General features: G+C 41.0%; 1 protein-coding gene across 1 annotated transcript; it reads right to left on the reverse strand.

Annotated features, from left to right (window-relative positions):
- Positions 1 to 21,473: 21,473 nt before the first annotated feature.
- On the reverse strand, positions 21,474 to 31,795 carry LOC133962081 (uncharacterized). Its single transcript, XM_062397521.1, has 8 exons — positions 31,752 to 31,795; positions 25,165 to 25,305; positions 24,677 to 24,832; positions 24,332 to 24,424; positions 24,023 to 24,124; positions 23,193 to 23,242; positions 22,665 to 22,773; positions 21,474 to 22,183 (listed from the first exon to the last, which is right to left on the reverse strand). Exons 1-8 carry the CDS (start codon positions 31,752 to 31,754, stop codon positions 21,857 to 21,859), a joined length of 981 nt encoding a protein of 326 aa, XP_062253505.1. The 5' UTR covers positions 31,755 to 31,795; the 3' UTR covers positions 21,474 to 21,856.
- Positions 31,796 to 72,089: the final 40,294 nt, after the last annotated feature.

Here is a 72,089-nt window from a genome sequence, read left to right on the forward strand (position 1 = left end):
CATTAGCATACTCGGATACAATGTTTATCGTAGTGATAGGCCCAAGAAAGGCGGTGGTGTAGCCATTTTCGTTAAATCAAGATTTGATGCTTCAATTGTTCTGTCTGAGTCTATCTCTAAGCAATTTTAATTTTTGGCATTGAAGGTGGAAATAGCAAATTCCCTCTCTATGACTGTTGTCGGGTGCTATAGGCCTCCATCTGCCACAAAGGAGGCATTATCGTCATTGCAGCATCTTTTGTCGAAATTAAATTATAATGAGCTTTTAATGGCTGGAGATCTGAATTGGGACTGGCTAAATGCAGTTTCGGATGAATTTAAATCTTTCTGTGACTCTATTAATCTTATCAAGCTGGTCAACCTACCTACAAGGCCAAATCTTAAAAGATCTGAAAAGTCCACTTTGATTGATCTAATTCTCACAAATGTTCCTCATAAATTCTCATCCTTGGGAGTTTTCTGCAATGATTTAAGTGATCATTGTGTTGTTGCTATTTGCAGAGACACAAAGATCCCCAAACGTAAGCCACGCATTATTTTCAAGAGGAATTTAAAAATGTTTAATGAACAGGCTTTTCATCATGATTTGTCTTTGGTAAATTGGGGACACATAGGTCTTTTGCCGGACGTGGAGTTAGCTTGGACATTCTTTAAGGAACACTTTTGAAAATTGTAAATAAACATGCCCCCATCGGGAAATTCAGGGTTAAGGGACGAGATAATCCGTGGTTTTCCCCAGAGTTGTCAGATACCATCCATCGACGTAATGTGGCATGGGCCAAAGCCAAACAAATGCACTACTCTTATTAAAAAGGCTAAATCTGAATATTATTTATCTGTCACAACTGAGAACCTTAATAATCCACAGAAATTTTGGAAAGTAATTAAATCTATATCTGTAAGTAAAAGTCCCCCGGCTCTTCCGATATTTGTTCTAAAAGACTCGGTCCCAGTCTATGATAGAACTGAGGTTTTAAATTGTTTTAACAATCATTTTGTATTATCTGGTTCTTTGTTTGATTCTACGAGAGCTGCCCCTGTGTTTCCCTGCAAAGAAGCTCCAATGTTTTCAGGAGAAACCTTTAATTTCTTACCTTTTACTGTGCAGCAAGTGCATCAAGCCCTCAAAACGTTGGCTAGCAGAAAATCCCCTGGACTTGATTTAATAGAGCCCTACTTTTTAAAAATAGCAGCTGATTTTGTAGCACAGCCTCTTACAATCCTTTTTAATCTCTCAATTGAAAACAAAGAAATTCCATCTGTTTGGAAGTCAGCTTTTGTTACCCCCTTATTAAAAGGAGGTGATCCAGCAGCTTTAACCAACTACAGGCCAATATCAAATCTGTGTGCCTTGTCAAAAATTCTTGAATCTCTTGTGTGTGATCAGTTAAAAGAGTTTCTAACTTTTAATGATCTTCTCTCAAAACTGCAATCAGGCTTCAGGAAAAAACACAGTACCATCACTGCAGCTACAAAAGTGATCAATGATATATTAGTTGCTCTTGATAAGAAGCAGCACTGTGCTTCACTTTTTATTGATCTGTCAAAGGCTTTTGACACTGTGGATCATGCTGTTTTAAAGCATAGGCTTTTTTGCTTGGGTTTGTCAAATCATGTAGTTTCCTGGTTCACAGATTATTTGAGTGACAGGACTCAGTGTATTAAATATGATGGTCTGTGTTCTGAATTTGTGAGTGTCCACAAGGGCGTGCCACAGGGTTCAATATTAGGACCCCTGTTGTTCATTATGTACATTAATGATTTGGGAACAAACGTGTCAGATGCTAACATGCATTTTTATGCAGATGACACAATTATTTACTGTTTTGGATCAACTTCTGCTAGAGCTGTTGAATCTCTGCAGAAAGCTTTTGATGCAGTCCAGCACACACTCCTGCAACTAAAATTAGTCCTCAACACTGAAAAAACTAAACAAATGTTGTTTTCAAACTCTAAGAAAGTACCTCAAACTGTCCCCACAGTGTCCAATCTTGAGGGAAATGTCATAGAGGTGGTTCATATCTATAAATATCTTGGTGTCTTGATTGATGATTCCCTTTCCTTCAAACCCCACATTGACAATCTTGTGAAGAAACTGAAACTTAAATTGGGCTTCTTCTTCAGGCACAAATTTTGTTTCTCTTTTGAGGTGAAAAAGCGGCTTGTCACTGCAACGTTTTTATCCAGTTTAGATTATGGAGATTTGATTTATATGAATGCATCAGCTAAATGTCTATGTAAGATTGATGCTGTTTACCATGCTTCTCTGAGGTTTATCACTAACTGTAGAGCCCTGACCCATCACTGTGAATTGTATTCTCGAGTGGGTTGGCCCTCTTTGTCCACCAGGAGGCTGGGACATTGGTGCACTTTTATTTATAAGGCCATGCTTGGGCTACTGCCATCATATATTTGTAATTTAATCACAGAGAAAAGTGTTGCTTCTTACAGTCTGCGCTCAAACAATCAGATGCTTTTGTTAGTTCCATTGGCCCGCACTGAATCAGGAAAAAGGGCATTTGTCCACTCTGCTCCCACCACATGGAACTGGCTGCAAAAAGATTTTAAATTAACCGAAATGATTTCTTTGAACGCTTTTAAATCTACGATGAGAGCATTTCAGACCACTTCTTCTACTTGTAGATGTTTTTTATGAATTTTAATTTACTTGTAATTGTTTTTATATAATTTTAATTTCTGTTTATATGTTGTGAGTGTAATATTGTGAGTGTACATATGTTATTTGTTGCTGCCCCTTGGCCAGGACTCCTTCGAAAAAGAGGTTTTTAATCTCAATGGGACTTTCCTGGTTAAATAAAGGTCAAATAAATAAAAAAAAAACTATTGCTCTTAACTATTTCTCACTTAGGTGTACAGTACACTCTTTGGTCCCTGCCAGGATCCTGTACAAAGATGGCTCTGGCTTTCCAGGGATCTACTTGGTCAGTAGTTGAGCCATTGACAGAGTTTGATCTGTTACTTAACCTGCTGTAGTGCAGGTTAACGATTCAGCATAGGTTGCCATTGGCATGATGAGTTTAAAGGCTCGATCACATTACCTTTGTCAAGGAAAATATGTACAAGAAAAATCTACTTGTATTATATAAAATCATGGTAAACAGTGGATTGCCTCATGGGTGCAAAGAAATGACCGTATAGAATCCAACGCATTATTTAAACTTCCAAGCTGAGAGAAACTGCTCTACAAAGAATCAGCCACCCGCCGCAGGGGAGCTATCTGCAAATTACAATGTGACGTGGCAAATAACAATGTGACGTGGCTGAACATTGGTTACTAAATTTAGCACCAAAAGGACATTAGAAATAATCACTTTATCAATTAGATTTCTAATCGTGTGTTTTTCGAGGGTTGGAGTTAGTTTCTTAGGCTTTCTAGTTGCTTTCTCTCTTTCTTTATAAGAGCTCTGCAATCATCAGGAAACACTTCACATATAAAATAAGTTAAGTAGAGCACTTCAGAGCATTGCTAAGCAACTGAAGGATGTATAGTGTATGAGTAGATTCACCGTGTATATAGAATGTACTGTATATGTATATGAAGGATCTCTGTTTGGTGTCTTGGGATCTTGCAAGCAGCACCTATTCTTTGGTTATTTGATTTATCCTTTTATTGCTTCAACAGTATAACGATTTTAAAGTGTAAATATACGTCACAGAATGTGTCAGTTGAAGCCTGCTACCTTCTCTTTGTCTATTATTGATGAGTAATAATTTTTTTTTGCAAGCCTTTTCTTTCCTCAAGGCTTTGGTTTGCTGACACCAGCGATAGTCTAATAAGAGAAATGCCATTTTACAACTGCTTCAGCTTTTCGTGTGGGTTTATTGCTATTACACAGAGCAATGTAAGCAAAAGGTTGCTGTCCAGCTACCTCTCATGTAAATGTTTTCAACTTTCTCATAAAGTCGAAATGCCAAAAATATAAAAAGAAACCTCGGAAATATTAGGCAAAAAAGAAAATGCAGGTATTGCAATGTTAAGGTCAGGCTTTGAACGCAGAGATAGAGGCTGAGGCCTAAAGCAAGTCAAAATAGGGTTTATTGACATGTCTGTGTGGAGCAGGCAGGCAGGCAGAACTCTGGGGCTGGAGTCGGGGCAATTGTCCAGATGTTGGTCCTGGGCAGGGAGACAGAGAAAGAGACAGAGAAAGTCAGGATACAGGATTAAAAGGACATTCAGAATCTTCAAATCTTGCAACGATTGTGGCTGGCAGAACTAACGTTAACTTAGTCTGTAGTCTGGCAAAGACTAAAAGCAGGGCTGGAGCTTTTAAAGGCAGCTGGTCAATCAAGGCCCAAACTCCAGCACACCAGGTCCTCATCTGCAATTAGTCTCGTCACACACTGAGAGATTTTTTTTTATTTTTCACAAACACTTTTTTTACATATTTTTCATTTTATAAACACTTGCTTACAGTAATAAATAATTAAACAAAAGTGCTATGTAAAATAACTCTCTGTTAAAAAGTGTGGAAAGGACAGCTCATTGTTGGTGACGGTGCAGAGTATGTCGTTAAAACACCAAATTATTTTAAAAGATTCGAGATCAGATACCATTGTGTAAAGCTGAACTCGAGTCGGAGTCTGGACCGGAGGTTTAGCACCTACACCGCCCCAGCTTCCTGCCTGTTCCTGTTCTCGACCCTGCTCTTTCTACTGACGCAAATGGCCATCTTGGCCTCACCTGAGAGGTGGTTCAGGAGCTGCCATTTATCTTTATTGGTTTTGTTGTAGCCAGCTCCCATGATAAAAACCTTCTCAGTTAACAGTACGTTAAAGTCACTAAAAACCGCAGTTAAAAAAGCGAAGAAACTTTTCAGTCTCTTGCACTCAGTAAAAACGTGATAAATAGTCTCACGCCGGTCGCAAAATGTACACTTGTTAAGAACGGTGGGATTAAGAATAGAAATAAAAGCGTTGGAAGTGACGGCGGGATGTAAAATTCTCTACTGGAGGTCGCCTGTTCATTTCTTGAGGGGAGGTTTGTATAAAATCCTCCACTGTGGGCTTGGTCCATGTTCTCCACACCTCTGTGACCACACAGTGGGGGGTCTGTTGCTCAGTCCGGTCTGGTGGATGCTTTTGACACAGTTCCTGTAGATTGTTTCTTTGTCCGCTCTGTGTATCATTAGTTTGTGTTTGTTTATTTCAGTTAGTAGGGGGCCGGCCTTTTCTCCCAGGCCTGGGCTCAGGATAATATCCGGATAGGGGTCTGCAGCATCTGCTTCGGTCTCTCCCTCAGGAGGTCCTTTTCACTTTTCGAGAGCCTTAGGGTCCAGAGCTCCAGGATCCCCTGGGCCACCCGGGTAGACTGCAGCCCCAGCAGGGAGTCCAGGGCCTGGGTGATGTTGAGTGCCGGCTCCACTGCATCCACCAGCTGCTGCAAGGTCACCGTTCCAGACCAGGTCAGCACCGCCATTAGGCCGGGTGTTGTTGTGCCGCTGACGTCCAGTCTGGCTCCATTTACAAGTTGTTCTCTCAACAACCAGTACAGAGAGTCTGCTTTTTAGCACCTTTTTTGGTTAAAAAGGTCCCATGAATTAAATACGCCTCAATAAAAAGGAGGCAACCCACTTAGCTTTGTTAATTTACAATATGTTTAAAAAAGAGCATCATCCAACCCCAGGTTATTGGCACGCCTAAGGATGCTGCTGGCCACATCTCTCCACACCAGATCTGCTGGACCTGTGAGGTATTTAATGAATTGGAGTCTAAAAGTTGCAGTTCGGCTGGTCAGGTGGACGAGGCCCTGTCCCCCCTCCTCCCTGGCTAAAAACAGCAACCCTTGTGTCACCCAGTGTAGAGCTCCCCAGAAAAAAAAAAAAAAAAAAAATTGTAATGTGGCAAACAAACCTGGGGGGGCACACACATTAGACTGTGCCATATTAGGGATGCCACAAGGTTATTTAAAACCAGTACCCTCCCTCTAAAATACATTTTTGGGAGCAGCCATTTCCATTAAAGGCCTGTTGTCTATTTTTTCAGTGAAGTTCTCCTAGTTCGTCTTACATATGTAATGTTTCCTAAAAAGACCCTCCCTCCCTCTTCCATCGTAGGTTTTTGGGGAGAGCTGTCGGGGAGGCCACTCCCCGACCGCGAGGGCTTCGCTTTTTTCCAAGTTGACCCTCGCTGCCGATGCCATGCTAAAATCTTCTAATATTTTGGCTAAAATATCCACATCTGTCTGGTCTTTAATAAAAACAATAAGATTATAGGCGTAAGCAGATAAAATCATGTTGCCACTAAAGCCAGGATAAAACACATCTTGAATGCTAGAATGTATTCTGCGGAGGAGAGGTTCCAGGGAGAGTGCGTAGAGCATCCCCGACAGAGCACAGCCCTGCCTGACACCTCTACACACCCTGAAAGGAGCACTCAGACTGCCGTTGAACTTTAGCACGCTCTCAACGTCAGTGTACAGCACCTTGATCTTAGCTTAACTTCTCCATTACTTTCTACAGGATGCGGCGTTCAACAAAATCTTTTTCTTGGTCTAGGGAAATCAAGCCCAAATCTACGTCGAATGAGATGGACATTGTCCACCAAGGACCTGCCGGGCACGCAGTAGGTCTGGTCCCTGTGCCAGAAGCTAGACATTCGTTAAAAAACCTGTAAAATATCGTTCGATAAAATGCCCCAGTAAGCTTTATAAACTCCGGTGTGAGGCCATCGATGCCAGGAGCCCGCCGTCCCTGAATGCCCTGCAGGGCGGTCAGCAGCTCCTGCATCCGGAGGGGGGTGGCGAGCTGTGAGTTGGACTCTTCCGATATTTTAGTTAGTTCTTTACAGGACTCCTCTGCATCTGTCTGTTCTTTGTTATCCTCAGAAGAGTACAGTGATTGATAAAAACTCACAGGTCGCTCTCTTTTATGGCGTGTCCGTGAGCAGGGTGTGGATTACTTTCCTCTGCCCGTTCTTTCTCATCTCCTCCTCCTCCACCTGTTCACCCAATGCAACCCTGCCCTCACCGGCTTCTCCTCCTCTCCTTCCACTGTCCCTCGTTCCTGCTCAACACTCTTTTCTTCATCTGTCTTCTCCTCCACCTGTTTAAAACCTACACCACCCTCTTCATCCCCTTTGTGTCCCCCCTACCTTTCCTTTACCTCACCCAAAACACCCTCACCCAACACATCCCCCCCAACACCCGTTGTATTAACTGAACTCACTCCTCGTGTTGGGTCCCCGTTGCTCCGGTACCAGTGGAAGAGCAGCGGGGGCCCCTGCCCCAGCGCTCGCCGCATCAGGACCGGGCAGAGCCAGGTCACTCCGCTTTTGACAGGATCTCACCGTGTGTCTCTCCTCTCCGCACCCGAAACACTTCATCAACGATGAAGCGGCTAAAATGACTGACTGACTGGGCATTACAGTTATACACTACTGCAAACTAATAGATCAAATAGCCAGAATTCAGCAATTTAATGAATGTATGGCCCTGCACAACAATATGATTTTAGTTTTCAAGTAACATTTACACCAGGCCTGTTTTGCAGAACAAACAGATAATACTGTTTTATTGTGTTGTGCAATCGTCCTGGTTTTCATGTTATGCTGCAGTGTTTGCTCTCATGAGGAGAAATAGCCCTGCTGCTAGTTTGTTTGATTCTGTCTGAACGCTACTTTCTTTTCCCCCCTCGAGTTGAATTATTTTCATATTGAGTGAACTCCGTAGAAGTCCCTCCATCTCAGACATCGATTCACGAGTCAGGAAACACTTTTCTGTTGCTATTTGCCTCAAATGACCATTTCTCTCATCGCCCATTGACAAGGAAACGGTTGCGGATACATTCTTTGTATTGAAGGCTGGAATCATCAGACCGCGGTAATTTTCATACGCCAGACAAACAGTGAGATAACAGACAAATAATCTCATTCAGAGAGCAGTGAAGAAGCATCTTAGACACACTCTCAGGGCAAAGCATCAATCCTAAGGCAGCTGGGTATTGTGGCAGAAACCACTCTGCTGCAGACACTCGCCGCTTCTTCTGTGGTTTCAAAACAGACTGACCTCAACCCAGAAGACTAATGCAGTGCAGGAACAGACCCTCTGTATTAAAATACTAATTATTGTTGAAAAGTCAATCAAGACACAAAAAAATGTTTAAACATCAGCAAAGAGGCATTGGATGACTGCGATAATACACAAAACAAGTTCAGGGAAATGCAAAACTAATCTGACCAGACACAAATTTACCACATCCACAAAAGCAGTGAATTAGCAGATTAAGAAGATATAGTAAAGTTATTTTCATACAATTAACAGGATGAATGGAGCATAAAGGGAAAACTATATATTGAAATGTGCTTCATTGCCTTTAATTGAATCCTTGTTTTAGCCTCATTCCCCGAGGACAAACACAAAGTGACATGGGGCAGTTAAGCAACAACAACTGTAATAAACAGTGACAGACAATTGCACACGTTTTAGAAATGAGCATAAGCCTTCAGTAATTAGTTGCATGCTATTCCTCTTCAAATATTCCTGTGGAGATTAATGGGCTCAGCATCTTGCCCGAAAACACTTTACAGACTGGAGTAGCTAGGGATCGAACCCATGCAACCTCCAGAGCCAGTGCCCTCCCTGTCTAATATGTCCTGCCACACTTTGGTCACACTGTGTACACCCTCTGCAAGTCCTTGTCCCTCGGTCTGTCTCTGAAATGTTCATCCTTTTGGATTAAATGTAAGGAGAAGGGGGAACTCTGGAAAAGCACAGTCAGATAAACAATAACAGAGCGTTGAGCCGAATCTCTTTGACGTGCCATTCAATCTTCAAAGGTAGAAGTCTAGTTTCCTTTACCTTTATTTTCACACTTTTATGAACACCTCAACATTCTTTTTTGCCTGAAGATCTAAAACAACATATCAGTATTTAACAATAAGGGGTGTCCCAGTCTAACTATTTATGACTCTACTCTTGTTCCAAGTACATAACTGAGGCGCACATAAAAATGCATCTAAAATCTAATCTCCCAATTCCCTTGGGGTTTTCTAAACAACTTGACCTCTCCTAAAGCTTTTATTCTCAGCCCCTGAAGCTAATTAAAACATTAAACAAAACCATTTCAGAGCTGAAACCTTTGGCTTTTACTCTTAATATTGCCTTTGCCTGTGGAACTGGATATGGTTGAATCAACTATGTTTGTCAACATTTCAGTTAAAAAAAAAATATTGATGAACATTGACGCTGCATGAAAGTAAGAATTTGTATCAGGCTGTGCCCATGTAAATGTCTGAGGTTGTTCAGGTTAACGACTGTTCACAGGAATCTGCAGGCAGCACAGAAAACTGCCAGGAACTTCCGGGAATTGACGTGGGGTTCCAGTTTCGGGCAATTTTACTAACCTGATAAGTTTGGCAGTTGACCCCCCTACTGAGGCCCAGGGTGGCCAACATATCTACCAGCCAATCATGTGTGACTTTTTGTTTCAAAGGTCTGTGGTTTCATCCAAAAGTGAAGTGAGAAAGGTTCTCAAAAGCAGTTTCACTATAATTCATATGCTAATTTGATCGCACCTTCGCTCCAAGACTCCCCGGGGGCAGTACCAGGAGTCAGTTTAGATTAATTTGTGTCACAGGCGAACGCGGACTCACATCCTGTCAAAGGGCACTATATTCCAGGAATTAGGGGAGATTGTAGGCATTTGCAGGGGCAAAAATTCGGCTTTTCGTGTAGTGTAAGGCAGTTCTGAGTCTGTGTTTGGATCTTCTAACTCATTGACATTATTACTTAATCCAAGTGTGGAGGGAGCTCAGTGAGCATGGGATTGGTACAGCTCAGACTAGTTGGGCCAATCAACTCTCCCTGGATTGACAAGGCAGCAGCAGAGCTGTCAGAGGGAGAGACACGGACACAGGAGGACTCAGACACTGAAGAGACAAACACGAGCTGAGACTGAGAGAGACATTGAGTTAACCAGCGCTGCAAAGCCCACTTTAAGTTGAGTTGTTGGGATTTAATTGTTTTGCTCAAAGAAATGAATTCCAACTACTCAAAGTTCAATAATATAAAGCAAGCTAGGGACACATTAATGTCTTTTATTGAATTTACCATCATGCATTTTTGCTATTAATGGGTGAAAATAGTCCCAAGCAAAGACAGTACTCTAGTTTGAGCAATATTTCCTAAAAACTTCAGTGCCCAACTGTTTTAGTAGATAACCAAGACTTTTTCCAAAATCAATGTTGAGAGGGCGGAAGGAAGTTAAAGGCCACACACTCATTTATTCTAGTACTTTCATTGGAACCTATAGAATAACACAATCCTTTTGGCTTCCCACAAATCACCTTAACCATGGCGGCCTGTCATTGACTAATTTGTCCCAACAAAGTTTCACAATGAACCAAACATGATACACACATGTGAAGTCTCTTAGTGGTTTGTGGCATTTCTTCATTGTAGAACTTTGTGCGGAGCTCTTTGCACTCCTTCACTTGCTCACTCTGACGGGTTCTCTCCCACCGTGTCTCCATTGGCACCATAGGGAGAAATCGTACATCGTTGTATCTTCATAATGTCCAGAAAGTTTTCATTGTCCTCGCCGGCAGCCTCCCGCCCATCCTAATGTCAGCTGTGTGTGTTGATTCCAACGAGGGTCATGCAGTTCTCAAAAGGCATGGAGACTGGACTCATACCTGCCCCTAGCTGCAATAGCCTGCAAATGACCACACCACAGTACTTATTACTTATCAGAGAACCTAAAAAAGACCAGATTATGGTCCCTGTGAATGTAAGTGAAACTCTCAGCAAACATGGGAGTCCCAACCCCCACAGAGGTCGCAAAATAATGTTTGAGGGACGCCAGAGGCTTGCAGAGAAGAAAATGATATATTATATTTAGAAATTTAAATTACATATTTTATACTTAGAAGTAGTTTTTACGTTAGTTTGTGTACCAGTGATATGATATTTTTTTTCTCTATTAGGTATTTGTAAATCAGTAGTTCCGGAGTTGGGCCAGAGACGGTGTTCTGGACACACACCAGATGCCTGGAAAAATATCACATCATGTTCCTTACCACACATTTTCTCTTAAAGTGAGAAAACACACACAAAACACTCAACACAAGTTGAGCACGTTTTAACCAAAAGAAGGAGAAGAATTTTTGCGTCGCTGACTATGGTGTAGATAAACACATCTCAGATTCCCCATCGATCAGAAAGGAGATGTAGAAGCATCCCAACACGTCCGCCTAGCCAACAACAGTGATTGACAGAGCAAAATAAAACCTGTTATAAGCATTAAGATGTAAATGTATCACTGTAGAACAGGTAAAGCTTGCAGGGACATCTGTTGGCGATTGCAGAAGCCTGATTAAACTGGTGTGTTGCGACTTGAAAAGGTTGAGAACCACTGAACTAGAGGACAATATCTGTCACCCTTTCTCTCTCCTGGATCTTGTTAACGACAATTGAGTCAAGCAACTCGCACTGATCCAGCAGATTGCTGTGATACTGTCATGCGATGTGTGTCTGTGTGCTCATACAGTATGTGTGTGTGTAGTGTACACACGCATGGCTGCATGTGCACAGACTGATAGAATTTGATGCTTCGGTGAGCTTGGAAGAAGAGGGCTGATTAAAGAGAGCAGGTGAGTGTGTGGGAGAATAGGGCTGGGAAGTGAGAAGGCTCCTTCTCATCAGTGATGGGGTACGTCATGGACACCTTACGCTGTAACAGGCAAAGGGCCAGGGCTTATCAATACACACACCTACACACACACACCACAGGCTGTTTTTGCAGACAGCTGTAATCAGTCTGGCCGTAGCAACCAAGCAATGGCAGATTGATTCTCTCTCTTCCTTCTTACTTCTTCTCTGAAACTCCAATCAGGCTTTTTTCCATCTCTAACTGGCTGATTTGCCCTTTTTTTCTGTCAGTCCATTTAAATTTGTTTCTTATTTCAGTGCCCTTTTTAATATGCCCCAACCTCTGCCTGTTACAGCTCATCCTGTCTGATTTCTCTGCTGCTCTTCTTGTCGTACACACGTTGTTTTGTGTTGAGTTCACTGTTCACCACTATAGATTGAATAACAATATCCTGTAGTTTGTGATGCGCCATTGTTTTCTAATCTTTTTGTGTGGGCTTGCTCCTTATGTTCAACCAGATTAGCCAAAGCTCAGAGTTAAGTTAAGGTGTTTTGACACCCTGCTAACTAAAATTCTAATGGTGCACATCGAACAAATGGGCATCATTGACCAGTAAGAGGCATTTGGTTCCCAGTCAAATATAAAACAAGGACTGACTTGCAAAGCAAGTGCAACTAGTTGCCAATGACCTCATAGGTTAGTATGGAAATCTTTTTTTTTATATCGGACCACATTCAGAATAATAAGCTCAATGTCTATTCGGGCATGTGTGTTACTGATGTAATGGCCCACACCGGGCAACACACTTTGATACAACTGCATCAAGGTAAAAAGTTAGACCAACACACAAATACATTGTATTGAGGGTGTAAGGAATTTCATTCATATTTCTCTCTAAAAATTTTCAGTTTTCTTTGCTGTATCTTGTTACTATTTGTGCTTACTGCGACCCACTTTCCACACAAGCATCATTAAAACGTTTTCTTTATCTTTATTCCACTTGTCACCTGAGTTGAATAATTTTTTGCCACAGGAAGCCAGTGATACTGTGGCTGCCTGCTGCATCTGTACCACTGAAACACCAGCCATCCATCACCTACTAGACAGCTGCCATACACATCCATCATCTCGCACAAGTGCCGAGTCACGCAAACTAAACACACCACACATGCATAAATACACAAGTCACTCAGATGGACTTGCATCCTTCGTCTTCTGCCTGCTACGGTGACACAGTCAGAGAAAAAATACACAGTTCATATAAAGTGACGCGTACGCACACGTGGGAGTGATTCAGTCAGACAGCTGGATCCATCATTCAGCCGAGTTCAGTCATGGCAGCAGTCACGTTCTGCTGGCTGAATCTTTCATTCCATCCGGCTGTGAAGTCCTATTGCTTTTCTCTTTGTAAAGCAGGTAGGACAAGTTAATCTGGATAGCTAAGTTAATACTTTATTTGACTTGACTGAGGCAAAAAAAGCTGTCTGGAGTTGTATGTATATAATGTAAACACCGTCTAGCTGCATGGGCTGTGTGGTCATTATGAAAAACAAAGGGTTAAGGAGTGAAGGGTGACTGAGACATTTCAGGGGAGGATCAAAGGATGGGGCCAGTGGGGCCTTGACCCTAGCTGAAATATTGTCGGCCCATGTCCTTTTTGTTTTCTTTCTGACAAATTAGTCACTTGCCTACAACAATAACAATTTAAAGTACACAATGTACATGAACAAGGTTATTATATCTCAACACTGGCCTGGGAACGCCTCGGGATCCCCCCATCAGAGTTGGTCGATGTGGCCCGGGAAAGGGAAGTCTGGGGCCCCCTGCTTGAGCTGCTCCCCCCGCGACCCGACCCCGGATAAGCGGATGAAAATGAGATGAGATGAGACAATGTACATGAACAAGGTTCAACATTGAAGTCATCATAGATATTAGGTATATACATTAATACAATTCTTGAGTTCTAAGTTGCACTGGTCATTGTGACACACAATAAATATGTTTGAGTTTCTAGATTGCATTTAAATGTTATTGTGAAATAAACCATTATTTCCATTAAAATAAATATTCAAAGTATTCAATCCAATTAAGTGTGTTATAACTGTTGACATATGGTTTAATTGCAGGGTTCAGATCTTTTAAGATCAAAGCGTATTATCCATGAGGTATGACCAGAGGTGGAGAGCGAGCCAAATCAAATGTTATAGCTTGGAACATAATGATAAGCACATATCTTACCTGATCACTTTGAAGTGTGGTTGTGTTCCTCAAGCACAAGTTCCCCAGCTGTCTTACACACGCTGCATTGGTTTCCACACACAGAGAAATCAGTCACCCAGTCAGATAGTTAGCCAGGTACTCGTTCAGACAGCTCTATCCATCACAGCTGAGTGAGGTGGTGTCTTCAGTGTGAAGGAGATTTGGTGGAGTTCAGGATAGAGCAGGGGGAGGAAGTGACAAATCGCCGATGCAATGCAGCAAACCAAGACTTTCATCGCTCAGAGCCTGCTTGAGGCTGAGCCACGTTTTTTGAGCATCAGACCTCATTTCTCACCCTTTCTCAGGAAAGCTAAGTCGAAGAAGCAAACTGTCAGCTCTTTGCAATTGCAGTCACGAAGGTGACCTTTAAACACGGTCAATAAGGATCTGGAAAGAATTAAAAATCGTCTCCCAGAATGGTGAAGCAAAAAAGAGGCAGATGTAGAGCTAAATCTGGCAACTGATAAAATGGTAATTCCAACAAGTCATGAAGTATGATATAACATTCTTTTGGATTGTCTGGTTCTTGTGTTTTAGTATAGCTGTTCTGTAAATAGTTGTTTTCCAAAGGTTGTGCAGGAAAGAGCAAGTGTCTGGCCTCCACACTAATCTGATCTCAGATGATTTCGATAGCCTCTAAGGTGATACAATCTGAGCTGTGTTCATTCAATCGATGTTGTCTTTATCTGTGGTTTGTTGCTTGTCGTCTATGCACTTTCCCCCATACTGGTCTGTTGATGGCCTTCAACCTTCCAACAGGGGAAAACAAGTGTGTTACGAACCGTGTCCTGTGTCCTGTGGGTATGCGTGTGTTGTGTTCTGTTTTGTGTTTTTTTTGTCTTCTCCTTTCTGAGTGGTGATGCCTGCAGGAACCTGAGGGGGAGATCTCAGAAGTCTGACAACAACAATACCTGCTAATCAACAAGTCACAGATGTCATTGTGAGCAGATAAACATGCCAACAGTAACCTTTAGCTTCAAGCCCCTCTTTACTGTGAGGCATTATTCAAGAGGTAAACTAAAAAGCAGTTTTAGTGTATTAAGTATGATATTGTAAATGACCTATAATTAATCAGAACTCAGAGTTAAAGCTTAAGAATGAGACTGTGTGAAGAAGATAGATAACATAACTGGAAAATATTTCTGTCTTTCACGGTCAAATTTGTAATCATTGCCGCTTTTGATCATTTATTTATCGTCTGCCGGTGGAATTGACTTTAGCTCAACATTGTTTCCAACCACTGTTCTCCTGTTGAAAACGCTGCGGTTTGTATGCTGCTGTTGTGTCAAAGTATGTGCTGCCAAAGCCCAGGAGTGTGCAGGTTTTCATTCAAACCCAGTGGCATGTGACAGGCGCAAAATGAAAGGGTACAAATCTCTTCCAGGGTGACTTTGTGGCTTAGCTACTGTCGTACTGAGTTTGAATTCAACCTAAAACCTTTGTTGCACAACATCCAGACATCTTTTCCGTCTGTTTTGACTGTGAAAAGCAGAAATATGATTAAAATTATATTTAATAAAGAACATTCCCCTGAAATTGAAAGAGGGAGCTGCAGTGTGGGGTATTTTTTTCAGGCTTGCGTTTGAAAATCATCCTTTAAGAAGTCTTTACACATGACAATTGTACAGCATAACTCATGTGTAAAATTGTTAAATAAAAGTACATTACATTGTATAGATTTAAACCTATTTAACATCAGCAAGGAATATATGATTCAAAAGTGAATCTGTTTTATCAGTAAAAGACAAAAATCGACAAAGCCGAGGGCACATTTTTGGACTATTCAGACCTTGAGGCTTTCTGGCAGAAATGACGTTTTCTCAGAAAGTTAAGAGGTGCTGTATCCCACTCTTTATTAAAATGGCCTGATGTCTGCCTGTATTCACACCAGAACTGCCACAGACTCAACATAGTAAACCAGTCCTCGGTAAGAGAAAATTGGTAGATTTGTAGGGTATAATCTTTGCCTCTCAGTGTCCATCTGTGACCTTTTTTTTTCTGCACACACTGGATTTTATCGAGAAGACACATGGATGCAGTTCTAAATTGCTCACTGGTGACTGCTTAAATCTTTTCAAGAGACACACTGTATTCTCCTCTTCCCGCCGGCAGCTATCTTCACAAACATTGTCCCAAAGGTGCTGTGCAACCCCTTTCAAGCATGGAGGTGTTGCACAAAGCTGCTGGTGCTCGGTCTCGTACAATTTGGCTTTGTTGTGACTTTAATTGTCATTGGTTCATTTGGGAAAAGGACCTTTGCACCACATAATTAAAAAAACCTGTAGTAAATGCTCTCAATTCTCTGAATCACTAGACGAACTACCTTCTGCCATCAGATGAATGCCTCAAGAGAAGTCTCCACCAGTGTCCAGTCAAATCGTGCACATGCAGCCCTTGTGTGTGCTATGCTCTGGAACGACGACAACAACTGGAGGTATCCAGTAGCCAGAGGGATTCAGCACTGCAGCCCCATACTTGGCAAAGAGTCACTCTGGCCTCCAACAGCTGTTGGCTCTCATCTGCGGTCAGACCAGTCTGTGTTTTTGTAGCATTGCTCCTCTTGTTGTACCAGTAGCTTTACTCTGGCCTGCAGCTCTAAGTGACGGAGCAGTATTGCTCACCCTGTGGCAGCACACTGCAGAGTGTAGTTCTTGTAGCACGGTTCTACTTCAGCCAAAGTCCCCCTCTGTCCTGCCATTAGACACAAACACTCTGCCCTCTTTGTTCATCCACACTTTATAAGTGAAGGGGTCGCTTTGTGCTGAGGCATTGTTGTGTCAATGCAGACAATTATGCCAATTCATCATTTACCCCTCTGTTTTAAGCCTTTGAAACATTCCATTGAAAATAGTCCCATTGTCTCACCAGTGTAATGTGTGTATCCTCATGACTTACAAACACACCTTTTTCTTCTCCAGTTATCAGGGCACCGCTACCTTCCATGACTGCCCTCTGCAGTCATATACAATTTGTATCACATGACTATGGGGAGAGCGTGGCCTAGGGGATAGAGCAGGTGCTCTGCAACAAGAAGGTTGCCGGTTCGAATCCCACTCTATCCCATCTGCATGCCTAAGTGTCCTTGGCAAGATACTGAACCCCTAGATGGCCCCTCATAAAATGATGAGTGTTCTAAAAATGTAAGTCGCTTTGGATAAAAGCGTCAGCTAAATGACATGTAATGTAATGTTGACTATCACCATAAGAATGTGTTGGCAGACCTTGTGCATCCCTTTGGGCATAAAGGTAAAACAAATGATGCAACAAAATGCTGGATTAAACCCATCAAAGCGTTAGTCTACAACATCTCTATAGTCCAACAATCCACAGGGTCCATTCATCAAAGCAGCCACTTGTAACTACTTATAACATAGTACTCCGGTTTGACTTTGCGTTCACAATGGACTAAAATTATTGATTCATCGAAAACAGAAATAAAACATGATAATTTCTCACATTCTTCATCCTTTCCTAAATCTGGAAAATTCACTGGGAATATTGACGTTGACGCGACCCCAAGTCAGAACAAATGGGAAAGGTTGGTATATTAGTGGTCATGGTACTGACACCAGTTAATATAATTTTATAGTCGGCTCTAAACAGTTGATTGTCAAATGTATGACTTTTTTATTAGCAAAACTGCAAATCAATATCTCACAAGTGCCTTACAGCATTTTCCAGTCAGTACAGACATTATGTAGGATAAGTGTACAGATATTAACATTTTCCAATCAAACTTTTTATTTTTGTTTGTTTGCATTTTGTTATCATGCAAATATTGAAAAGAGGTTTAAAGGTGTTCAAAGGTTTTAAACACATTTTGTTCACTGGATCACACATGAACACATCTCAGTCGGAGCAATGGTTTAAAAATACTGGAAATGGGCCTGCTGAGGAGCTTCTGAATGGACAGTTTGGGTGAATACTCAGGAGAAAAAACTGAGACCACGCTGACTCGACATTACAGACTCGTGGTTTAATGATGTGATGTGTCTTCTGAGAATAAGCATTCATTCTCTCCACTCTATCTCATGGTCTGGAGGGCTGGGTGTAGCCATTCATTTTTCTCGTGTGATTACTTCGAAAGGTCGTATTACTTGTTTGATTAGTAACATGTGCTTAATGCAGTCTTACTCAATACCAATGATTAGGCAATTACCTGGCCATCAGCTGACATTTAAAGTTTGAAAAGGTTCGGCTGTGATTTGGAAAACAACCTGCCGATCAGTCTGCAGGCGGAGACGTCTCTGTATCAGGGTCGAATGATTTCCTATGATTTTAAGATAAATAGATTTAGAGTGTATCACCTTTTTTGCACAGATTCCACACATGTTTCACCTTCAATTAAATGTTAAACATGAAACTTAAGGTCATTAATCCTGTTTGTCTGATGTGATTTCTTCATATCTTCGAACTGATGTTGTACCAAACCAGAATCCCTCTTGAAATGTATGGTTTAGATATTTTTCCACGACAACTGGACTGTAAGAGGACGTTTTCCAAACGATTGCAAGAAACCACAGGAGCTGAAAAAAAACATTCAGCCACAATACTGAAGAAGCTCCATTTGCATGTCTTTACAGTAGCTGCATATTGATTAGATCATTTAAAGATGGATGGCGCTGCTGTGATTGACGGGGCTACAGCAGTCATGCTGTTTTTGAGATTCAGTGTCACCATACTTCCCATTTCCACACAAAGCAGTTTAGCAACTATCAATTTTGTGTGTCATGTTTTTCTGCAAAGCTCTTGAGTTCTCAGGAAGATGTCAACACACAAATGGCATACAGTCGACATAATCGGGGAAGGGGTCAAGTCAGTAACATGTACTGATGAGATATTACTTACTTCAATGTGATAGGGATGGAGAAGAGGAAGAAGAAGCTGGAAAGAGAAGCTCCGGGTGTCATGTGTCATAAATTCCCTTTGCGTCTTAGCGTCATCAGGGTTTTTTGCCTTGTAATCAATGATACAATGACACAGGCCGAACTTGGGAGTACACTGAGGCTCAAGGTAAATCTGACTGGCTACTGGTTTGTATGATAATACGATGAAAACCATGTGGCCCAATCAGTAGATCAGCCATCAATACCGCTATTCCTTTTTAAACTAAACGCTTCCTATTTTAGAACATAGGAAAAGTTACGTTCTGCCGCACTAATTAGCTCTAACTATAAGCTTTATCAAAAAGGAAGGTTTTGAGTCTACTCTTAAACGAACAGATGGTGTCTGCCTCCTGAACTGAAAGTGGTAGATTATTCCACAGGAGAGGGGCTTGATGGCTAAAAGCTCTGGCTCCTACTCTACTTTTATAGACTTTAGGGATAACAAGTAGGCCTGAATTCTGGGAGCGGAGTGATCTAGTGGGTTGATAGGGTACTAACAGCTCTTTATCGTAAAATGGCGCCATATTATTATTATCGAAACTATTTCCATAGACAATATTAAAGGTCCTAAAAGATGAGGCATTATTCACATTTCCATGACACCCACGTATCACAGAACATGACACAGGGACATCAAAAGTGAGGGACGACGGTGGATTTATCACTCTGCTTATCATGCAGGACTGTGTGTGTCCACACATGAGGAGTTATGGCTTCTCCCAGGACTCTCTGTGCTGCTGGTGAGCTGCAAACTTTTTGATCATGCACCTTTTTTTTTTACGAGACCTCAGGTTTGCTGTGTTCTGATAAAAATGAGAATCTGATTTATGGTCCTATGTGCCAACGACAGATGGACACTGTTTATTGGAATGTTATCTGTTTCATGTTTTTTGTCTAACTGTGCAGTGACGCTAAGACACCTTGAAGTTCTGTGAATTCTCATTGGCATAAGCTTAGAAGATTATAGTGGAACAAAGGTGTAATGACTCATTTTATCACAAGTCGTATCACACCAATTTTTAGCAATTTTAGCAGTGTGTGTTTGTCTTCTCGACAAACACATGAACACTTCACATTGCCTCCTGCACTGCCTCCTTTGGGTGGAAAACCAGAGCCTGCAGATTTGTTTTCCTTGGAGAGAAAGGCAGTGGCAGGGAGCAAAGTCAACAAACAGCCTTACCTTTGTTTGGTACTTTGTCATCTACGGCAGTGGTTTCCAAATGGTGTGCCGGGGGGGGGGGGGCAGGACCAGGCGTGCCTTGGGAATTTGAGAGAAATGTACAATATTCTTATTGCAGTGCTACTATACTACTACAGGGCTCCAGAGTGTGACCATTTAAATCTGTGGACTTTCCTTGCTTGCACCGGTGAGCCACACATTTAGCTGGACTGTCTCTGTATTTGGTCGACTTGTCTTGCTTCCTCATCTCATCTCCTCTGCAGAGTATAAACTCACACACACACATGTCTGCCTCTGCTCAAGTTGTTGAAGCGGCTCCCCCTAACTCTGTTATTTTTATGCATTAATTTCTCAATACAGAGGTAAATTTTTTACCTAAAAATAACCAACCTTCACTGTTGGTGCGACGGATTAAAGACCTTGATGGATGGACAGTATGAAGAGGATAAGCTTGAAATAGAGAGAAATTATAGTATATTAAAGTATAATATAAGAATACAGTCTTGCCTTGTGATTTTTGCCTGCCCTTCGGTGCCTTGGGCAGGAAAAAGTTATACTCAACACTTCCCCACACCACATCTCAGTCTCTTTGGTGTTGTAATTGTCCACTAGGGATGGTTTTGCTTGGTTGTGTCCTCCTAATTCATAGTTATACACTGATTTGTCAAGAGGGCAAGCAATAGATGATAGCAAGCCCCCTTTGCTCGATCACAACATCAATTATGTCTGACTGACCGTCTTATCTCATATGACCTTCGCATAGCTTGAACTCCTAGGGCAGGGGTCTTCTTTGCTGTACCAGAGACATGATTGACATCTAAAGGGGACACAGTGTTTGCAGTCAGGACCCCAGAGATCTGGAATGACCTGGGTGAGGAAACTAGGCTTTCAGAGTCAGGGCCAAGTCCCTTCTTAAAATGGACCTCTACCGGAAAGCCCTCCCTCTCCTACACTCACAGAAATATTTAACCCTAACTTTTAAGATTTATGTAATTTAATTAATAACAAAGTTCCATTTGATTATTTTTTATATTTTGAACATAAACCTACCACATAAACTTTACATGATCCATATGCATCAGTGTAATAAAGCCTATTCATTTGAAATGCATATTCCTCAGGTTTATGTATTCAGTATTAATATAATTTATTGAATTTAAATGCATATTATTCAGGTTATACATTTAGAATACATTAAGTATATTTGTTTGAATTACATAGTAATTAGGTTACCTATTCAAGATGAATAAAGTGTATGTGTTTAAGATACATAACAATTAAGCTTAAATTCAATCAAAATGCATTAGATTTATGTATTTTTATGATTAATATCCATTAATATTTTTCTATTAGGTTACCTATTCAAGATGATTAATGTGTATGTTTTTGAAATACATAACAATTAAGCTTAAATTTAATCATAATGCATTATTTTTATGATTCATATTCAATGGATTTTTTCTATTAGGTTACCTATTCAAGATGATTGTGTATTTGTTTGAAATTCAACAATATCTCAATGATGCATACAATCAGACCACCTTGTTGATTCAACTAATTTATTAACGCTTCTCTTCACACAGACACTGTACTCAGCAGGTAGTGTAGCTCTTCAACCAAGTAATCTACTGCTATAGATGGAACATGAAACATGTTTTGTAATTGCAATAGAACAGAGGCAAGTTAGTATCTGCTCCAACAATGGCAGTAAAGGACCTGCTCTTTTTTCTAGATCTAGAACAAACAAACAAACTACAGGCTCAACAACATTCCTTACATCTGTATCTGCTGGAACGATCGCTGTAATGGGATATGAAAGGACAGAACAAACTCTTCAGGCTCAACAACATTAAACATATAGTAGTAGAACATAGGTCTCTTCCTGTACTTCCTCCTCCCATCACCACCCCACCCCAAAAAAAGAGTCACCTGAACAATTTGAGTTTCAGTGCTCGTACTTTGGCTGAAGGCTTGGACGATTCCAGGTCCATCAGGATCTTCTGGTAAGCTTCGAATGTATACTTCAAGTTTTTTGGATAGCTCAAATTAAGAGCATAGACCAACCCATAAAGCATTATGCATGCATGGTTGATACTTTGGAGGTTGTTGAGAACTTGGACCCCTTCCAGGACCATACCGACATCTGCAAAGAGTCCACCAGGACCATCATGATCATCACCCTCAGCTTGAACGGTGTAGATTGCCATGGTTGTCCCTGCGACATCTGCCTCGGCCTCACTGCATTCGATGTCCTGAAAGATGGAGAGAACAGAGAACAATGAGCTGTGTCACCCTCACCTTTGACCACCAAATTCTAAGCAGCTCATCATTGAGGCCAAGTGCGTGTTAATTTGAAAAAATTCTCTGAAGGCACTGTAGATATAGCGTTCATGAGAATGCGATGGAGTTCAAGGTTACAATGACCTCAAGATCTTTGACTCCCTAAAAGCCTGGAAAACAAAACAAAAAGTCAAGTTATGTATAAATGGAGTTGTACATTCAATGATCATCAACTATTTAAATATGATTAAAAAAAAAGTGGTGTTTGAGCATTGTTGATCACAATGAGGGTTGTGTCAAAGAATCTAGATGCCATTCCTTACCGTGTTTGTGGTAACTGTGCCGTAAAGAATGGCATGTCGTGTCTCATTGCTTAAAATTAATACTCTTACGGTAATCCTTTAATTTAGTGAATATTTAATGGTGCACATGAAACATAAGAGACCAACTTACATGTTCATAGGTTCGTCCTACTCTGAGGCTAAGGTTTTGTGCTTCCTTAAGACGCAAGGATTTCCGGGAAGACAGAAGAGACTGCACTTTATCCAACGAAGCATTTGACCTGCCACAATAAAAATGGAGTCAACAAAACATCCCTTAAAAATATAAAAAATCTGTGAGGTTTATGAAAATATTCAAAGTAACAATACCCAAAAGAGCCAAAGTAGGGTGAAAGGACAGTAGGAAAGAGGCAAACCTACTGCTCCCTCACTCCTACCCTCCACCATCTCTCCTAATCTCCTCTCATAGGGTAAGGTTTACTCCTCCCTCCTATCCAACCCTCTCTCATGCCGTCCTCCCTCTCTCCTAACCTCTTTCTGTTTCCTGTTAGCAAATAGAAGGAACTAATCTCTTCCTATCCTGACCTTCTCTTCCCTAACCCATCAACCCTTGCAAATGCCCCATTCTACTAAATAGAATCAGCCCCAACAGCCAAAACAAAACAAAGTATCCTTACTACTACACTGTTTTATGACTTACCTCTTCACATCCGGCTTTGGCTTTATAGTCTGCCTCAGATCCTCAGCTGCCTTTTGACAGAAAAAACAATAATTATCCCATTATTTCTCTCCACAGATATCAGCCCTAAATACAATACAAGGTATGGTAAAGGATGAAGACAGGAATTGCATTATCTTTGTAAACCTCATTGTTGAAAAAATTGAGAAGTAACAATTTCGCCCTACTTTTACACCTTTTTAAAATCCCATGCTTTATGTATGTGTGAAGTTACACTGTGATAGGAGGTAACACACAATAAAGCTATATGTGTGAAGTGTGTGGGAGACAGAGAGAGAGAGAGAGACAGACCGAGAGGGAGAAGACCTAGGGGAAGAGAGAAAAGGAAGGACGGAGAGACAGAGAGAAGAAGGAGACATAGGGAGATAGTCAGACACAGAAAGGGGGAGGGAGACAGAAAAGAGAGAGTAGGGGGAGACAGACAAAGTGTGGTAGGATAAAGAGAGGGGGGGGGGGGGGGGAGAGAGACAAGTCGATCAATCTTGTGTTGGTTAGAGTTCCAGTCAACATGTCCACTTACTTGCAATAACATCAAGGACGAAAAGAAGGCTTCCCTCTCCCCGATGTTCTTCAGGCGTTGGAGCTCATAAGCTGAGAGTCCACAACATGCATCCTGTTGACCCCACACACACACACACACACACACACACGAGAGTTAAGATGATCAGAATCAAGAATTAAAACCGAACTAACATAATCTGAAAGGCATTTCTTACTAAATAACATTTCCAAAACGGGTGTCAACTATTAACTGCTGCTTTATGAGAACTATCAAGTTTCTGTGTACTCACCTTCGTGTTTGGGGCAGAATTGTTGCTGGCAGATGGGAGACGCTTAGGTGCCAGGACCCGTCTCTTCACCTCAGGCCCCTCCGGACCATTTGGATTTACTTCCTACAAGTGACAGCACTACCACCATTGCCTTGAGGGAATTTCTTACTCAAAACAAACAACCCATTGGACCCAATGACGAACTACTGGTGGTCAAGGTCAATGTGACCTAATGCCCATCCCATTCTCATGAACACCACATGTTATCAGGCGCACCTAGAGGGAAATTAATTACATCTGGCACAAAGGACAGAAAGATGACATACTTACCACGTATTCTTTGACCAATGTGTCCAGGTCTTCACAGAGGTAGATGCTGAGACATCTCAAAACGCAATCACGCCTCACGTTGATGTCTTGATTCTGAAACAAACATTGCATGATTCCATGCTGGTCAGTGTCAGATACACACTAACACGCATGTCAAGCCACTAACATTTCCCTCCTTGACCATCCTGAACTCAACTGGTTTCACTACACTCCATTAAAGCAAAATGTAATTTCAATAAGTTCTCAATAAACAACCAGTCCGGCCCTTGACTTGTACACATTTTTTAATTTTGGCCCATGGCGTATGAGGTTGACACCCCTGGGTTAGACCAAAAAAATACTTACATTCTCCATCTTTGCCATCATGGCTCCGATTTTTTCCCCTGCAGCTCCCCCTTTAGTGTTGAAAACCCTGATCAGGTCGCCGGTCAGGCGGTCCAGTTCCCTCAAAAATGTTAAGGTCAGTGGTACAGTTGTCAGCCGCATAAACTCCAAGTTGATCTGTAAAAGACAACAGAGACAGGACACAGACTTAAACAGGGGCAGCTGTTGCTCAGTTGGTAAAGGGGTCAATCATAGACCGAAGGTCAGAGGTTCAAATCCCGGCTCTGACTGTCCACATGTCAAAGGGTCCTGGAGCAAAGCTAGAGCACTGCACAGCAGCCTGCTACCGCCATTGAATTGTTAACTGGGTGAATGAGAGAAAGCCATTGTAAAGCACTTAGGTTTGGGTTGGGCTCGACGCTAAGCTTTTTTCCAATTACCAATTACCACATGTGTGACAATGTGTGACATTGAATACACAAGTTACTAAACTTCAGATTCACACTTGCCTCAATGACGTCAAAGAGTGCTGGCCATTTATTGAAAAACTCTGGAATCTTTGGCTCCTGGAGAACCTCCTGTCTCCTGAGGGAGAATGTACGCTGCATCTTTTCCTTGATGAGGGCCTCATCCCTTTTCTTCTTTTTTACCTGAAATGGAATGAAACGTCATTGTCATTATACAGTAAAGATACTTGTATAACGAGATATGATGAGAAACTCTCAGCAATGGTACACAATACAATTGGAAACAGAAGTATTAACAATATGAATAGGGAGTAAGAATATTTTCCAAACTGAGCGTAATAGATAAAGAAAAATGAACTGTGCAAAGTAACCACAAAACAGCTTAAGTGTCCAGTGCTGTGCAAAATGAACTGTTGGGCTGCTTGAGCTGAGCTGGACAGGAAGTATAGTGCAAAAAACATGACGGGTTAAAAGCTCTTATACTGGCCATGCCGTGAACATGGTGTAATCATGGATAGGTAAGATATGTATTGCACATTATACCTCCATCAGTAGAGCCACCCTTTCCATCTCCAAACTGTGTATTGTTTCACCACTAGGGATGTTCGGACAGAAATTTACATCTCCCTTCCTGGGCTTCTTGATGTTGGCTGCTGGAGACTGCTGGCCACTTCGCTTGTTTTTCAGAAAGTTGATGGCAACCTCGGGGTGTCCAGCTCGGCTGAGGAGAAGAACAATGATATTTTTTCAGCACCTTTCACTGACGATCAAAAATTGCTTCACAATTTAAACACAATGGGCTCTATTTTAGTTTTGTCCTTAGCGCCATGTCTTTCATACATTTATGCTGGTGCAAAGTGGCACAAGACCTTAAATGCAAGACTTCTAATCTGTCGGACTGGCATTTACTATCTTGCTCCACCCTCTGCTGGCACAAATATAAAGCATAAGCCTTGGTACTTAGGACAGCAACAAAAAAAGAACCCATTAAATAAAACACAAACCTCAGCTTGGTGCGGAAGTTCATCATTTTTATCTTCAGGTAATGCTTCCAGCCACAGTATCCAGTTCGTGTTGCTTTTTCCAGTAAACATGGATGTGACTGTATCAGAGCCTTTGCCACTTCCTCTAATTGCTCATCCCTTGGGTAAGCTGTGTGCTTTATTATTTCCTCAGCTAGGCCTTCAAGGATATCTGAGCGTACTTTCGGCGTAGGACACAGAACAGTTCCCTGTGCCTTGAACTCATCATTTCCTTTCTGGAGCATAATCTCAGCACAGGATGAGAAGCGGGGCACGACAAAGGGTCTAGGCCAGGGGCAGGACCGGGTCTCAGGCGATGACAAGATGATGGTATCATTGCTGGAGTGGGAGTCTGAATCATTTGGTTCTTGTGATGAAGAGCTGGCTTTGGAAGGAGTACCTGGGATTGTGCAGCAGGCATCTTCCGTGAGTGGAGCGGACCTGGTTGTCTCACAAAGCATGTACACCACTTTCAAAGTCCCTTTATCTTCAAGTTCTGATGTTTACAAGAGATTCATGAACTGATTATCCATGTCTTTGTCTTTGTACTGAAGTCTGAACTTCTCAGTCACTTCAAAGAAAGTCTTGATTTTAAGAGCCAAGTCCTCCACAGTTCTTGGTATTCCGGATTCAATGGAGAGTTTTCTTGCATCCTCTTCACCTCCAAAGAGGACTCTGAAGGTTACTCGTGCTGCCATCCTGCTTTGCTAATCTAAGGTGGATACAGAAATACAGAGTAGACAGGTATTAGTCTTGTTATTCAAATATTCAATCACTCAGGCAGAATACATGGTCAGGACACAGTCATTGCCTAGATGTGATGAGGCTAGGACAGCGAGGAGGGTAACAAAGGAAGTTAGTAAAGAGGAGACTAGGAGAGAATAGGAGAGTGAGAAGGTCAGTAGAGAGTGGAGACTAGGAGAGTGAGAAGGTCAGTAGAGTGGAGACTAGGAGAGTGAGAAGGTCAGTAGAGAGTGGAGACTAGGAGAGTGAGAAGGTCAGTAGAGAGCAGACATGAGTACAGAGAAGTACCCACAAAGTTTATGTGGTGGACTAAAACCAAATTTGTTACTGAAGATTTTTACACGGCACTGTAAATTAACTAAATCAAACCTGTAATGACGATGTGTCTCTTCAGGGTCACCATACGTCTGGATCCGACTGTGTAGGCCACAAGTGGACAGTAATCCGTAAGCTCCTCAAGCTGAACAAGGGCAACCTCTCTTCCTGGTGACAATGTCAACTGGAACGCCCCAAAATGGTGCTGATACCAAGCAAAGTATAAACGAACTATGAAGCTCAACTCATCTCTCACTATACATATTTGTATGATCTCTGCAAATTCAGGCATTCCAGCCGTTGACCCACATGCCAAAAACATCCCATTTCTGTAATTGATCCCTTTAGTGGTGACATTCTTTGTGAGATTCACTTGACTGATGTCTGGATACTTCAGTCTGAGAGCCAATACAACCTCCTCATTCAAAACATCAACTGGGACTATGGAGACATTTGTAACTTCCACATTTGATGCACTGAGACTGGATGAATGCAAGTGATAACTGATCAATTGCTGGTGTTTGCTTGCCAGAGTAAGTGCAATATTCCTGAAATTATTTGTGTGTCGAGCTACTTGTTTAAAAAAACTGTGTTTGGCCTCAAACCTTATAGTCCATACACCCACAAGAGGCCCAAAGCACCTGATCAAGTGTGGGTAATGCTCGATATAATGGTGTTTAGGTTTCAGCGTCACACCTGGGATAAGCTCAAGCAACCTGTGTCTGTGCTCAGACACTTTGACATCAAGGTACGCAATGGTCTCGTGCGTGTGAACAGGTGCCACAACCAACTCTACGATTTCCTTCAGGTCTAGTATCACTTGCCAAGCCAGCTCACCCTCTGGTATAAGGTCCCCTATGAGAAATGGAAGGAAACGTATGAGGCACCAATTTTCATGGGAGTTGCCACCTATCGTTTTCCTACTGGAATAGGCAAGTGGTATGATGTGAGGCCGATTTTTTTTGTCACTCCACTTATAAGGAAATTTGAGTATACGCGTGTTAAGAGAATCCAAACTGAAGAACTTCTTCGAGATCAGAATGCTCAAACACAGTGCTAGTTCAAATGGGACAATGCCCTCAAACAAATCGTGTACTATATCTGGGGGGTAGCCTGTGCCGACGTGAAAATGTTGAAGATGTTTAGTTAAAGGGCAAGCTCTCTTCACTCCAAAGCAATTCTTTTGAGTATCCTGTGCAATCTTCAGATGTGCTTCATGTATTTCTTTGGTTCGTAGACAAAAAGCACCTGAATGAACATCCTTTGACTGTATTTCTACTTTCTGAGCAGTACAAAATCGGCAAATATATTGCCCAGAAAAGCTCTCTATGAAACAAGCCAAACCGTGGGCGCCCAAATTATCAGCAATTACACTATGCACTGTTCCTTTGACAAAAGATCCAAGCTTTGGAATGAACACACCATGCTCTTCTAGTGTAACAAGATCATGTAAAAGTGGCTCCAAAATTTTTTCATATCCATATGCCTTTACATCGTCACTCTTACACAAAACTGCCAAATAAATTGAGGTGAGTGCTGAGTGAGAGCCTGGTGCCAAGTTATTCAGAATCCAATATACACTACACAACTTGTGCTTCTTTCGTGACGTGCCCAAAGGATTACACAATTCAAAGTCATCAATGTATAAGGTTAAACAAAGTTTTAAATCATCACTTGAGAGGAACAGGTTTTCCTTGAAGTACACACCATCTCTTATGGAGCGATACTGCTGGTTTTCAGGCTGGTCAGTGTTACTGCTCTGTGTTCTGTGGGTATCAATAACTCTATTCAACACTTCAGTAGAATCAAGTATCTGCTGCAACGATCGCAGTAATGGGATATATTGAAAGGACCTGCAATTTTTTTGATCTAGAACAAACTCTACAGGCTCCACAACATTAAACACTTTTTTTAAGTATTCTTTTCTCTTATACGCTGTAGAAAGTGCACCACCTTTCCCCAGTGCATTAACCAAAGGATTCGATTTACATAGTAAATCAGCTAATTCATTAACAACAACACCATCAACCTCAATGTCTTTGTTTTTGAAAAAATCTGAGAGCCTGCTCCTAGTTATCGGCACAGACACTGTACTCAGCAGGTAGTGTAGCTCTTCAACCAAGTCATCTACTGCTATAGATGGAACATGAAAAATGTTCTCTAATTTCAATAGAACAGAGGCAAGTTTTTTTTCTACTACTTCAGGAAGGTCCTCTGAATAATCAATATCAGTATCTGCATCTGACTGACTATCATCTATGTTTGCAGAAGATGTGGGCCTATCATCAGGACTAGCAGACTGAACAGTGACCTTAACTACACCTGCCTTAAAATCTGATAGACTGTGGGGATTATGTTTACGATTTTTATGTGACTTAAAAGTACCATATACATGTGTCTGAAATGCACATCCCTCAAACATACAAGTTACATTTTCATACTGTCTAAGATGTTGATAAGTATGACTAAAGTAATCTTTCTCAGTTGAAAGTTCTTCACAACCACACGTCTGACATTTGAATGTAGTTGACTGAGCAACTGCTGTTTCTAGCTTTCTGTGTTCTCGATATATGTGAGTCAAAAGTTTCTTCCAGGTTGTGAATGTGCAAGGACACTCTACATAAATACAGGGATATTTGCATATGCGGGCATGGTGGAAATGTCTTAGTCTGAAGTGTTTTATTAACTCATACCTTGAGGATAATATAGTGTCACACAATCTGCATGGCCACATAACACAGCACCTGTGAATGAATACAAAGAACAATAAGTCAGTTACAGCATGTTATTAACAACCAAAAAACAAGTTCCACATGGCTACAAAAACATCCGTTTTCAAAGTGCATGTATAATCTACAGCACTACTGAAAAACCCACAAACCCAACCTTCTACAAGATCAGAAATTTTAGGCCATTTGTATTTTCTGTTATCAATGAATTTATCCTTTTGACTCAATTTTAGCTTTGATATCTTAAACAATTTTGTGTGAAGGGGGGGAGCGAGGGAGGCGGCAGCGGCGGGGGTTTAGAGCATAGACATCTTATAGATAGACGGAGCATTGGCTGCTGGGACGCGAGAAATACGGCCAACATCTTGGAGTGGTAATGATTTAACATTACCGTACAATTGGTATAATTAGTATTGAATAATAAAACACGCCAAACCATGTGGCCTTTATCATAGCTACACGTATGACAAAAAAACACATGAAAATCAGTGGTATTCAGTGAGGTATGATTAATTAAATGCGCTGACAGTTCATTGCTCCAGCCAAACGGATTACACTGAGTGGAGCGGATGACCACTCCAAAATGGCGGCCCCGCGTCTCGTCAGCGGCAGTAGGCGGTAGCATTCGATGCTCCGTCTATCGTATACGATGTATATGGTTTAGAGCAGGGGTATTCAACTAAAATTTAAAGAGGTCCAGTTTGAGAAAATTTCTTGAAGCAAAGGTCCGGAAGATCATAATTTCTAACTATTTAGTGTGATATATATTTAAGTAGCCTAGTAGTTGTATCAGCAACTGCATGTACTCAATACCTGACTTTCAAATCAAATGAATTCAGTACGATTCAAAAACTTTTTGACAATATTTATTATCATGTAACATAGAACTGAACATATATGTATTGCAGGAGTATATCATTAACTAAATAAAAGTAGGACTGCATTTCGAAATAAATAATAAATAAATAATAAATAAAAATGTGCAAATAAAGTGCTTAACTTCAGAAAAATAAAATAAATATAACCTGTACCGCTATCTTTCCTTTTCTTTCTACCGTATTTTCGTGTCTTACTTGCCTCTAACTCTGTCATCTGTCTGCAGCGTCGCAATGTTTACCGCCGTGAATGCACAGACTTGATTGGCTGAGTAGTATCACATGGGATGGCTTTACTTGCATGCAATTGGTCAATGCGCTTCCTCATCCGCTAAACCACTACCGTAATAACTACAAAAGCTGCGCCTGTTAGAAAAAACGGAAGCTCCGCTAAACCACTACCGTAATGACTACAAAAGCTGGCTGTAGGTCCGGGTCCGTATGGGACGGCTTCTGGGTCCGGACCCGGACCGCGGTCCGCCAGTTAGTGACCCCTGGTTTAGAGGGTTCTAGACCAGACCGGATTGCTTCTGGTGTGAACGACATAATCGGTTAATATGTGCCCCGAAAGGAAAATGGCGGCGCTTCGCGGCTATTCGCTTCCACGTCCGGTGTGTCCCTGCCATTCAGATACCCGAAAAGTTTTGAATGAAATATATTTCAATTCGCCAATCATTGATCATTTTTCCTACTCCACATCGTGGATGAATAATACATCCATGCTCCGCATACAGCACGAAGTTTAGTGAATTGCTAGCTACGTTAGCTAGCGAGTGCCAGCACATGAGGTAAATTAGTAGGCCTCAAGATAAAACTGCTTACAGTCATCACGAATTCCGCAGATTTGATCATTAGTGAATTGATATTATATGTAATACGGTAAAAACTGCACGAATAATACACAGATTGATGTAAGAATACAAAGGATGACTCGGATTACTCACCATTACACCTGAGCTGGGAAGATGGCGTCCAGTGGAAAACGAGGGTGTCATTTCCTGTTCCGCTTCACTTACCGGTAGCCTTAATTGTATGCGCACCAATCCCATACATTTTAAGTAAAAGAATCGTGTTTGTTTCACAGCTTTGATTATTTAAACCATTTTATTATGTATCAAAGTAATTACATTTAATATATTTTAGAATTGACAGAATTACACAGATTATAATTAATTTCAATACATACATTTAAAAAATATTTAATTTAAATAAAATCTAATAGATGTATATGCATAAATATAAACTCTACCATGATTCATTTCTGTGAGTGTACAACAGTCATTCAGTTGTGAGAGAGAACTGCCTTTCATGGGATTCAGCTGAAACTATGAGGTTTTACTGTCTGCTTGGACAGTAACAGCTTTATGGACAAGAGCATGAGGGCACTTGTGAGCATGCTGCACATAGCTTGCATGTTATGATGAAAAGTGCAAGAAATATTTTTTGATTTATTATGGAACTTTTGCATGACAAATTTATATATGGCGGGCCACTGCAGAATAGATGATTAAAGGGCAAAACACTGCCTTTAATCTGGTTGGTTATTTATATGTATAATACTGGCTCTGATAGAAGAACCTCAAAACCTAGTTCTGGGCTTTATAATTATATATATATAATATGAGTTTGATTTTCACGTTATGACTTCCTCTTATGAATAAAACACTCTCGGTAAAAATAAACATAAATGGCAAAAAAGAATAATCTGTCGGCATCGTATAATGTGGCATTTTCCCCGATTTAAAAAACATTTATTCATGAGGTCTAACCTGCCTGGCTCAGCTTCTGTCCACCTTGACCCCAGACGTCCCTGGTCTTCCCAGCAGTGTGAGAGTGTGGCGCTCTAGCTCCCTCAGAGTGTGAGCTAGTTCTCACAGTTTCTCTTTTAAAAGTCGTTTCTGATGAACTGGCAGCAGGGGATGTGGTAAAAGCAGCAAAACACACTCTCAGACACCCAGATCAGAGGAAGGAATCTGGGTTATCGTGAGCAGAGTGTTTGGGTGCGTCTGAACGGGGGGACGTGGGGGTAGAGTTCCCTTTTTTTTTTAAAGCAGTTCTTCACAACAGCAACACCAGCTCGGTGCCGATTCAATTATTCATTGTCAGTACTGATTCCTGTCCTCCCCCCCCTCCGTTTTCTCTACCTTCCCTCTCCCTCCGTTTTTCTACTGTTATCACTGCATCACATCCTCTCTGTCTCTGTCGTGTTCTGATTGACAAGTGTGATGGTGTTTGCTTCTCCTTTCCCTGACCTTCAACTCTCGGGAGCGCACGCACGCACACACACATATACACACACACACACTACACACTGGACACAGCAAGAGTGCTAATGGCTTACACGTTTGCAGACTCCATGGATAGGGAGTAACAGCCCCATACACCAGAGAGGGAACCCATCGATGCACAGAGACAGAATGTTCTACATTCATGCCAAAGTGTAGAAATAAGTTGTTCTGTCCCTGAGAAGATGTGCAGAGGTATTGTCAATATATACTGATTATTTTTATTTCACTCTTATATTGTTAATCTATATTTTCTGTACTTGCTTTGATAGTTACCTCATGTAATTATCATTACCACGGCAATGAGAATAGTGATGTACTTGAATCATCTACTAATAAATGTCTAAATGGAACTATCCATCTCTGAATAATAATTAGATCCTATTTCCTTTACATGAAGCCCAGTTTTGTTCCATTAGCAGCAGAGTGTAATGGTGTTAGCCTTACATAGGCAGATTGATTCCACTTTCATTTCAATGCTGCGCAAAGTGGCAGGGTCGCCAAAAAGATAGAACTAAATATCTGTACAAAAAATGTGAGTTCTAGTTTTGCAGGGGATCATCTTTAATGGCCGAGTGCAGTGGCTTCCTGTAGTCTCAGCAGGTTGTCTAGAAACCTGTGGTGACCAGAAGACTGCAGGGCATCACTCACTATTTACTGTATATAGCACTGTAAATACTCTACTACTGACTACAGTAGTAGTAAATAAAGTGTTAATGAGTAAAGAAACTGTAGCTATAGATATTTTAGCCACTGACTGGAAAGAAAGATCACTTAAAGACACTTCTCGACTTCCTTCAACTGTACAAAAGGATATCCTTAAAATCTTCTACTGCCATTTTGTAGTGGTGACATAATCATGATCAAGAGTTTGCACAGCAGTGAGTGGGAAGAAAACTATACTGCAGCCGGCCACCATGCAATGGAAATGATTTGGCGTCTTATTTGAAGAAAAGTGCTGTCATGTTGGCCCCTGCTTTATAGACAGTCATTGGTTGTGATAGATAGCTCTTATTTCCTTTTGACAGTGCCAGGCTTCCTGTTTTCCCACATATTCAGTCTTTATAGAATAAGCTAAACAGACCTGCAGACTTGTAACTCTGCTTTTATCGTACTCAAGGACAAACGTGGACAGCTGCTGCAGACTGAGAGCTAAGATATAACTAAGATAATCCATAGAATCTTTGCCCAGCTGCGCATTCATAGATGTTTCAGGTGGAGCAGCATTTCCGAGTGAAGAGCCCCATTAATCAGCACCAGCGACGGGTGAATTTGAAATCCCTAGATACAAACTAGTTTTCCTTCTCCTTTCCATGAATCTGAGATGCTTCTCCAGTCTACATATGGCTTCCCACCCAAACCTTGCTCGGTGCTCCAGAAGAATTAACATTATGGACATGATGTGGATTGTCATATTAAAGACCAAACAGAACATGATGCTTTGATATTGCTCAAGCAGAGAGATATTGTTTGAACAGAGGAGACGTTATTTCATAAATACTCAAATTACCTTGAGGCCTTGTAGATGTTGAAAACAAGAATTAGCCTCCTACAATATGCACTAAGGTGAAGGTGTTAAAATGTCTAACAAGTTTGAGTAAGTTTCCGAAAAACAAGGCAGATTTTTAAGTGTCATAGAGTGAACTGAGTTGACTTGTGCATAGTGATCTCTCTGAGTAAGGACCTTCACAGTGGCTTTGACAGAAATGTAGAGGCTGAGCATCCTTGGGATGCAGACAGGCCAGGCTCGCTAGTCAATATAAAGTCTGAATCCTCTCCTCTGTCCCACTGCTCTTTTCATGTCATGTTATCCTTACTTTATATATAGCCATTGGATGTGATGGATCAACCTTGTTTTCCCTTATTTTCAGTTTTACTAATTTAAGCAAATCAGCTGCAGGGTGCACACTTGTAACTAGGCCTTTTCTCATACACAAGGTCAAACATGGACAGCTGCTGCATACTTTCATATGGATGTAATGTGTTTGCACACATACTAGAATAATGGATTTAAGTATCCACACATAAAAAGACCACGTATGGACAATAAACTGTAAACATGCAGCTTACTTTTGTGGACAATGAGTTTGTCAAGTAACAACTTAAAGGATATTGGACGATGTTTTTTCAGATGGCGAAATGAAGGTGATCTTATTAATGATTTAGCACGTCTGCCCTCGAAACACAATTAATCAGCAAAAGTGAAGAGTGACTTTTAATCCTTAATTAAAAACTCTCTCGTCTCAATGAATCTCCAATCTGTATATATGCCCTACCACCAAAACCTAGCTCAGTTCCTTATAAGAGTAGGTAACATGATTTGTATTGTGGATTTGCATCATGTTCTGCTTGTTTGTATCAGTATTTGTAATTTGTCAGAGCATTCCTCTTGTCTCATCCTCGTCTTTTCCGCTCATCCGCTGTCCTTCCTCCCTCTGTCTTCTTTAATTTTCAAGCGGCTTTTGTTATTGCAAGGCACAAAGGTGCTTATACTGACAAACCCAAATATTCATGCAGGGGCAAAAATCCAACACTTGCAAGCGCCGCAGACATCAGTGGATTTTCGGAAAGCAGAATAATAAAAAATGACTTTTTTCTTTTTTTTTGCTCTCTCCCACTAAGACTTTGATGAATGCCTACTTTTGATTCCCGCTCTCTCTGCTTTATCCCTTCCTCCCATCCCATTTTCTGTCCACATCTCCTGCTCTGTCTTGCTGCTTTCTCTCTTTAATGACAGTATTATCCTCACTTAGCCATCCGAGTCTCTCTGCCTAAAATCCCTCTCCCTCAGAGCAGCATAAAAGAGAGGGGGAGAATTAAACTGACAAGAGGTCTGGGTCTGAGCTCTTTCGGGCCACAGGGGAGGGGGAACAATGCCCCTGCAGACAGTCATATTTTTTTGTGTGTCTCCTGAGATTCTTTGCCTTACTTTTAATCACAATTGAACCCTAAGCTGATTACCATAGAGGCCAACCAAATTCAGTGCTTACATATCTAACTTAATTGTCTTACTCTAGGAAGACAGTGCACAAATATTATAATGTATAATAAAGTAGACACTACTACAATAAGTTGACATATCTCCCTGTTCTTGGGCAATGAGTGACATTTTCTTTCCCCCCTTGCTATACGTCACGCTGGATGTGAAGCTCAGACCTCTATGGAGAACATATTTAATTACATGGTTTTAATAGTGATGCATGCATGTGATTAGATTTAGCCTTATTGTGGATTTAATTGCAGGATGATTCAATACAATTAACGTTTTTGTCCACAGTTTGGACAATACTGAGGGACTGAGCCAAGTTGGCTTACTTGCAGGTAGCAGAAAGATTTTGCTTGCAGCACAAAGGTTGAACCAAGGATATATTTCACTTTGTGGTGTGACAGGGCTTTGTTAACCCTCGGATTATGAATTGTTGATCAGTTCTAAATCTTAATCAGAGCCTTGAAAAAGTAAATTGTCTCTGTTTGGGGCCATGGTATGTAGGAGCACAGGAGCCCACCATAGTCTAGTTTGTCCTACCAAAGCTTCATTATCTTACGGTCTGTCCCTAACACATTAACCAGTCTGATACAGTCAGATAGACCATCAGCAGCCGAAGGAGATATTTAAGTTGTGTCTGTGGGATATAAAAACATCCACATAGCTTTAACCATCCTTGGCAAATGGAAGGAACGTATCATAACATCAGCAGCTTCCACTTTAGCTGTTAATGTTCCATGATGGACAAACACTTCTCAGTAGGCAGGCAGCACTCTATGTACCACCAGCCCCCTCTGTGCCCCTGTCACCTAGGTCCACTTTACAATCAAAAGAATCAACCCTTATCAGTTTTGCAAATTGAATGTAGAATAAATCGAGTGAAGATTGTATCAGGCATTTAAAAGGACAATTTCCTTCCTTGTTTGAATTTTCCTGTCCCCCGCTGTGTTTCCTTTTTCTGATAAGATGTTTGATTTACTTAGTCATTTAGCCTTTCTGTGACACTTTGGGCTATGAGATAGAAAGAATTGGTAAAACAAAGTCCTTCATACCAGGGAGACCAGCACTTACGCTTTGTCTTTGGGGGATACATTAGTTGAGCTTTAATTGGACACCATATTTGTATTTGTTTTCGCAACACGGCTGTCATTCCTTTTCTGGGCTAAACAAATTCTCAGAAAAAGCTGAAGAAACTCTGAGAAAAGAGGTTGCGATTGAGACGTGGGTGGAGAAAGATAAAGACACCAGAATACTGAATGAGAACTAAGAAAGTAAGCTAAATCAGTCAGTCCTGCTGTTATACAAATTTAAATCAGCTCCTTTAGAGTTGAATCAATGAGATGGAGGGTCGGGGAAAGAAAAACAGAAATATAAATTGAGATCCTCCTGTCAGGGCTCGAATTTAAATCAGCACGTATTGAACAAAAAATTTACTTAGCATTCCTGTATCTAGAAAAACATTTTTTGAAAACTCAACAGAGGAGCAAAGGAAAGAAACCATTGATTTGGTATTGATTATCAAAACACACTGTAATGTCTTCATTCCTTTGATGGTACATAATTGACATGTTACTCGGAAACAGCTTCTGATCAAGTAACTAATTATTAATTTCTTTCCTCCCAGTGTTGGGTCCTCGTCTCTGTATTCTTCAGTAAATTCGGGTCACCACGCTTACTGAGCCAGACACTGTACCAGTTGCTGTGTTATCGCCCTGGAAGTGTGAGTGTGAGACTGTGGGTGAAGCCACCTCCTCATAACTCCAAGGAAGCACAACACTCTGGCAAGTATGTCAGCTGATATGGTAGCACGAGGCGAACAAACACTTATGCTCATGAGCTTTGGGAAAGTATGAATCCTCTCATGGGAGATTATCCAATGGCTCATCCTATCGTTGCATTGTTGAGGATATTATTAATCTTTTTGGTGAAAACAAGAGTTTTACAACTGGAAATATCATTGATCCATTCAGACCCATTCTCCCCCTGCTTTGTCTTACCATCTGCTGTTGGGAGCAGAGCGTCAGCATCAGTCATGACTGACCAAACCGAACATGGGGACTGTCAAAGTACTTGTTATTCAGTTTCCCCACAATACGACAAATGGAAACTTTGGCCAGAGTTTTTGGCAAACTCTGGATCATCTTTGTCTTGTGTGATTAGGATTCCAATCACCTCAGCCATGTTATCTGCAACGTTCTTAACCTCCAGAGAGGAGCCAGACTCCAACTGCTCATAATCAGAGTCCGGTATGTCGTCTGTGAATTGAGAAATCCTTCTTAATGATCTCCTGGACAGTCTTAGATGTCGCAGAAACAAGGCTTTCTCTCTCCTAAAGTTGTTTTCTGGGATGAAGATTATGACTGCTTTCCAAAAGGCTGGCAGTCGGATTCCCAGTCAACCCCATCTGCATGCCAAAGTGTCCTTGGGCAAGATGCTGAGCCCCGAATGGCCCCTCATAGATGTTGAATGCACTAGCTGGAAGTCGCTTTGGATAAAAGTGTCAGATAAATGACATGTAATGTAATGTAATCAGACCATGCAGTTGTTGTCCTCCAGCTATATATATATATATATATATATATATATATCACTGATAAGATGAGATAAGGAAAATAATTTTGTATTTTATTAAATCACTTTACAGTTTGAAGTGTTGACATGTGTGGGGGAAACCAGAGACCCTGGAGTGACCAATTAAATTGTCTACTTTCAGTAATCATCGTTATCAACAGCTTAATTGTTTTGAGGCACATAATCCAATCAGCAAGATTTCAATCATGTTTATTATAAATCTTATAATTATACATTTGTGTATGAGTCATATATCAAGGCAGGGTTTCACAATTATAAAGTTTTACACAATTGAACAATTTGCAGAACTGTCTTAATTTACCATTTAATAATACATGCAGCAGTTACCAGGATATATTCAGATGATTCACCTTTATTACAAAGCAGCAATATCACAGTATACAAATATCCAATTGCAAATACCACCCATTTCCAAGAAAAGCATCAGTTTCATCACATTTGCTCCCTGAATTGGAACATCAGCTTCTGTACTTTGATTAGTTTTTCTCCCTGATGCACATCTCCCTATGCCTCCACATACTTCCACCCAGTCCAGGTGACTGTGAATAAGAGCATGAATAGTTGTTCACTACAGTTGCTTTCCAACATGCACTACATTCCAGATAATCTCCTGAGTGGCTGTATGTGAGAGCACATTGATGCTATGGTAAGGGTGGCACGAGCTGTTGACACGAAATCGTCCGTACACTTGACCATCTCATTTTTGTTTGTCCTTTTGCAGTTGATCAGGAGTTGACGGCGTCCTTAGTAGTAAAAAAGCCCTTGAATCGGGATACACCTTTTGGTGGAAGAGGCACATTGTGATGCATTTACATCATACACTTAAAACTTGAGACAGGCTTAAAGATAGAAAAACTGATCTGGGCTACAAGTCAAATAGCAAGTGCTTGTTTTGATTGGTCGTTAGGACTGGGTGATACAATCCCTGTGGGTCAGCGCTCTGGATATTCTCAGGAATGGCACAACATTGACTACCAGTTGATCTTATTCGGGACAAATCTTCAGTTGGGTCCCAAATAAGATCGCTCTGACTCCTAGTTCCCTCTGCAGTTGTGGGTTGGCCACAAAGTTTTTCATCCCACTTGAGTTTGCAGAGCTTTGTGATAGGCAGACTACCTTTTTTATGTGACATGATCCAAGTACAAATCTTGTTACAAATACCTACTTGACTACTAAACACAGCTGAAAAAAAGGAATACACAACTTCTCCAACTTTCAAATTCAAGTGTATTTTACAGCTCGATGCTTTCCGAACATTCCTGTCATATTTACAGCACGTGATCTTTATATTTAGTAATGATTGATGGTGAGAGCAGAGAGCAGGGAGAAACCTGTCAGAGAATCCACCCTGAATATATGTAGACTTTTCATGGTCAAATAAATTCCGCATTGTGTCATTGATATCTGGTAGAGCGAGAGCAGATTTAAAAAATGTTTTTTTGGGGAGCTTTAGTTATGCATAACCACATGTAATTTAGGTAGTGAGAGAGTAAGAGAGTTTATTTGTGTGCGTGTGTGTGTGTCCCTGTCCTCCAGTATGTGCAACTTTGAGAGGAGCACTAAAGACAATTCTACACCACTCTGCATAATTCAATTGCCAGAAAACACTCCATGGTTGTATAAGACATGCCGTGAGAGATTTGATACGGAGTGTGTGTGTATGTGTGTTTAACATGGTAAAAAGGTACATTTTAACAAGGCTGATGTCATAGTGAGAGACAAAGCACAGTGCCTTGAGAACTTATTTTTTCCCTCATCCTCTCACCAACCTGATTCACTTGCCGTCTAAGTCTTCCCCCCTGACCGTGGTCATCTCTGAGACCCATCAACACCCGGCTACTACTGCCAAGATGTAGTTTGACTCTCTGGAAAGACTGCATTCACTTTCCACTGACAAGCATCTTAAAACCTGTCCCCCGTTAGGAATTCTAATTAGATTGCATGTCCCCTCTGAATAGGCAAATAGTCATGTATATCACTTGCACACGGATTGCATGCCGACTCTTTCTCTCAGGGGACTACTTCTAGCTATACCATGCAAAAAACAAAGGTAAAGTCCCTGCAGCGTGTTTCCCTTTTTTTTTTACAGATACAAAACTGCTGGAAGCACAGACATGAAAGGATGTGTGAACTGGTGCATGTCTGCACTTGTCTTATTTCAGTCACACAGAGACAGTCGAATTCTTTACTCTGGGGTGAAAATTTTGCATAGAACGACATGGTGATATTGAAGTGATGCTCATGCAATCAGTTCACTCAATACTCGCTGAAAGGGTATCATGCACTTTCACAAGAAACAGAATCATATACCATGGTCGAAAACTGACGGCAGTACATGCATTGACATCAGCTCAGCCTTTGATACAGAGGTCATTACATACCATCATGGATGAGGCTCAGGTTTGCCTCATCTGTCCGTTGAATAGGTCCTTCTTGGTCATCCTTAGAGATGCCCGCTCTTGTGTTCATCACTTTTATAGGGTCCTCCGGGTCTTTGTTCACTATACACATGTAGAGATGTTTCTGGTTTTTTATCCTGCCCTCTTGACTTGAAACTTATAATGTCAAACATTTTCTTGCAGATGTATCATTTCAAATCATAAGTAAGTATTAATATCAATAATAAAAACCTCCTTGGCTCAATTACAAGCAGCAATTCTCCTCTAGTGAGAGCACCTGATGAAATATTGTTTATAGAGGCCTACAAGTTAGCTACTTACTCTGTCTTGCTTGTCTTTGCTGAGACATGACACCATGCTCATTCTTTTATTTCTATGCTGACGATACTTAATTGTTGCAGTGCACTGTATTCTGATATCAGCGAGCCAAACAAAGCCGTTATTACAAAGCTCTGCTGCCAGGCTTTCAACATTAGCAGTTCAAACCCTTGCCACCGTTCACTCATTAACTGTGAGTCTATGCACTTTTTTAAAGATTTCACCTGCAATGAGTTCTGTTCAAACACTTCTTCCTTTGCTATACTTGGGACAAGAGACAAAATATGTGCGATTCATTCACGAGTAGGAAGTCCTTCAAAAGTGGTCCAGGACGCTTTGAGTTTACACTGCTAGAAGATTGTGGACAGGTGTGGCCCACAACACCTCCAAAGGTGCCCTAGATCTAACTGCACACCTCAGAGTCCCGGGGGCCTACAGGTCCAAAAGGGGAGGCAGGCGGCAGTCAATCACCTTACCGGCGGAGCTGTGTGTGACATCTATGTACTGACACCAACAGCTCAGATCTCATTTTATAACCCTGCTTGGTGGCTGCACAGTCTTTTCATCAGTTAACAAACACATCACCAAGCCCAGTGGATCCACCCACAGGTGCATGGAGGTCAGGCTATAAACCAGGATCTTAATTGAAAAGGTCATGCTTTGTGGATTAAAGTTTTCACAACATTTCAGTTTCCCATAAATAACCTATGGTTAATTATTATACTTTTTAAATAAGCTGACACAAATAATGTACAACACATGATATCATCTTAATGTATGTGACATGAGAGAAAGAAAGCGGAGAGGAGATGGAAGGAGATGTAGTTATGATTACAGATTTGCTCCCATCTTCCTTGTCTCCACTGATAGCAATCATGTGGCTGCATGGGTATAGGCTTTATCCTACCATCTTATGAGGTTATATAGAGTGTGTGTGCGCGTGTGTGTGTGTGTTAGACCCCTGGAGAGAATGTGTTGTACAATAATTTGACAGTGTGACACACTCTGAATGAATTGGCAGCAGCAGATCTGGGCACCACACATCGTCGGCGTGGACAAAAACAGTAGTTAGGCTGAGGCCACACTACATCACTGAACAGACAGAGGAGATATGTAAGATTTGCACATTAGATGACTGCTCATATTGCTCACATTGCTTTGTAGAGCACATACAGGCTGGATTGTTAGTTGAATCTAGGGGAGACACATTGAACACACTTGCACAATTCAAAGTTGGATTTAAGCTGCCCAAACAAAGTTTTGGTGTTATGCAATCTTCATATCTTGTGTGGGGCCTTTCTGTGTGAAATTTGCATTGATGTATTTGCGATGTGTGTTGGGTTATTTACAGACTGGTGGCCTGACCAGATGGTTTCCTGCTTTTAAAGCAACACTTAGTAGTTTTTAAACCATACAATAATGGCTTCAGGATCATTTTGATGTTACAAAAAGTTATAATAGAGAGCATAGCATGTCTATCATTGGAATAGCACTCCCTGAAGGCCTAGAACTAAAGTACTAAATCTGAACAATAAAGACCTGCTTTGCAGCATTAGTCACACGAAAAAAACCAGAGCCAGTGCTAGTAGCTAGCTATAAGAGACAACCAACTCTCCATTCTCAGTGTGGACGTCACGGCAGAACCACAAAAGGAACCGATGAGGACATTGGAGGTAACAAAGAAGAGGAAAAGATAAAGTGAAAAAGAAAGAAACCAAACAAGAGTGAAAATCTGAGCATATTTCACTGGTTGGTGAGAACTAAAAGCCGAAAGATTACAGGACAGATGTCGACCTGGTGTTATTTAAGAAGTACATAATTTTTGTGGATTGACATCTGAACGATGCATCCCTGTTTTAATTTACGTCATTGACAGTCATCCGGGGAAACCTGACAATGGGCAAGAGGAGGGGTGCATTCTGGGAGGGTCGCCACAGATGACAGATTACCAGAACTAATCGCTGATCATCAAAATGGTAGATTTTTAATGCCACTTGCTATAAAGTCAGGGATGAAACCGTGGTTCCCACTGTTACCAGTAGGTTCCTGCTTTAACTCCTGGTTTACCTGGACTAGGCATATCCCCCCAGTGCCTGCGCAAGATATCTTTGGGTATTCCGGCTACCTTGCACACTTGTTCTGCGATAAGCTGGCGACCTGTCCAGGGTGTACCCTGCCTTTCGTCCAATGTTAGCAGGGATTGGACCCAGCTCCCCCCTGTGATCTACAGGGAATGTGTGTTATAGGTGATGGGTGTTTTAAAGTCTTCAAGATAAGTAGATATATAGAATGGATGGTTAGATAAATAATTGATTTTGACTTAAAAAAAGATGCCTGTATTTAACAATTACAGTGACGTATTACATATGAAACAAGTAAAAGCACAAATCTTTTATTCAAAAGATGCAAACTACTCCTAAGGTTTTAAATCAAATTTTTTTGAAGTCATGGCCAAACCATGACTTTGTGGGAAAAAGAGCTCTTGGCTAGCACCCAGAAACTCGCACACAGTGATCAAAGTAAACGGTCGGTAGATGCAGAATTGCTGACCCGGTGTGACGAAAACGTCTGGAGAACAGCAGATGAAAATAGGAGAGATAAAAACTGAGAGAGAGGCTCAAAAAGAGAGACTTGTTTATGTAGCATATTAGATGTGCCTCTTCTAGTTGGGCAGAGGACAGCAACTGAGTAATATATTTGCCGACCAAGTGAAATGAGGCCACGAGTTTGGAAAGAGACTGCTTGTTTTTTTCTCTGCATGCAAGGCTACTAAGATGAGAACTCTGTGCTGTAAAAGCAGTGGGCAAGGACTCATTTTGGCTCATACATGCATTTATTACCCTACTTCACTTTTATTAAAATTAAACGAACTAATGATGCTACAACCTAAAAATAAACCAGTATCAGTTGGGTTACTGTGAACGAATCTAATTTGAAGCAACTCAAAACGAGGTTGTGGTACTAAGCTCTGAGCTTGTCCTTGATTTGCAGCTTAATTTTTTTGGTGTTCTTTTGCTTGTAAGGCAAATCATCTAGTTCTGCAAAGGTGCAAATTTCCTCAATTTTGTTTGTTGTTTGTTTTTTTCATGTCCTAAAACCTCTCGCCTGAAGGGAAAACTTAACGGCATATTCAGTTGCCATAGCAGGCTATTCTTCTAACAGAGTAGTGCCGTACATGCATCGTTTTTGCACCCAAGGCACACATTTACTTTGTCCTGTTCAAGCAGATCCACAAATTCTCCTGCTGAATGAGTTTTCAGCTTCTTAAGACTTTTTCACGTTCACCACAAAACCTGCATCACATTGTCAAAAAAACAACTTTCCAACAGCGCTAATGTGGGAAGTGAAGGGATGGGAAATGAAATAAAGACATACAAATGATAGGAACCTAATATTTCCACTTGTATGTCACCCCTGCAACTGCTGCCCAAACATTATGAGACAAAAGTCAATGCAACACCAACATGTGTGAGCGTACTGAACTAGCAATTAGTCACTATGCCTTCAGGTAAAGCTCAAAGAGGATCCCCCATTTATTTTCTAAGCAGATCAATGTGTTACTAAGGGGGGACGAGACACTAAATGTTTAAATTAATATGTGAACAGTATTGTGCTTCACAATGAAAGGCTGGTGAGATCAAATTCCTCACCTGCTCAGTTGAGATGGACCCGTAATTTAATATAACATAGATATTCCGTAAAATGGCCCTTTAATCTCCACGCATGTCCTCCCCCTTTTGTATTAAAGCTCCTTCCATGCTTCTACAGAACAATCTATCTAAGAGCGAGATGGATTGTCTGATGGGTGTGTTGGGTGGGTGGAGAGAGGAGTCTACGCAGGTGATGGGATGCAATTTATGGCTCCAAAATGTTGATTAGTTTCATTCTGATGTGTTTGGCAGAGTTTGTTTTCAACTGCAACGGCCATGGCGCAGATTGAACAGAATGCAATCGATATGTTGAGGACAGAGATGCAAAGAGGGCGGGTGAAAGAGATAGAGAGATTATCTAATCTCCACAAATTCTGAAGAATGAATGTCTTCATTGATGTTGTTTTCATCCATACACACAAATTCATCATCTTCCTAGTCGTCTGTTGTGACCCTCTGTCTTGCGCCCTCCTCTCTGTCTCTGGCGCTCCCTCTGTCTTTAAATGCATTGCAACGGACAGATTAATCCATTTTGTAGAAGGGGTCTGTAACATGCAGGTATATTCCAGTTCTCTGACTGTAATTAACCAAATGAATACATTGTCATGGCAGAATAAAAAGCTGAACAGGGCCTGCTCTCTCCGGATATCAACTAGTTCCCCAATTATCCTGCAGTCTATTGGATTGGGACTGGAGCCCATTCAACCAAGACTAAGACATGGTGAATCCGACCAGTCGGTAATACGGGAGCTGACAGTCACATTAGGGCTCACAGACACAGCTCATAGTCAACGCCTTTTCATTCAGCACAGGACAGTTGAATCATCACCTTATGAGTTGCCGCATGCAGAGCTCAACCCGCAGCTCAGCATTTATGGAGCATTAATGGAGTGGAACAGTTCCGGTTTAAGAGAGTTCTGCCTTTTCGCTCATCCATTTAATTCCAGACAATTGTCCTGCAGTGGCCCAACAGTTTTACACCGTGCAGGGTGTCTATGCAGACGGTAAGCAGGGATAGGGATCAGTGAATGACCTTGAAAGCAAAAATCCAAATCCAAATTTAAGTGTAATTCAGTGAATATCAGGAAGTATAGAACATGGTTGAATCTAACATGTCTGTCTTTGTGCATCAGATCTCTACTCTTGACAGGTGGGACACGTTTTTTTTTTATGACAATGCATAAAAGAGGAGAGAGGAGTTTCAGGTCATTTGTCTGTATCCACTATTGAATTATTCAAAGCAATTCCAGCTTTTCAGTGGATAGAAAACAACGAGACAAATTGTGCTAATAAGCTTCTCTTCTCAGCGCCGCCTTGTCTCTGATGTGCCGAGATTAAAGTTGTTTGCCGCTACGATGGATTTCCCATAATCACATTCCAGAGAGGCCAATGATATGAGATCAATGTAGATAAAACTGTGATTTTAACTTTAAAGCACGAAAACCAAGAACCAGACTTCTGGCATGTAATCCATCCCTTCATTGTGATTGGTTGCTAAGGTTGTTTATCATGTCCTGGTTATTTCAGTCGGTGGCAGTCATGTGGCTGTGAGTTCACTCGGTTTTAGAGGAAAGCCCGATTCATACCTCTGCGTCAAAGCTACGCCATAGGTAACTACGTAGCCTGAGCATTCATAGTTGTGTGTAGGTGTGTGTGCCACGCTGCAATTACACCACCGAAACCATAGTGGTAGTAGAGTTTCTATGCTGGTTTTGCGTGTCTTCTGGTTTTTGGTCTGCTTGGTTACAACTTTTCTGGCCTCTCTGTTTACTTCAGAACAATGGCAAGTGGACCATGTTGGAGATGGAGCTGAAATATATTGAAGAGCAATTACTTTTTCTCAAAGAATATCAACGAAGAAAAGAAATAAATCGTCCGTCTTCGTCCCTAGAACTCAATAAAAAAATGCCGGCTGTCAGCCCAGAGGACCAGTCAAAGCTCTTGCAGTCTACGCTGCCTCAATGTATAGTTACACTTTTGGGAAAGTGCACGTCAGGGTACGGTGTAGGGCTGTGTAGCAGGTACATGTCTACTTTACATTGATGAGTTTCTATTCTGTTTGTTGTGTTTTGAACATTGACTCTTCTCCCACTACTCACATTTTCTTTCTGCAGCCTCCTACATGAGCCGCTAGCTGAGTAAGTAAGGGTTACTTTTATTACACAAGGGTAAAGGGGTTGTAGATGAAACCTTCGCACATTTGCATATAATTGTGTATATTCACACATTGTCAGCATTTCAGAGAGATATTTAGTTTGGACTAAAGAGCTGCTGGGGCATAATGCAGCATTCATTGTATTTAAACTGAGCAGGATTTTCAGCTTTGACCTGAACCAGCCCTTGATTCTAAAGAAAGAGTGAGCGTTGTGCACTCAGTGTTCATTTAGTATTTTCCAGGCTCACTATTTTATATTAAAATACACATTCATTATGAATAAACACAATAAATAAAATATAACATTGGTTTGAGCAAGAGCTGTTGTTTGAGATTTTAAATATCTTACTTCAGGCAATCCAGTGTTTGGATGGAGTGTGATGCTTACGACAGCATATCAGGCAGAAGAGAGATAAAAAACGACACATTTGCCTGACTTTAGCATACAGTCTGTGGGTTCTTTTGGGCCTTCCCTTTTTGCTCACTGTGTTCCTCTGCACTCCTCCGTCTCCGTATCTCTTCCCTCGACAGCCCAGATACCTGTTAAACACACAACAAAGTAAGACATCAGTGGCGGTGATTGAAGCCCACATAGTGGCCGTCTCGCTGCCTGTTCGCATTTGTTTGAGAACACAGCTGATTAGTGCTTCAGGGCTTTTGATGTCAGCGAGGATTCGGATGATTTATCTCTAACTCCCCTGAAAATTTGCTTCAAACACACCTGAGGTGATGCAAGATATTTATACCAACCGACAAGTGCACCCACGTGAACAGATATGCATGCACAAACATGAACACATGCACAGCCCACTCAAGTCAGGACAATTACATATACATTATAACTCTCCAACATTAGAATAACATATGAACCCAGTAAAGCAAATGCAATGGTGCTGAGAGTTTCCAACTGTTATTCACATTTTGTCAACATGTCTGTTTTCACATGAAAGCAATTTATTTATTTTTGGTACAAACAGGAAAAAAAGGACAAAACAGAAGATAAATCTCTAAACATCAGATTAAATTATTGTTTGGGAGATTTCCATGATTTGTAGTAGAAATTGAGGATTTAGACCTTGTAGTGTGACAGTATCGGTGAACCTACATCGTACTAGAGAGCAATAGTATAGCTGCTTTCAGACACATAAACTCAGCCTTAGCACTGAGTGACTTGCCAGTAAAGTCCAGAGTTCTGGCTGCAGAAGATCTTGCAATTTCTGCAGGACAGCAAACAGTCATGTGTTCTTGTACTGAGCCAGCACCTAGAAGCTTGCACAGTTTATATGGAGTGACATTTGTGCTAAAAAAGCCACAAAAGGGGATAAGAGGGCAGAGTTTGGGTGAAAACCTTGACAGAGGTGTTGGAAACACCACATGAAGAGCCGACAAAGGGAATCAGAGATGTGTGAACTTTGTGTAACCTCGGGATCAGGAGAGATATCAGTCTTCAGTGACTCATTCTGGTCAATTTACTTCTTCTTCTTTGAATTTACTGGTGTGTCTCTTTGGGTGTTTCAAGCGCAAATACCGAAGACGTGTTGTTAATGGTAACCACTGGCAGTGACATGACACAGTCGCACACGCACAGCAGCCAAATGCTTTCCACCACTCTTTCCTGTTCTCACTAAGCAGGCAATAACCTTTGCCAAAGCCCTACTCTTACTCATGAAGACATACACACATAACCTACACTCACCATTTTTGCTAGTAGTTTAAAGTGCTGACGCAAAACTCCTGTTTCACTGGAACAAAAAAATATTATCTGAATTATATTTACAAATATCTTCCAATCTGCTAAATTTTCTGAGCTGAAGACCGTTTAGGGGGCTGAAAAAGTGTGATATAATGTTCTTTTAAAAATATTAAGCCTAATGGGAGGGCTACTGGTTCAAAATAATCTGTTTTGGCTCCAGAGAGTCAGTCTTTTTTATGTAGTCTATTTTAATTTTTCCATTTTGGTATATTAGTCAATAATGTAATCAGTTTGCACTTTGGGAGTGCTAATAAAAACCACAGTTCTTTTCATTCCTGACTTCACCTTTTAGTTGTTCGAACTCAACTATACCTCAATTGCTGATTAAAGTAAACTGAGCAGTTTGTTGTACATACATAACAAAATAGCAAAACCGTTTTTGTCTTTGTACCCTGCAGTGTCGCCACATCCCATTTTCGAGCCTGTTATGCAGGACTGGGAACAGAGGAGAAGCAATCAAGAGCACTCAAACCTCAACCACTCCTATTAAGTCTTTTTGTTGCATTTTCACACTTTGTTCTCCTTAGGGTTAAAAAAAGAAAAAAGGAAGATGAAAGAGCTGGAAATGTTAATGGGTACAAGGAGACTTTTACTTTGACACACATATGTTTTTGTATTTAAAAAAAAAAAATGTACTCAGGCATTGAGATTGCAATCATAGCAATAACATGGAAGGTGAATCGTCAAATTTTCTCTGCCTTTTATCGAGCAAGCTGGCTGATGTTTCGTCTATTATGCTTTAGTTGATGTTAGCTGAGATGTTTTTTTAACTTTATTGTGTCTCAATTGGTCCAAATTCTTTGGTCCTCCTGTTATCATTTAAAGCTTTTCACCCTTAACATTCAGTAATGTGTTTTTTGAATAATAAATATAAATCAAAACACTATATGGCTGACAACTACAATACATTACTTCCCTTGTGGCCCTCAGGTGAAAGTAACCTAGACTTAGAAGGGCATCAATATACAATTAATAATAGTCAGTTGGATTCGATTCTGTGTGGAAAGTGATAGAAATGCTAAGAGTAGCATCAGCAGTCGCAGACGTCTTGGAGAGGCCTGCCTGCTTCAGCTAAACGGCAGTAAAGATGGCTTATGCCAACCATGTTCAGATTGGTCCGATTGTAGAATGTGGAGTCCTTCATTGTGGTTTTGTGGATATTGGAATGCAGGGGGGCTTCACACAAACCTTAATCCTTCCGAATGGTCTGTTTAGTCAGAACCTAAGTAGATGTAAAAGGTGCCTCTGACCATGGTCTGGAGCAACCGCCCAATTCTCCTTGACCAATAGCAGGAAGTTGATACATTACAATAGAAGGAAAAAATGAGAAAATGCATCACGCAGGATTGCTTGTAATCGGAAGCGAGGATATACCATTTGAATGTTGAGGACGTTGATTTAACTTGGAGTAATACCATTTTAATACTACTGTGGCAACAACATTAATGAAGAAAACTAGTTCATTCATTTATTTCCATTCAAACGGAGTGATGCCTAGAAACCAAACTGACACCATGGCGACGTCAGCCACATGCCCATCTACTCAACAATCAGTGTCAAGTATAGGCGGACGCAACCCATACGTGTGCTCCATTACTTGCAATGTGAGAGCAAAACTTACTGTATCATGTAAACGATGTATTCAATGTTTCGATTATATTCTTTTTTTAAATGTTTTTTGGGGAATGATGACAAAGAATGTGTCACCAATTATTACAAATAGAAGGAAAATGTTCTACTCTTGTCGTAAATATAAGTATCGAAAGTCAACAAAAACCAACAGAGACAAAAGCAATGTGCCCTGTCTCGTCAGAGCACCAAAACATCCATCGATGTAATTTTGAGGCACTGATGCAAATATATATTCCATTTTCACTTAATAGGACAGTGATGGATCCAATGTGCATCAGATTCAAAAGAGATTAAAGCTTTTATGTGTTGACTGATGAACCCCTATTTTAGAGCCATGGCAGCCCTCTTCAGCGACTGACTAAATTCAGTATATTGACATTGTGGAATCATTTACGAGAGAGGTACAACGCTTGAATCTACAGCGCTGCTGATTGTTGATGCAGATAGACAGAAGAGCTGCCCACCTAATATTAGAAGATGAGAAAATGAGTTTCAGAGTAAATAAAAAAAAAAAACATATTCCCTTGATAAGACGTGTAGTCTAACAATAGAGGATGACAAATCCCAAGAACAGATGTTTTTCTGCTGGGAGAGAGATGAGAGCTATAACTGTCAGCACCGACAGTGGAACATTCAAACCTGACAATCAAAATGAGTTAGATCAGTAAAGAAGAGGATGATGGTTAGAGTAATGACTTGATCAAATATTCCCACCTGACTGACAGAAAGGCAGATGCATCAGCACAATATTGAAGGTATAAAATACAATTACTGACAATCTCTAACCTGTAGCCATGTGGAGGTAGTTGAAGAGTGTAAATCTGGTTTATGCTAATGTCTCAATTCAGTTCAAATAAGGATGGACAGAGATAGCAGGAAACACAAGGGATGGGTAAATGAAGTGCTGTCATAAAGCTACTATTGCCTGTAATGCTACGACACAGATGGGCCACCGAAGTCAGTTAGCTGCCGCCAATTAAAGTAAGACAAATCAACCATCTGCCAATTAACAGGCCGTCAGGTGTCTGTTGGCAGAAATCACAAAACATGTGGGTAAAGCAGGAGAGCACGCAAAGTGAGTCCACAGTTACGAGCTGTAGGTATATTCCACTTTTATTACGTCTCATAGCTTCGGAGGAAATAACCAGGGAACACTTGCTTGACTTGATTTTTAAATCCAAAAATACCATCTATCAATTTCTTCAACTGTTTATCCTTTGATGGTGGGAGGGGGTCGGCAGCAAATCCCAGCGGACATTAGGCAAGAGGTGCCTGCCTGTGTCTACCTTTGTCTAAATAAAAATGCTATTGAAGCTGTTAAATTGATGATGTGACAACGAAACTTGTAAAAAACAGATGAACATTTTGTCAGAATAGAATTGGAAAAAGAAAGGCCAGGAGAGATATGCCGTGCCTCCGTCACGAGAAAATTGAATAATGAAAATAAACATGCAAAAAGGGAAAAGAATCCTGCAGGTGAGACGGAAACAATGGTCTACAACCTTTTGAAAGCATGATCTATTTAATGGTAGAATCCGATTCGTCAGGTCACAATAGCTTGGCATAAAGTGCACCATACAAGTATAAGCTGTGTAGGTGTTTTCTAGATTTGTTTTGGTTAAATATCATACTGTTGAAATTTAAATCTTAATATACTCTGATTTACGGTAGGATTATTAGATTAGTTTACATAATTACATTATTGCACCAATCTGTGTATACATGACCTCACACAGTAAAGATGAGTTTAGCCACATTTTACTGACTGTTATGTATGTATGTTTTATGCATACGGAAATTGAATAAAAAAGAGAAATCCAGGCAAAACTAGAGACAAACAACCAAATACAAACAAGCAGCATCATACATATACAGCCTGCAGGCTTTCACCTTTGGAATCACAGCCATCAATCAGCTGATGTCGGCAGCAGACCACTGTGTACATGCAACATAGCTGAGCCCACTACTATTGCAAACAAACTTAATATTGGCACTGCTGCAGAAATTATTTTACTTGTTATGATATTGTTAACATTCATCTAGATGTGGAATTGAAGCTTAATAGAGGGGATCCAAAAAAAAAATAAATTTATTATTAAATATTTTATTTTCAATTTCTGTCAACTGATCTCTTTCACCTTAATCTTACACACTGAACCTTTGAAGGAACATAAAAACTACCAGCATATTCTATGATGCTTCCACCTATTATCTGATCACTCACACCCTATGTACGTTATATTTGTTTGTATTTTGTTTTATACAACATTTCTGCACAGGCTTGTGTGTTAAGTTAGAGAATCCACACTTCACATATGCCATCCTCAGCTGAGCGACAGGCATTGCTGGACATGTTTGTGTCAGGTCAGTGAAAACCTGGCCAGTGACACGGAGAAGTGAGCGGGACAGAGCCAATGCTGGAGAGCCAGCTGTTACCATAGCAACTGAGCAAGAGAGAAGGTACGCTTGACGGGATGCATGAGCTGTGTATGCGCTTATGTAGAGTTTAACTCTCAGTAAGGAATAATCATACCACGGCCCATGGTCGTTTCACACCTGTATGTGTCTTAATGTGTTACCATGCACTTCTTACACTTTTTTAAATCTTCACAGCAGCATTGGTGTAAAGATGGATGATGTATCCCCACTTCCTCCCACCTTCCAGAAATGAAGCCAAAACGTCCCGGTTCCAGAAGCTGCCATGTTGCACAGTTGGAGCCAAAGTCTGCGCAACGGCGATTGGGCACCAACCAATTGCAAAATCAGTGTCAACTGTCAGTAAAAAAACTAAATTCTTAGATAAACTAGCACTTGGGAATAAAACAGTGTGATAAGAACTACCACAAATGAGAGACACCATCTTTGAGAAATGAATTCATTCAATGTGTACTGTACTGTACTGCAGCTTCTCTACGATCATGATGCTTTGGATTCCCTTTTCACACATCTCTGAACTTGGCGTGACCACTTGACTCACTCATGAATGCACCTGGTATGGTATGATGTTGTGGAGTTAATGGCTCTCACGCAGGTCACACCTAGGGTGAGGAATGTTGCTATACCACAGACTCTTGTTGCTTTACAACGGCTCAGACATCTCATTGATGTTTTGTAGAATAATTGTCCTGCTCAATGCAGTGAAGCTACAAACGCAAATTCAATGTGTCTCTGCTGCTCTACACTGGGTCATACAATTTTCAGCTTACTGGCAGTTTTTGGGGATATAATTTCTCTTCCACACACACACACACACACACACAATCACACCCACACATCCACCAGATTGAAACGATAAACAGCTAAGAGCCACAGCAGCAGCTGGTGCAGGTTTGGTTCGAGCAGTGGGACCTCCCTCTGGGCACCTGACAGTCACTAATGCTGAACAAGCAGGTAGCGAGATGGAGGTGCGGTCATGCAGATACAAACACACACACACACACACACACACACCCAAAGCACTGTATCTATAGACCGTTCAAACTTGATGAGGCCCAGCAGTTGTTAGATGCAGAGAGGTTTTGCTTGGCTGACCAGTTAAGGGGTTCTGTGTGTGTGTGTGTGTGTACGTGTGTGTGTGTGTGTGTGTGATTGTGTGTGGGTGGGTTTCTATTCCCACATGATTGAAAACCAGTTTCTCTGTTGTCAGTTGCGTTTAGCGCAGCCATCGGTGATCTCGTTAGCCACCAGCTTACTGGCTGCGGTGTCCGCTAGTAAAATCAATCAGAGGTCAGAGGGCAATTGGCGTTTTCAATAGAAGGACAGAAGAATCTGAGGGTGGGCGAGATAGAGAGAGGGATATGTGGATGTGAAGAGGAAAGGGCGAGGGAAAGGATCTTATGTCTCTTATCTCTTCCCTTTTTTCGAATCTTTTCTCACTAGGCCTAAGAAACTGAAAAAATGTAACGTTCAAACTTGAACGATGGTGTGCTAATCATTTTTTACAGTGTATACTAATATAATGTTCTCTGTTGTTAACTTTAATCGTTTTAATAATGAGAAATGATCATTGATCTACAATTGAGTATTTATACTGCAATAAACAGAAAACAGCAAATCTGCTTCGAGACATGTCAATGGCTTAATGGAAATTCTGTGATTTCCGACATGAATCCCTAGAAAGTTAGGATATGAATGTTGTGTTTTTTGTCTCATGTGGTTCTCAAGCTTTATTGCACTCCGGCAGTAATTCATTCTGAATCACAAAATGATCCACATCCACAGAGTGCTTGTATATTCAAATAGAGCGGATTCCTAGGAGATTTAGAGAGAGTGATAGATATGTCCATTATAATATGGGATTTTACACCTGCACATGAACCTGTAAGTAGAGACAATAAGAGAGTGAGAGGTTGAAGTGATTGCCTCAGATTTCCTGCGGCGTTTATGAGCTCCGAGCAAAGATGCTGTGACGTGACCATAAATCTCCGTTGCTGCTCAAACTGATGGATGGATAGAGAAGGCAATGGACCGTTTGGGCACAGGGTTTTGGGGAGAGACCAGTTTCTGGCAGGGAGCTGGGGGTATAAATAATGCATGAGTAGAAATGCACGGGATCTTGTTATCTTGTGTTAGCCGTATGGCGATGTTATCTCCTCTGCGTTGGTCCCACAAGGCTAACATGTCCGTATGATGGAAATGTCAGCTGACAAGCAAAGTTTTCCGCAGCAGGGCTGTTAACATGTACAGACTTTGATTTGCAATGCTGTGGTCTTCTTTCTCCTCTATCACACATTAGCACTTTGTTACATGATGTATTTGTGATGACAGAAAACTCTTTGACACAAGTACAGACGCCTTGTGGATTCTAATGTTGACATTCAAGAGGCTAAATCTTGTTTGAACTGCACCTTTAACAGAAGGAGAATTATACCAACGTTACAAATGTAATAAATAGTTCCAGGAACATGCGTGAGCACTGCTGTCCCCCCTCTCGTGTATCTCACGGTGAGATATTAGAGCTCTAATTACGTTGTCGCGTGATGAGTGATGTTTACTTCAGAGTTTAGATGAACTGCAACACGTCTCAGCTTGTTCGCTGCTGCAGCTACAGTGGGTGGCTGAATTAAGGCTAAATTATTGAACACAAGAAAGGTTCTCATGTCTCATAAGGACCCTGGTTTAAATTGTTGAGTGGCTCAGGCTAGTTTCCTTCAGAGAGAATGGATGTGGAAACGATCATGTTGGTGTTGTTAGTGATTAATCAGCTGTCAGGAGTGAGATAGTAGACATATCATATCTCACCGTGTCATTCAGCCAAAGTGGACTGACACTGGGATTTGGAAAAGTCTGCCTGTCAGTCCACCACTTTAGTCTAGATCAGACTGATTATGGTCCATGGATCTCCACTTCCTCCCAGTATCCAGGGATGAAGCCAAAATATCCTGGATAAACTGTAAGAGCTGCCAATGCAATTGTGAAAAGTTTAAGCTATTAATATTAGCAAAAAGGGTTTTTTAATCATTAACATTGTATTTAGTGATATGTGAGTCTCCAGTTAGTTATATTAAGAATGAATGAAACATCAGGAGTGTAAACACTGTTGCCGCATGTTTAAAGGGGACAGCGAGGTGGTTTGGGCATCTTGTTAGAATGCCTCCTGGGCACCTGGAGGTTTACCCACCACACCAAACTGGGATGAGCCTCGGGGTAGACCCAGTACTCGGTGGTGGGACTACATATCCCATCTGGCCTTGGAATGTCGCGAGGTTCCCCAGAAAGAACAGGAAACCGTTTCCAAGGAGAAGGGGGGATGGATGGATTAAATTGACTTGCCCATTTTGATAATGGATGTACGTTTGAGGCCCAGTGCAACTGGAAATTAATCCTACAGAGAGAATAACGTAAATCTGGCTTAATCTGCAGATAGACATGCTAATGTCTTGTGTTCACCATATCACAGACACTATAAGCTGTGCTGAAGGGCGCCTGTGTGTACGCATGCTAAGTTGATATCTGAAAGAGGGTGGGTGGGATGTGTCATAAACTGGGACCATATTATTTGCTAATGGGGTAACACAGATTAAAGGTGACAGTTGTCAGATATCTATCAGGGCTTTTACTGACGTGTTGCTATAATGATGGCTTTAAAATGCTTTCTGTGATATTTAATTTCTAGGTAGGATGATGTATTCACTCGATGTCCCACACGCGAAGGTAACGACACTGTCAAGGTTAGAGGATCAGTTCCCGCTGAAGGCCCTTGCATCACCAGAGTGTACAGAGTTGTACTGGAGTATTGAATTGACACCATACGTACACAGTGAGAGGCCTTGGGGAGAGGTGTCCACCACATGGGTGATAGCATGTTAACACTAAAGCAGTTCTACAAAACAGGATGCTCCTCAGAGAAAATGAACCATGGTTAATGTTTTATTAGGCCTTGTGGTGAGTGTCAGATGATGCAACCTGAGCAAATTGACTGCAGCATTCTACATTCTACAGTAGGACTTTCAACTATTTCCTGTGTGGGTCGATCGCATACATACAGCTTTGAAGTAAACACACCGTCCATTGACTGATGCCTTCTTTGATTTATATGTACACCTATTCCAGACTTCGGTAAAAAAAAAAGTCTTATTATGACAATGGTAAATTAAATGCTTTTCTAGGCTTATTGCACACACAACGCATTTGACAGTACATGCCACACTCACCCATTCACACATCAGGGGCCATTTGTTGTTCAGTATCTTGCCCAAGGACACTTTGACTTAAGTATAGTAATGAGTCAGAGATCGAGCCACTGACCTTCTTGTTAGTGGACGACATGCTCTATCTAGTGAACCACGGTGGAGCGAGAGATGAAACTAAGCCAGACAATAACTTGAGAAAATCAGCCTGGATTTAGCTCTTCTAACATGACCTTTATTTGTTTATCTGACTTGTTTACCATCAGATTAAGGGTTAGGGTCAATTAAGAATTCACTGTGTTCCAATATGAGATCATATATCACACAGTATATGTTGGATCTACCAAGAATTAGATTACAGATAACAATGAAATGTTCATACCCAATCCCAGCTGATGTGTATATAGATTCCGTCAGTGGACTACATGGACATTTATCATCCAGCAATTATTGTGAAACACTGGAAACACACTGGACACGCCTTGTCTTTAATCAATAAACTGTGATTTGATCTAAGTATTGAACCACCCAGTCCCATTTGATGGATAAAAAGAACTATAACTTTCTTTAACCTGCATAGTTTACTGCTTTTTCTGCTCAACCTCACTTTTTATGAAAGCTACAGTTACCGCCCAACCATTGGGGATGCCTGCTGAAGATCCGTGACCTAATCCTCCCATTTAGTGGATTTTTAGAGTGGCCAGTGCGGATTGTGTGAGGTTGTTTTGTTTTTACTGATAATATGTAAAATCATGCAGACAAACATGTCAGTAGCACTCTCTTGATTCATGTGCAGTGAAAGCTTATGCTCAAACAAACCATTTAGCTGTTTCTGGTTTTGTGCACATGTACCATCCAATGCATTTGTTTGCTGTGCCGAGCAGTTCATCTGATTATATGTATTTCCGTATGTTGACAACATATGGCTAATGGCTGCTGTTTGTTTCCAGTCCTGCTTGTATTATCAATCACCTCAAGTTTATGCAAAGAGGAACCATTTCCCTTCAGAATCAGTTGCATGTGGCCTAAAGCCTGAAACATGCTTCTGCGACTGCGTCTGCGTCTTTTCACGCCGCTGTGGCGCAAGACTCGTTTTCATTCATGCTTCCCCAACCGTTGCGCGTCTTACAAAGCAATTCCGCGCCAGAACACTAGGCGGAGTAATGCTTTTTGTCGAGACGACCTTAGAGACGCCTTCTTTCTTCTTCGTCGATTGTTTATTTACATAGCCACTGCGGCTCCTCGTAGCCTTTTTCTGGCGGACAAATCCGCCAGTCAGTGACAGGTTATACAAGTGATCATACTATCGGATATCTTCTAACAAGTGCTCTTCTATTTGGTCCATATTCGTTCTTCTAAATCTTCCGTGATTTCTGCCGGTATTATGGGGCATGAAACCGGAAATGCAGCTCCAGAAGGGATGTAGAGCAGACCAATCACAGCCTTGCGGGCTGAGTGAGCTTGCGGAGCTTTGCCGTAAATTTTAGAAAAGGGGGTCGACACCCGTCAGCACGTAAGGAGGGATACATAAGCACGTAAGGGACCCGGAAGGGCTCTTGCGCTTACGGGCCCGTGAAAACGCAGAAGCATGTTTCAGGCTTTAGTCCATAATATGTTACACATTGTCACCTCTGTGATAAAGAATTTTGGGGTTAGAATGTGATATGTGGATTATTTTCATGCTAAGATGTGTGTGTGTGTGTGTGTGTGTATATGACAGTTTAGTGTGATTAAATATTGTTTGATTTTGATCCGAAGGACATGACAAAGGTTATGTATGTCTTTTAATGTCGCTCACCAATGACTTTTCGCCCATGGATAATGTTCTGTGCACTTTCAGAGTAGAAATGCTCCCTTGCTAGTATGGTTAAGGGACTCTAACACCATGGATTTGTAGATTTTGATTTATTTGTCTCTTTGTCACCAAATTTATGAAAAGACCAAAACCAACAATTAATATTAGCACTGGTCTTTGTCATAATTCTTTACAACTTCCCCAACCTGCACGTGACCCCAAGCTTGGGATCAAGGTGTCTGCTGCCAAGCGTCTCCTCCCGGGTGTTGGGCAGTAATGGATACGCTACTACTTACTGAAGTTATCAACTACAGTAAGTAAGTAGTAGAAGTAGCATCTTGTTTTCTGTTTCACCAACTGAGTGATGGAGAAAGTTTGGTTTTCTGAGTTCAGTGGGCAGGCTTGTGAGGGATATGGTGTAGGTGTGGGTAGATGGTGACCTCTTACCGAAAGTGGAGGACAAACAGCTTTCAAACACACACACACACACACTCTACTATGTATTAATGTATCGTTTGCACGCCTGCTTGGGAGTGTGTGAGTTTTGCGTTCAGGTTTGTGGACTGTGGTAACTGTAAATTGATATGACTCATTTTGATGACTCCTCCTCATTGAAACAACATTTACACTGAGCCTGAAAAAAACCTCCATCATCTTGAGGACAATATTTTGATTTAAAGATCATATATTTGTTATAGGTATAGGTATCCTCAGATCTACTATGCACACACACATGATCAATGTAATACATTGCATTGAGTAGGGGCAAATGTACTAACAATATAATGCTGTCCCAAAATCCCAATTATTCCGGAAACAATATTCCTCCTTGACAAATTGGAACCTTAAACAAACACTGTGTGTGTGTGTGTGTTTGCGTTTGTGTTTGTGAGCTGGTAGGTAGAACAAACTGTGCAAAGCTTGGGTCATCAGTCTTCGAGGGGATTAAGGCTGCTGTCCCAGTTTTAACCTCTAACCGCACACACATACACACAGGATATGCAAACAAGGATGCAGAAGACAAACACACATGCACACACACACAGAGGTTCAAGCAAACTCAAACACGATATAAACACACACACAGATATGGCCACTTGCACTGCAGTCCTACATCCGCCTTCACCAAACATATTTTGAATGTGACATCCATGCACATCCTCACACACAGAAACACACACACACACACAGACAGCCTCGGCCCAGCTCACATCTCTTTACTAGCCTGGGGTCCTGCGTAATTATCCAAGCCTGAAACACTGAAACCTACACATGTGTATACACACGCTGATGTGTGTGTGTCTGCGTTAGTGTGTGTGTGTGTTTGTCTGTGTGCGTGTGGTTTTCTGCTTCAAAACCATGGTTGTGAGAATATTTTTGGCTGGTCCTCAAAACTCCCTGGGGCTTTTTGAGGTTTAAGAATTGGTTTTAGGTTTATGAAGAGAGTTAGGTGAAGGTTTGGATAAGGGACAAGGGAATGTATTGTGTGTTCTCACAATTATAGAAAGACAAATGCGCATGTGTGTATGGGCTGTGTTTGTAGTAGGTGACATGCACAGTTTGTTTGCAGGATCAATGCTCTGCCTTCTTAGGTAACTATTAATCTGCTAAGATTAGGTGTGTTCAAGGACGTTTGACTTAAACCCATTGATACACACCAGTTTCATGTCAATATCTGTAAAATATCAGACAATATCTAATATTGGTGATTTCTTTATTTGTATTCTGTTGGACATCAAACAGCCTCTAAAGTGAGGTGTTTCATGGCACAGTTTACTTTATTAATTTGCACAATGCAGTATTTCCGATAATGGAGCAAATATGAGCAATGTACCTGACAAGATATAGTCATATAGTCCCACACATACTGTACTGAGTTCACTCACTTCAAATCACATTTGGTGGCTTGATTTATAGAGTGGAGGATGAGTCATAAGAAGTGTTATTCTCTTGTACAGGTAACATGTTGACACATATTTGGTTTATGACAAGAGATAAATGAGCAATTAAAACAGGGACAGAAGATCATATTTTTATTTATACTGTTATAATATCCATAGAACGTCAGCAGAGTCCTGGGTTTCAAGCCAGCATTCATCCCGTCGGCCCTCTTGTAAGTGCGCTGCTAATGAACCTGCGCTGTTCAAGGCCTGAAATATTATTGACGTGTACAAGAACCACAAATTCACCTCTCTCTCTTACCCGTCTTTTAAAAACAGCCTTTTAAATACAGAACAGAGTCCACTGCCACAGTGAAGACAGCTGTTTCCAGGATTTTTCTAAAATCGATCAATGCTCTTTGTGTTGCGCCTGTGCTGCAGGCGATGCATCATTAAAACGTCAGCGTCTGTAAGTTCACTAGAGCAGTTAAAACTTTCCGTGTGAGGCTGACCACTGACTCTCTGCCTGCCTCCGTGCCCTGCAGGTTGTGTTTAAGGCTCTTTGTGGTTAGAAGGTGCAGCTCAGCCGCTAAGTTTTTATTCCTCAGTCAAACTTTAAAGTGTCACAGTGATCAAATTCTTGATTTCTATGTGAATCAATTATGTTCAAGCAAATAGATCGAACATTCTTTCATTTGCACTTCCCCCAAAAACAATTTAAGGGACTTACGGAAAGATAAACTGTAAGATTGTGGCAGAGGAAGAAAGCTATACCATCTGTTATAAGTATGCTCCTTTTTTTCATAAAGGATCAATAAAACATACATTTTTTGTATTGTTTTTCTTCCCCCTCACTGACAAGAAAGTAAGGGATGAGTGTCTTATCCATCTATTTTAATTTATGAATAATCGAGTTATGGTATTTTGTTGTGGGCCCATCCTTTAAGGCTCGAACTGCAGATATGTAAAATCATATCAGGCTGTCTCCTGTTTCTAAGTAAGATAAAAAGGATTTATTGTATGTGATGTATCTTTTACTGCCTTTGGTTACAATTCTTGAAGATATATATTTTCCAATCTTATCAAAACACTTAATCCAATCTTAGGTGGCAATGGAGGTGCACTTGTATGCATTTTACTCTCAGATCCCAAGCAACAGGTACACAGACCAAAGAGTCTGAGAAAGAGAACTGCATTGCATGCCACTTGCAGATAGGTTACTGCCCAACTGCAGCTTAGAGGTCTGACTGTCTGTGCGGATGGTAAAAACTTTATAGATGATGGAGCGAGTGTGCAAGGTACAATAACCTTCATGGTCAATCAGTGTCTGTGAGCATTTACTTCAGTGTCAGTGTCCATTGTTTCACTGCACATCCATGAAAAATTTAACTGTAGGGTGGGTCCACATTTCATGATAATTTATTACTGATACACTAATTATATTATTTCGCCATGGTTTGTATTGACATAATATATATTGATGTAATAAATTATAATTTTTGATAGAAGATCGACATGTTACATTAAGTGCCGACGTCAACCCCAAATGTCATAGTCGGGACAAAATATCAGCAGTTTGTCAAACGCACGCAATTTGGCGACAGTGTCAAGTTTTTACACAACAAATACTGTGCCTGTATCTTGAAAACTTGCTGAATCATCTCGGTACAGTGTTTCCTCCAGGATTTTAAATAAATAATAAAATCAATAGCGATATAACTACTCTGATTATTTTGATACTCTCCAGATCAATTCACTAAGGTTTGTGTGAGGAAAAAAATCTGTCATAGCCTTCTTAGTATCCAGGCGGCCCCAGTGGACCCCTGTTGGCGGCGCAACTGCATTGGGGCCACATTGCCCGCGCCAGTCAACAAGGGACTATGCTCCTTTTCTTATCATGATTTACATCATGGTTATCCACTGCGGTTTGATGTGAAAAATTTAATTTCATGCGGTAAGTCTGACTGGCAGGAGTCTTGCTGTGGTTTATCCTGAAACCGATATCCATTTCATCCCTAATTGGTAGGTTATACACCACAGAACGTTCCCATTTGCAGAGGTTCCCGCTCCTTTGAAGAAATGAGCCCTGAATAATTCTCATCCCAACAGCAGACCCCACCTTGTGGCCACTTAGCATCTTTTTCTATGAAACAGAACTTTTTCGAAGGGATTAATGCTGACTCACCACAGCCATGGGCTTCCTGTGGAGTTTGAAATATTAATATTCCTCTCAGATCCACTCGATGCCCATGGCTATGGTGAACCTGTACGTGGCCATTTAAACACATGCAAAAGGTGGGTGCATCTGAGTGTTATTTCAGTGTATGGGTTTGGTTGCATGTGCACGATTTCTGCAGGAGCTGGAAATTTGTATCCTTACTGGGCTGTAGATGATTGCAAGCACCACATTTTCTCCTCAGGTTTGATTTCTACTAAGCCACAGGGAAGGAAGTATGGATACCTGTCATTATTAAATGAGCATGTGTATAAACTGTTTAATGGGATGACCAACCCCAAAACAGGACAGAAATACATCTTCAGATTTTAGTTGGCCCATTAAATACTGCTGCCAATAATCGGGCAGAATTGTGAATTATCCAAAAATGCCAACAACCTTTAACTACCTCTGCTTATCACACATTGCTCAAATAGGATATGTATAGCATATAATCCAAAGTTTTTCGGACCCCAAGTTGTCAACCCTGAGTTTCAGCTCTCAGTCATTACACGATACATCACTATGAACTACCTAAAATGTTGAAAAAACATCTCTTACAAAATTTTACTTTAAAGTGACTGGTTCATGTCTCTTCCACTAACACTGAGAAGGTGTATGACCTACTGCATCCACCCAACAGGTGGTGATGGAGATGCTTTGGCTTCACTTTCCAGGAGCTGTCATATCAACCATCTATATAAAGGCGACAATATGGAAGTGACTACTGTCAGTTCCCATGTGTTTGCAGTTAGCTGGCTGGTTATTGGGGTTTACATTTTGTTTTGCTACTTTCTCATATGACAAGACGTGAGGCATAAGCCATACCATAAAAAAATTAAATTACTTCAATCATCTGAAATAATCTTAATAATGATATTTGTTAATTACTATAGTCAAACAAAAAAGCAGGATATTCTCATTCTCAGGTTATATCTACTTTAAAGTTATCTCTGTATTCTTTTGTTGTAAATTAGATATCTAGGAATCAGGCCCGATGCTATTTAATATTAAATTACTGGTCCTCTGTATTTTTATTAAATTTTTTGCTTCTTTGCATTACAAATCAACCAAATTGAAAATGTAAACTCTATAATGATTTCATAATGAAATGTTTTTCAAACACCTCTCTAAATAAGTTACACAATCGATTCATGTGTCTATATCTGCAGTCACAACAACTGACCTTCCACGACTCATGTCGTCACCCTTCAGACGAACATTCTGTTTTGAATCAGCCTTGAAGGTCAGCGTTGTATGAAGCAAGAGGCTAAAATGTCATCTCATGAAACAGTAAATTCTTCACACTTCCTGCTGATAAAGACTTCTGGTCCAACATGTGAGCCGTTGTCAGTGTGTTAAGAATCTCAAAGACACAAGAAAAGCTTCACACAAGAGTTCGAATACAGATGATCAGCAGCTATTTTTAGTGCTCTGTACGCTGGCACCTAAACATGTGCAGGTGACACACACACACACACACACTAACAGAAAGACACATGCATAGACAGCACTATCTGGCTTGCCCTAACAATGAGTAATGGCTGTGTGTGTGTATGTGAAAGAGAGAGAGGAAGGCTGAGTTGAGAACAAGAGAAAAGTAGGGAAAGTCAAGTAAAGTCGAGCTGAAAAGGACATGAAGTCCATACAAGATGCTAAATACTTCACTGCACATTTTAACATCAGTGCTGCACATATTGACTTTGCACTTTGGAAGTGTCATCAGCGTGTGTTTGCTAATTTGATTGAATGTGGTTTTAACCTGGAATGAAAACCAGCTCCATGTATAATACACGTAATGTCACACACGCTGTGTTCTCACTTCTGATGGAGCATATCAAATAAAGTTCGACACTGTAAATATTAATTGTCAATACTCTGCGATGGGAGCAGCAGCTAGTTTAAGAATGACTCTTCAGGTATTGCCTTGAGGAATAACCATTAAGGAAACTGCCTCTGGAAAAGCTTAAATATTACATAGTTGTTGTTTTTAATGTGCACCAACGACACCAAGGCAATTTCCCGTATGTGCAAATATACATGGCAATAAAAATAATTCTGATTCTGATTCTGACAGTTCAAGTATTTTCCTTCACCAGGTTTGGAGATACCGTTGTTATAGGAAATGCTAATCTGATCGGCTTTTCCCACTTGGCTGCTCCTTTATATGTTGTTTATGATATTGTATGAATGCTATCAAAACTCACAAGAACTTTATCGTCCCAGGAGTTAAAGGTTCTTTCAGCTCATTGTCAACTGCATTTCCACATCGGTCTAAACTGCTACTAAGATTAGGCAGATCATTTTCTGGTTGCTTCAAAGAGGAGGCAAAGAGGTGCAGTGGTTAGCACTGTCGCCTCGCAACAAAGAAGTTCTGGAATTTCCAGGTTCTTCTCGTGTCTGTGTGGGTTTTCTGCAGGTAGAGCAGCTTCCTTCAACAGTCCAAAGACTTGCAGATGGGGGTTAGGTTGGAGCCTCTAAATTGACCTTAGTTGTTTTACTCTGTATTAGGCTAGCAGCCTGTCCAGGGAGCACCCAGCCTCTCGCCCAATGTCAACTTGGCTCCAGCTCCCCCCCTGACAGGATAAGCTGTATGGATAATGGATGGAATTGAAGGATGCATCAAAGAGCTGCAGCCATTCAGACCGTCACTTTAACAATTTTACAATACGAGTGAATGATGTCAGTATTTAAAATGATGGTGCTGGTGGGATGGCATGACTTGTGTGACACAACAATAACATACCCCGCATGATAGAGGTTTATTTGCAATTATCCGTGATTTACCTACTAACGCTGTTTCCCCATCCACTTTTAAATAGCCCAGATCTTTACAAATCATGTCAGGGGTTGATCCTCTGATAAATTGATGAATGATACATATTTTAGCAGATATCAGGGTATTGCCAGGTACTGTAATAGAAGCATGGCAGTAAATCATCACATGACCAAGCATGTAAGCTCGCTATGGTCCTGGGTGAGGTGAGCGTCTTGGTCCTGCAACGAAATTAAAGCTCTTCTTTAGAAAATGTTTCACATTGAAATGCATATATGTTATGCATAATAATACTGAAACACAGAATGTAAACTCAAAATAACCAATTGCTTTCTCAGAAGCTGTGTAAAGGAAAAAGCCGGGAGGGAAAATTCCTGTACTTTGATACCTCTGCAAAAAATAAGCACTCCGGTCTCATATATATTGATCACTGACCTACATTTCTAGTCAGATTAACCTGTTTATGTGCATCTTGGCTGACAATAGAGCTGTGTGGTCATACAGCTCTTTTGAGAAAGCAGTAGCACCTTTAGGTCGTCTCAACGCATGAAATCAAATCAGTAATTACTTTAGAATATCCAGCCCTGAATTTCAGGTCTGATTCAAGAGTTTGTGTCCATGCTTTCTCTCAGAGAAGCTCTTCTCTCTGAGAGATTCTTGCCTCTAGATGAGGTAAAAGAGAAAGTGATACATTGCCAAAAATAAACAGACATACTGAACCTGGTACATTTAGCCTCAAAAAGCACTGACATTATTTCTCATATATAATAGCTTCTACTTCATAATGTATAAACTCTGCTACAGAGATCATGTTCTTTTGCTTACAGCCTGTATACACCGGTGTCGGTCCTTGTGACCAAAAGATCTCTTGACTTCTTTATTGGTGTCTTTTCAACCCATGATATTAGTTTTCACTAGGGGGCTGGCAGAAAAAACTCAGAATTATATCTTACACTTGGACATTTGCGGTTCACATACAGCTTCTCTGGATAATGTCGAGTTCATTTTAATAATGAAATCAAAGAGTTTTGGGAAAAAATCATTGGGTTTAAATTCACTGGTTTGGTGGATTGGGTTTGCATCTTTCTTAGTACAGAGGGATTGAGTGGATTAACCTGCTCGAGGGGTCTTGGCCCAAAAATGTGGGATGGGCCCCGAATGACCCACTTTATAATAAATGACAGGAGACATCTATTGAGTTTTTCATAAGAAATCAATAGATGATGAGATTTAAGGATCTTAATACCATATGTGAAAATACTGAATCTGTAATTTTCTTTTAAAATGTTTTTGAATGCGTATTTGTCTGTATTATTTTCTGTGTGTGTTTGTGTGGGTGTGTATGGCTTCTTTTGGCAGTTATTGGACCTTTAATCACCATTTCCCATTTGAGACTGAAAAGGGATTGTACTATCTGTGGATGTGTGTGTGTGTGTGTGCGTGTGAACGTACAGAAATGGGTTGGAGATCAGTCGGAGGGAAGCTGATGTAATTTCACTCAGAAATCCCATCATGAATTCTTATGGTCTTGTCTGTCTATTATTGTAGGCTTAGTGGGTTTCTGCGTATGTGTGTGTGCATATACAGTGTGAGTGTGTGTGGACAGAAAAAACGAGACGGATCAGTATTTCTCTTCGCGTAGACAGAGGGAAATATAAAGAGCATACATCTAAAGACAAAAGGTACTGTGTGTTGCAGGTGGCTTATTTCATGCCTTTACAAGCAAGCAGAAGTGCCAACATTAAATGCATTCCTTTTCTACTCATGCATCCTCGCTTACATTTCATTCACTCTACCCACTCTTTTGAAATGAATTGAAAACGAGCTCTCCATGCTGTGAGAGCACCTGTTTACAATGATCAAAAAACACATGGTAGTTACGCTTTTAATAAATTACATTTCCAGCAGTGCTATTGAGAATGAGCAGGTGTCAGTTCTCGCGCTCTTCAACATGGTCTCCTCCACACTTTACTGCCTCTTGATGGACACTAAAGTAAAAGGTGTGATAAACATATGTGTGGTATCCAATCAACTCCCACTTCAATGTTTTCATCCAAATCTGTGATTTGTATTATGGTTTGATCAGGTTTTGTGAGCCTGAGAAGACAGAGGTATTTTTTGCCATTTGGATTATATCCAGCATGGCTTTGCCTTCTTATGAGCCAGGTAGGATTGAATTTACCCCGTTGGTTTTTTAGTGGAGGCCATGTCTATAACAAAATTCAGAGCTTTGAGGTGTAATGTTGTCCTGTGATTAGAAGGTCTTGAGCTTTGGCTAGGACTGGGGGGATAAATCTCTTCTTGGAAGTGATTACATAGCACTTGCGCTTGCCTCATTACCTTCCATGAAATGTGCCCGAGCCAGGCGCTTAAATTCCCCTGCAGCTTCAGCCAAGCTGGTCTGAGGCAGTGATCTACTAATGCTTGTTTCTGCAGCGAGACAGGGCGGATGTAAGCATTCCCTGTTTGCCCTGCTTGTGATCTCCTCCGTCTGCATTTGATCAAATCATTGATCAGTGATATAACAGAGTATGAGGGACCAACAAAGCTAGAAGGACATGAGCCTTTCTCCTACAGCTGACAGACAACCTCTGAGGTCACTTCTCCCGCACAGCACCTGGACCGACTGGTCACTTTGCTGTGTAACAGTCATGGGAACTGGTCACTGTGAGTTGACATTTCGGTTTTATTATGCGTTTGTTAAAATAAGTTTTTAATATTTTATAATTAATTTAAGAGTTTGGCTCATAGGGTTGGGCGATATGCTAAGATTTTACAATCGGCCACCGTCAGCCCAACAACTGCAGAATAACAATATATTCTTGAAGTGTGTATGCCTGCGTGGAGGGGTGCGTGCCGTTATCTACAGAGGTAATTATGGAAGATTTTGTTGCAAAGAAAAATGAAAATCACCTACTTGGGATTAGTTTTGTTTAAAATCTGCCACTCTCTCTCTGTAAATCAGAGAGCGAGAGAAATAATTAATTAATATATTTATGTATAAAATATATGTTCACATTCGTGGGATAAATATTTAAATGCTTTTATTTATCCTGAGTAAGGCAGACCATTTATTAGAAAAATTTAAATGACAAACCGCCAAAAAAAACTAAAAACAAGCCAAGATGGACAATATATTCATCCAATCAGCCAACCCCACTGGCTCACATGCATTCCTGCCAATTCTAAGGACAATGTTGCAAATGCATTGTGCCTACACAAACACACTGGAGACTGAAAGCTATGAAAAGGACAACAATACCAAAAGCGTTTAAAAAATGTTTTAAACAGAATGAAAATTATACTTAAATATTAAAAACACAACAAAAAAGCTGGTGTGGACATTCCAAAGACAAAAGATTGAGAGATGAAGAAGCGATTTGCCAGCTTTCCAGCTCATCCCCCTAAACCCTCACACAGAACAAAAGATACTGGACTGAACCTGGGGTAAATTACAGCCCAAAAGAAAAGAAAAACCCAACACTGTTGGTCTGAGGACAATCACCACAGAAGCTCTGCCACTGGCTGTTAGGCAAGCGTGCAGAAATCCTCTTCCTCCTCCGATTCTCCTCAGGTCCCACTTCTACTCTTCCTCTCTTTCAGGCGCTCCACTCCTACATAGACACGGGTAGAGGGGGGAGAACACCAGAGAGCCAGAGAGAGAAAAAATTAAAATAAAACACAGACAGAATGGGCAGAAATGCACATGCAGGGTCACACGTTACACGGCTGGGTTCGGGCTGATTGCCTAGTGAACATGTACACTGAGGAGCTCACGTGCAGTGCAGGTGGCAGGTGTTATATTGACTGTCTGCCTGCCTGCTGAGGACTGTTAACACTTTAATGGGTTTTTTAATAGACCACCACGTCATGCACATGGCAGGATTCATGGTGCGGATTGCTGTGTAGGAATTAGACAAACTGGTCACTGTTTGTGATAGAGAGGAAGAGAAAGAGACAGTAAAGTGTTGCCCGGAGTTCTACAATAAGAAAGAGCCCAAATCCCTAAGTCGGAGTCTGCGTAGGCAACTGGACTTGCTTGTGTTTATTGAAGTCGTTTCACCTCTGATCAAAGAGGTTGGTTCAGTGCTGAAGAAGTTGCGTATATACACATTTACAGCTTCTGAAGATATCAGTACCTGGGTGACTTAGAATCTTCACAGACACTGTAACTGATTATTATGAAACTGGTGAATCACAGCTATCTAGTTAAATTATGGGAAACACTGGTTAATGAATGTACAGTGGTAAAGGAAGTACGGATACATTTTACTTGAAGATGGAGTTAGTGAGACTGCAGTGACCATTGATATCTGAAAACTTCAGAAGCTCCATTACATTACATTACATTACATGTCATTTAGCTGACGCTTTTGTCCAAAGCGACTTACATTTTTTTTAGAACACTCAGCATTTATGAGGGGCCATTTTTAGGGGTTCAGTATCTTGCCAAGGACACCTAGGCATGCAGATGGGAAAGAGTGGGATTCAAACCGGCAACCTTCTTGTTGCAGAACACCCGCTCTATCCCCTAAGCCACGCTCTCCCCATTCTAAACCCTCCTACATTCATGCACAGGCATTATCCAGGTGCCCCACTGATGTGAAAAAGTTGGAATAAGCCTCTACATACATGAGCATTAACAGCACACAAAATACTTCCTCTGTTTCTACACACACTACACGTTCAAGAACCAGAATCTGCAGCGACAGTGAGCATCTGTCTCCCCCTTGAATCAGCAGAGAGACCAGAGCTAGCGACTGGCTACTGCCCACTCCAGTGGACCGTCATTGATACAGCTCACCAATGTTGAATGTCTTTGCCCTTTTCGTTATTTCGGCTTCTTCATGTTGGCTGTAGTCTGTGAATCTTCAGCACGTCGCATTTGGAGCATGTGTGAAAATGGATGCGGGGATCATGTTCCAGTGGCTGTTCTGCAACTGTCGGGGCGGTGTAAGTTATGTTTCCACAGGTTTTATTAAAAATTTCCCCTATATTAGGGATTTGCCAACTGTATACTTTTTACGACAGCAGGCACTTCTGTCTCACTCCCACTGACCCCTCACCCCCATGAGCTGTGCACAAGCATGAATCCCCAGCAGTGTTGTGCTGTTCGGATTGTCCAGTTTTCTTTATTTCCCAAATGAAAAGCCAGGGCTGTGTATTTAAATTGGATAATTTTTCAGTTTACTCATTTAATGTACAGCTAGTGGCTTGTGGGGAGAAATTATAGCGGAATTTGACAAAGTGTATTGAATTAATATGGCTTACCCTATCTTTAAATAGAAGTACGAACAAATTAACAAAAATGTAATCAAGTGAAAGTAAACGTGCAATATACAGTTTTCTACACGAGTATAAGTGAGTACTTGCTTTTAAATTCATTAAAAATAAAAGTACTTGTAGCCTATTCTCTAATGCAATGGTTTACTACTTCATTATGTAGTGACGGAGGCCTCTTCAGAATCCACTGCTGGAGGCATTTTTATCAGCAGTTCATTCTAACTGTGGCCATTTAACATATTATTCCAGCAATGAATAACACCATCACATGCACATTGGACCTGGATTCGGTTATGAATAACATTGCTGCAAACTTATCAGACTGCATTCCTGCTAAGAGGATGAATGAATAGACCAAAATGTCCAAAATTAGCCCACAGTTTCTGAAACGGAAACATAACAGAGCAAGTGGTAAATTAAATGAAGTTTTTCTTCCACCCATGTCCAGCAGGAGCTTTCACCTCCTGTGGTGGTAACTCTCAACCCTCACCCTCTGGCACTTTGACTCTGCCCACTTCAACTTCCATTTCCAAGTTCATCCTTAGCAGGTACCGCTTCATTACATGTACTACTCACATCACATACAATGAATTACAGTTGAACAAATAACTAAACATTAGACAGTGACAGATAACAATGCTCTCGTACTCTGTGGTAATTTGTAGCTCATGGGACAGATGGAGCAGCATGCAGGTGTTTTTTTGGGGGATTCGAAGGATCCGAACGTTTTAACTTCATCTGGAAGATCCCATTTATTACCATCTTCCCCCGCTGACCTCTTGACTGAACCCTAAATTATCCAATAATGCTCCCAAATATAATCACAGATCCATCCTTTGTGATGACTTTCTTTGATGTTATTGACAAACAGCTTTGATGCATTGCTGATGAATGCCAACCCCTGGAACCCCCCCCCCCCATAAAAGCAGTTTGC

Source organism: Platichthys flesus, chromosome 10 (assembly GCF_949316205.1).
Source record: "Platichthys flesus chromosome 10, fPlaFle2.1, whole genome shotgun sequence".
Lineage (NCBI taxonomy): Eukaryota > Metazoa > Chordata > Actinopteri > Pleuronectiformes > Pleuronectidae > Platichthys > Platichthys flesus.

Coding starts and splice junctions, on each gene's coding strand:
- LOC133962081 (XM_062397521.1), bottom strand. Junction 24,833..25,164: donor CACTCTTTGACGTCATTGAG/GCAAGTGTGAAT, acceptor TGTCTTTTACAG/ATCAACTTGGAGTTTATGCG. Junction 22,184..22,664: donor TAGGACGAACCTATGAACAT/GTAAGTTGGTCT, acceptor TCCATCTTTCAG/GACATCGAATGCAGTGAGGC.